Source organism: Chiloscyllium punctatum, chromosome 8 (genome assembly GCF_047496795.1).
Source record: "Chiloscyllium punctatum isolate Juve2018m chromosome 8, sChiPun1.3, whole genome shotgun sequence".
NCBI classification, from domain to species: domain Eukaryota; kingdom Metazoa; phylum Chordata; class Chondrichthyes; order Orectolobiformes; family Hemiscylliidae; genus Chiloscyllium; species Chiloscyllium punctatum.
In genome coordinates this window covers 99,108,287-99,180,375 of record NC_092746.1, presented here as the reverse complement: position 1 = coordinate 99,180,375, position 72,089 = coordinate 99,108,287, and positions in this window count along the sequence as shown.

The window sequence follows — 72,089 nt, the reverse complement described above, 5'->3', positions numbered from 1 at the left end:
GTCCCCAACAATACCCTTCCACTGACACTCTCATTTGTTCAGCTGAACTTGTCCTCACCCTCAACAATTTCTCCTTCAATTCCTCCCACTTTCTCCAGATCAAAGGGGTAGCCATGGGCACCCGTATGGGCCCCAGCGATGCCTGTCTCTTTGTTGGCTATGTAGAACAGTCCATATTCTGTAGTTACACCGGCACCACTCCCCACCTCTTCCTCCGCTACATTGATGACTGCATTGGTGCCACCTCATGCTCCCGCGAGGAGGTTGAGCAATTCATCAACTTCACCAACACATTCCACCCTGACCTTAAATTTACCTGGACCATCTCTGACACCTCCCTCCCCTCCTCGACCTCTCCGTCTCCATTAATGACGACCGACTTGACACCGACGTTTTTTACAAACCCACCAACTCCCACAACTATCTGGATTACACCTCTTCCCACCCTACCTCCTGCAAAAATGCCATCCCTTATTCACAATTCCTCCACCTCTGCCGTATCTGCTCCCAGGAGGACCAGTTCCACCACAGAACACACCAGATGGCCTCCTTCTTTAGAGACCGTAATTTCCCTTCCCACGTGGTTAAAGATGCCCTCCAATGCATCTCGTCCACATCCCGCACCTCCGCCCTCAGACCCCACCCTTCCAACCATAACAAGGACAGAACCCCCCTGGTTCTCACCTTTTACCCTCCCACCTTCGCATAAACCAAATCATCTGATGACATTACCACCACCTCCAAACAGACCCCGTCACTAGTGATATATTTCCCTCCCCACCCCTTTCCACCTTCCGCAAAGACTATTCCCTCCATGACTACCTGGTCAGGTCCACGCCCCCCGCAACAACCCACCCTCCCATCCTGGCACCTCCCCCTGCCACAACAGGAATTGCAAAACCTGCGCCCACACCTCCTCCCTCACCTCTATCCAAGGCCCCAAAGGAGCCTTCCACATCCATTAAAGTTTTACCTGCACATCCGCCAATATCATGTATCCGTTGGTCCCGATGCGGTCTCCTCTACATTGGGGAGACTGGACGCCTCCTAGCAGAGCGCTTTAGGGAACATCTCTGGGACACCCGCACCAATCAACCACACCGCCCCGTGGCCCAATATTTCAACTCCTCCTTCACTGCCTCTCCCTCACCACCAGACACCTGGAGGAAGAACGCCTCATCTTCCACCTCAGAACACTTCAAGCACAGCGGATCAATGTGGACTTCACCAATTTCCTAATTTCTCCTTCCCCCACCTCAGCCCAGTTCCAAACTTCCAGCTCAGCACTGCCCCCATGACTTGTCCTACCTGCCTCTCTTTCTTACCACCTACCCAGTCCACCCTCCTCTCTGACCTATCACTTCCATCCCCACCTCCATTCACCCTTGTACTCTTTGCTACCTTCCCCCACTCTCCTTCCTGACCTATCACCTCCATTCCCACCCTCCTCTCATTTATCTCTCCACTCTGCCTCTATTCCTGATGAAGGGCTTTTGCTCCTCAGACGCTGCCTGAACTGCTGTGCTTTTCCAGCACTATTCTAATCTAGAAACAGGCCCTTCATGTCCACACTGACCTTCCAAAGAGCAACCCACCCAGACCCATTCCCCTACATTTACCCCTTCACCTAACACTATGGGCAATTTAGTATGGCCAATTCATCTTGCCTGCACATTTTTGGACTGTGGGAGGAAACCGGAACACCCGGAGGAAACCCACGCAGGCTGTTGCCTGAGGCGGGAATTGAACCCGGGTCTCTGGTGCTGTGAGGCAGCAGTGCTCACCACTGTTCCACCGTGCTGCCCGCTGTGCACCTTGTCTGTGATAACTGTATCCATAGATCTAGGATAAAGTAAAATGATAGTTGGCTGTCCTGGGTTATATTCAGGAACTCAGGTTTACAACTCTTTCCTGTAAAATCTACGCCAATTTTTTCTTCTGTTAGGGATTATCACTAAGATATAGGCTTTAAGTACATTTCATTGTGTATCTTATATTGATGATTAGGTCTGGTTTGACAAAGAGTTAGGCGAAAGCGAGTACTGCAGATGCCGGAGATCAGAGTCAAGCGTGGTGCTGGAAAAGCACTGCAAGGTCAGGGAGCATCCAAGGAGCAGGAAAATCGACATAGATTTCCTTGCTCCTCGGACGCTGCCTGACCTGCTGTGCTTTTCCAACTCCACTCTAATCTTGACTTTGACAAAGAGTTGTTGACCAACACTGGAGATCTGGTATTTGAGAGTGCACATCGTCCCATATGTGTGTGCTAAGAGAGTTAGTTCAAAATAAAAACCATGAGATTTACCTCTGTTGTGTCAGCTTGGGTTGAGGTGCAATTTATAGTTTCTATTGAATGGAATTTTCCTTGGTCATATTTAATCGATATTGTTACTTGTCAGTGTTGTGACAGTAGAAGTTTTAAAAAGTGATATCTAGTCCACCTTCCACTCGGGAAGTTTTATCCTTTCATTTTATTGGACTCCTCAGGGATGGCAAAAGGTGGTACCTTCGACAGTGCAGCATTTCCTCATAATAAAGTGTCAAACAGATTACATATGATTTCTTTGGCATCCAGTTAGGCTATTTCTCTGGGGCTTCTGCTCACATTATGAAGGAATATCCAAAGAATCCCCATGGAAATTCCCAAGCTATTCCCAGAAATAACTTGTATCACTTCCAGGTTTATGTAATAGCCCCAGTAATGGAGTAGTGGAAACATTCTCAGCTACATTCCCAAGTAGCATTATATTGGACGTGAACAGAAGAATCAAAAACATTGTCATCTGTGGATGTAAAAAAAAGAATCATATTTGGAGTAACACACTTGAAATAACTTTAAATTCATTTCATAAGAATACTGTATTTCAAAAGCCAACTGAAGATTAAATATCCCAACATATATTATATACAACTCTAGGCTGAGTAACATGAGTGAATAACAAAAAAGATTATTACAAAAAGCTTATTCATGCACGTTTAAAATCTATGATAGAACACTTTTTGTTCAAGCAAGTTAACATGTTTTTCACCGTGGTAAGTACAAAGGAGCAATTGGCCTCCTTTATGTTACCCATTCCATGTACTGCTCCATTTATCACGTAACCTTGTCAACATCCTTTTCACTGCTGTCACCTTTACTGTTCTTTGTCTACAGAAATTATTCCCATTGCATTTCAAATATAGAATTAGCATCCTTCGAGAAATTCTTTTCAATACAAAATAGATACGCTCACAGCAAACTTTCAAGAGATAAATCAAAATTAATTGCAACGATAAGCTCCTTCTTTGGCACCCTTAGGCATTTCCTATACTCCTCAAGGCATAGCATAGCAAATTTTTTAAGTACTGTTTAACCCACTAGACAAGTTACCATGTGCATTACAAAAGCACACACATTTCAAGTGAATGTGGATCGTCCAGAGGAAATTGAAACCCAGAGTTCAGTGTCTGTCACCTGCCTTAAAAACACATTTTTCCAAAACGTTTGTGCCTCCACTGTGTTTTAGTTTTATGATTTATTCCTATTATTTCCTCTTGTTTGCTCCAGAATCTCCCTGTGTTGTGAAGATAGATCCAGACAAAACAATGAACTGTACATCTGTTCCCACACATCTGCCAATGCTGCTCTCTCGGAGGCCACTGGGAGGTGTGCAAGAGTTGCCTGGGGGCGACTGGGTCTCCAATGTTCCATTACTGGCTGATTGAATGTTTCCTTGAGGCAAACCAACATTGTCTGTTTCAACACAGCTTTCAAAACAAAAGAAATCGTGCCTTTTGTAAGTTCAGCCAACCTAAATATGCAGTTTTTAAATGGCATTACCCTTTAACAATGTGCTATCCTTCTTCTTCCAGTGTTTCTTGAACTTACAACCTGGCCCTGATGAAAGGCTAATTATTTAAAAAATCTCCATGTCGCTAATATTCAGTTAGTTAATCCGAGGCAAAATTGTTTCATTTTTTTACATAATTTATGTAAAAACCCATATTTGGCAATATAATGACCAACAATATGAGGTAATGTATTTTTTTGTGTGTGGGTTAGTAGATAGATTCCACATTTTGATGAGAAGTGCCTACTTAAAATGCATACCTTAGATGTCTTGCCTTCGACACTTGTGAATGTGAGATTTCAACCAGTGTAGTCGAATGGGAAAATCACAAGCTGGTAATGCACAAATGGAAATCCCAATCTGTTCTTTTCATTGCTTCTAGCTGTTGGTTACCTTGTTGACTCAGTCGCGAGGTTTAATGTAATGCACATACAAACAATGCGAGTTATCACTTCAGCAATGTTTGGCCTCCTAAGAACTGAAAGAATTTCTGTTATTTTTGACAAGGGCTATCTATTTTTGGCTTAACTCACAGTGTCAGTTTTAAACTGTCATCTCACAACTGTGAAGCATATGGCAGGAATGAAAAAAACATTTCCACCCACAGGAACACAGTGATGTCAACCCAGATACAGTAAGAAGAGCAACTTGTTTTTTATATAGAACGTTAAATGTAGTAAAACATCCCCAGGTGCTTCACAGGCACTCTGACACAAAATTGACACTGAGTTACATTTTTTTGAATTTCTTGTGGGATGTGGACGTTGCTGGCTGTCCAGCATTTCTTGCCCATCCCTGGTTACTCTTGAGAAGGTGGTGGTGAGCTGTCATCTTGAAGAGCTGGAGTCCATGTGGTGTTGGTATACCCACAATGCCGTTAGGGAGGGTATTTCAGAATTTTGACCCAGCGACTGTGAAGGAACATGCGGAGATATTAGATGACCAAAACCTAAGTCAGAAAGATAGGTCTTAAGAGTAATCTTAACAAGAGAGAGAAAGATAAGGAGAACGGTTGAGGGAGGGACTTCCAGTGCTATGCTGGTGAAGGCACAGCTGCCACTAGTAATGAAAATCATTGAGGTGTTAGAGGCCAGAGTTAATGGGAACACAGACGTCTAAAATTCTTGTGGAGCTGGAGGAGATTACAGAGATCAAAATGAATGAGACCAGGGATGGATTTGAAAACAAAAGTAAGCATCTTAAAATATCTCTGTGTTGTCAGACAGGGCACCAATGCACATCAGTGAACCCAGAAATAATTGAGGAATGAGACCTTGTGTGAATTAGAAAATTGGAAGCAAAGTTTTGGATGAACTTAAATTTACAGGGATGCAACTTAGAAAACTAGGAGGACCTTATCCCTGCTCCTATCACCTGTTGTATTTGCTGCTTCTGATGAAGAGTGATAGACCTGTAATATGGAATTAAATATTTTCTTTTCTCGACAGATATTGCTTGATCTGCTGAATCATTCCCTCCATTTCTGCCAACAGTTGAAAACATTTTTATTCTTGAAGAGTGTTGCATAATTGGAGAATGCCTATGGTTACCAGATCCTGCACTATCTCAGAATCAGCATTCACTTTGTTATCACTGAAGCTATTTACAGGAAGTTCGTAAATAGAAAACTTGAAATATAGCCTTGCAGGCAAATGAAGTCATGTTCAGGCAGCACTGAATTAGATCATTCAGTCCATTCTGTCAGTGATAGCTCACTGAAAGAACTTTCAAATTAATCCCATCCCACTATTTGAGATTTTCTCAGTTTCATTTCTTCTGTAAAGGATTTGCCTAAAATAAAACTCTCAACAAAATTAATTATGCATTGGTGTGTTGATTTTATGAGATGACTCTCAGATGAGTTGCTCAATGGAGGAGATGATCAAAAAGCTAGGAACAGAGAACAATGTAACTATGACAGCTATTTGAAAATGTTTCTAACTCTTCAGTTAATAATTTCAATGACCACAAAAATTGGAAGGGGCACAATTTGTGTACACTGAACTTGCTGTTGAATTTCACAATCTATTATACTGTTGCAGAGGAGGGGCGACATAACACTTCATGTCCATTAATCTATTTGGCATCAAGAATTTTTTTAATTCTAACTAATTTTAATTTACAATTTAACTTATAAAAATCAAATTCCTGTTTTATATGCAAGGCACCTATTCAGTAAATCAACAGTAGTTGGGATTTTTATAAAATGGAAAGGAAGGTTGGCATTTATATAACACTTCTTGACCACTGAATGTCTCAAGTGCTTAGAACCTGCTGAAGTACTTTTTGAAGTGTAGTCACTGATGTAATATCAGAAATACACCCAAGATATGCATAAAACTAACTCTCGCAAGCAGCAATGTGATAATGACCAGATGGTCCAGCTTGTGATGTTGATTGAGAGATAAACATTGTCAGGACATCAGCTCTTCTTCAAGATAGTGGCATAGGATCTTTTACATCCACCCAAGCTGATAGATGGATCTTCATTTTACATCTCATCCACAAAAGAGAACCTTCAGCAATTAATGTTCCCACAGTGTCGTGGGGATTGATGTTTGAGCCTCAATCCATTACATTTGATAGAAATGGCTCGGATAAAGTCACAGAAGATATAGTTGCTAAATTACTGAAAACAAAAAAAAGGTGGAAAATAAGTTGTGAAAATACATAAGGACAAAGGGATATTGTTAGATTAAGTGAGTAAGAAAAGATCTACTAAATAAAGCATATCATAGGAAAATATGAAATTGCCCTTTTTGGAAGCAAAATAGGAAGATGCTTGTTATCTAAATAGAAAGGTGGGATTCTCAGTGTTGATATTGGTAAACCTAATAAAGTTGTTTCTGCTATAATAATCCTGTAGATATATTATGAGGTAATTTACAGTTTTGAAAAGTCATTGTAAGAAATACATGTCATTGCAAGATCCAGTCTATAGCTATTAAAGCTGACCAAGTTCCTTTCCTGAACTTTCTCTGAGCTGGGATTTTAAGCTGACAATAAATCGGACTGGGTTGGTTTACCTCGTTAAGGTTGAAAGTTTGATTGTCAGTGAGGTAGCAGGTGGAGCAAGATACACAGGACATGGAACTTATAAGTAAAAGATCAAAGTGTCATACAAATGATGCGATGTATTAGATGGCTGTTAAGTATTTAATCACTTAGAATAGGGATGCAGTTCAATTGATTAATATGTAAATCCCAGAATTTCTTTCAAGTCACTGCCCCAAGATAACTTAAGGTTTTATCAGTATATAAAAAAAGGTGACATCTCAGCTCAGACAACACATTAAATATTTGAGTTGAGAGTCTGTCTGTACCTGGAGTCAGACTGGTTTTATTTCCAAAATAGGAATTTATAAAATGACACATTGTCTGACTGCTGAAACTGTGGGGTCTCATTCAAACTCTCAACTGTGATACTGGATTAGTGGTGCTGGAAGAGCACAGCAGTTCAGGCAGCATCCAAAGAGCTTCGAAATCTGGTTTCCAGCATCTGCAGTCATTGTTTTTACTTTATCAACTGTGATAACCAAATCATTATTAGTGCGTTATTGTTCATTGCAAGGGTAATTCAGTGTGAAAATTGACAGTCTATGCTTCCATTAACCACAGCATTATTGAGGATAAATCTGAAACATTGGTTTTAAGAAACATGTAAAGGTGTTCAAAGCAAATTAGAGAAGGTTTGCTAAACTAGCAACTGAAATGAGTAGATTTTCCATGAAGAATCACTTGACAGGCTCAGTCTATATCTGCTAGACTCTAGAAGAGTGAGACACAACTTAATTGAAACATATATGATCTGAATTTGACCAGGTGGGTATAGAAAGGATGTTTCCTCTTGTGGAATAATCCAGAAGTGGGGGTCACATAGTTCTTATTTCAGAGAAAATGGGGGAGATACTAAACAAGTATTTTGCATCAGTATTTACTGTGGAAAAGGATATAGAAGATATAGAATGTAGGGAAATAGATGGTGACACATTGCAAAATGTCCAAATTACAGAGGAGGAAGTGCTGGATGTCTTGAAATGCATAAAGGTGGATAAATCCCCACGACTGGATCAAGTGTATCCTAGAACTCTGTGGGAAGCTAGAGAAGTGATTGCAGGGCCTCTTGCTGAGATATTTGTATTATCGAATAGTCACAGGCGAAGTGCCGGAAGACTGGAGATTGGCTAACATGGTGTCACTGTTTAAGAAGGGTGGTAAGGACAAGCCAGGGAAATATAGAGCAGCGAGCCTGATGTCGGTGGTGGGCAAGTTGTTGGAGGGAATCCTGAGGGACAGAACGTACATGTATTTGGAAAGGCAAGGACTGATTAGGGATAGTCAACATGGTTTTGTGCATGGGAAATCGTGTCTCACAAACTTGATTGAGTTTTTTCGAAGAGGTAACAAAGAGGATTGATGAGGGCAGAGCGGTAGATGTGATCTATATGGATCTCAGTAAGGCGTTCGACAAGGTCCCCCATGGGAGATTGATTAGCAAGGTTAGATCTCATGGAAAACAGGGAGAACTGGTTCAAAGGTAGAAGACAGAGGGTGGTGTGGAGGGTTGTTTTTCAGACTGGAGGTCTGTAACCAGTGGAGTGCCACAAAGATCGGTGCTGGGTCCTCTACATTTTGTCATTGACATAAATGATTTGGATGTGAGCATAAGAGGTACAGTTAGTAAGTTTGCAGATAACACCAAAATTGGAGGGGTAGTGTACAGCGAAGAGGGCTACCTCAGATTACAACAGGATCTTGACCAGATGGGCCAATGAGCAGAGAAGTGGCAGATGGAGCTTAATTCAGATAAATGTGAGGTGCTGCACTTTCAGAAAGCAAATCTTAGCAGGACGTATACACTTAATGGTAAGGTCCTAGGGAGTGTTGCTGAACAAAGAGACCTTGGAGTGCAGGTTTATAGCTCCGTAAAAGTGGTAGATAGGATAATGAAGAAGGCAGTTGGTTTGCTTTTGTTTATTGGTCAGAGTATTGAGTACAGGAGTTGGAAGATCATGTTGCGGCTGTACAGGACAATGGTTAGGCCACTGTTGGAATATTGCATGCAATTCTGGTCTCCTTCTTATCGGAAAGGTGTTGTGAAACTTGAAAGGGTTCAGAAAAGATTTACAAGGATGTTGCCAGGGTTGGAGGATTTGAGCTATAGGGAGAGGCTGAACAGGCTGGGGCTGTTTTCCCTGGAGTGTTGGAGGCTGAGGGGTGACCTTATAGAGATTTACAAAATTATGAAGGGCATGGATAGGGTAAATAGACAAAATCTTTGCACTTGGATTAGGGAGTCCAGAACTAGAGGGCATAGGTTTAGGGTGAGAGGGGAAAGATATAAAAGAGAACTAAGGGGCAACTTTTTCACACAGAGGGTGGTACATGTATAGGATGAGCTGCCAGAGGAAGTGGTGGAGGTTTAATTGCAACACTTAAGAGGCATTTGGATGGGTATATGAATAGGAAGGCTTTGGACGGATATGGGCTGGGTGTTGGCAGGTAGGACTAGATTGGGTTGGGATATCTGGTTGGCATAGACGGGTTGTACCAAAGGGTCTGGTTCCATGCTGTACATCTCTATGACATTATGACTCTAAGAGTTTACCCATTTAAAACAGAGATTTACGGAATTTTTTTTAATACAGGCAGTAGGGAGACTCTGCCAACTCCAAATGGACACCACCACCAAGAATATCTTCCCCTCCCCACCACTCTCAGCCTTCCACAAAGACCAGTCTCTCCAACAGTCCTTGGTTCACACCATCCCCGCCACCGAACTCCCAGGTACCTTCCCCTGCAACCAGAAAAGATGCAAAACCTGCCGATACACTATACCCCTCACCTCCATCTCGGGCCCCAAACAGTCCTTCCAGGGAGACAGAGGTTCACCTGCCTCTCTTCCAACCTAGTTTACTGCATCAGGTGTTCCCAACGTGGCCTTCTCTACATTAGGGAGACTGAACGTAAACTTAGGGAATGGCTCACCAAGCATCGTGGTCAGGTTTGCAGGGGTCAACTGGACATCCCAGTCACTGTCCATTTCAGTTCCCCCAACCACTCCTTTTAGGACATGACCATCCTTCGCCTCCTCCACTGCCAAAACAAATCACAGCACCAATTGGAGGAAAAACACCGTAACTTCTGCCTGGGCACCCTACAGCCTGGAAGACTCAACATTGAGTTCTCCAATCTCAAATAACCTCGCTTCCCAACCCCTAACTCCCTTTCCAGCCCCTCCCCTCCCTGCCACTGCTCCCTGCCACCAACTGGATTCATTCCTCCCATTGACCAACCAGGCTGTACCCTCCACCTGTCTTCACCTATCCCCACTTCACCACTCTGCCCCTGCGTCTCCCTTTATCTGCAGCTCCCCCTAAACCCATCCTAGTCCTGAAGAAGGGTTACATCCGAAACATCAACTTCTCCACCTGCTGATGCTCTGTGGCTTGCTGTGTTCTTCCAGCCTCCTGCCTGTCTACTTTGGATTCCAGCATCTGCAGTGTTTTTGTCTTTAACCATGGTCTCATTAAGTGGCAGAACAGGCTCAGGGCTGAGTGCCTAACTCTTGCTCTTCATTCATATATTCATATGCATCATCACAGAGAAATTCAAATTCATTTGATGAAACTCATCTCAAATAGCAAATTGATATCAGATATAATGTTTAATTATTCTATTTTTATATTACTTCAACTTATTTTTTCAATAGAAATTAATACTTTGTCCTTACTGCTCTGGTTTGCCTGAGACTCCAGACCTTCAGCTGCTGACTCTCTCTTTCTCATGATCCAGCAAGGCAAACAGGTGGAAGAACACAGCTTATCACTATCTTCTGTAGGGAATATGGGAATGGACAAAAGTTTCTTACCTTGCCAGTGATGTTGATCTGACATGGATGAATAAATAAAAATCCAAAGATTGATTGTTACACATAGGAAAATGGGAAATAGATTAGTTGAAAGCAGGCATATTGGAGATGTTGGGATACAGGCTCAAAGATCCTTGGAAGGAGTCACAGGTAGACAGGGTCATGAAGAAGGTGTTTGGTCCACTTGCTTTTATTTATCACTGCATTGAGTGTATGAGTAGGGATGCCATGTTGAGGCTGTACAGGACATTGCTTACGCCACTTCTGGAATACCATTCAATTCTGGTCTCCCTGCTGTAAGAACATGTTGTTAAACTTGGAAGGGTTCAGAAAAGGTTTCCAAGGATGTTGCAGAATTTGGAAGCTTTGACCTATTGGTAGAGGCTGAATAGGCTGGGACTATTTTCCTTGGAGTGTCAGAGTCTGAGGGGTGACCTTATAAAGGTTCATAAAATCACAAGGGGCATGGATAGGGTAAATAGCCAAGGTCTTTTTCCCATGATAGAAAAGTCTAAAACTAGACAGCATAGGTTAAAGGTTAAAGGGGAAAGATTTAGAAGGGGCATAAAGGGCAATGTTTTCACGCAGAGGGTAGCACATGCATGGAATCACCTGCCAAAGGAAATTACACATTTCAAAGGCATTTAGATGGGTATATGAATAGGAAGGGTTGAGAGGGATATGGGCCATATGCTGGCAAATGGGACTAGATTAATTTAGGATATCTGATCAGCATGAACGAGTTGGAGTGAAGGTTCTGTTTCCGTGCCGTACAACTCTGTAACTCTATGACAGAATCATTTCATATATTTGGTGATTAGAAAAGGTGGAGAGAATTGGAAAACTCAGCTTCCCAGGAAAAGAGGAGAGGGAAAACAATGGTCTGGGATTCCAACAACTTGGTCATCGACTTCCTCTGCAGAAAATGTGATGAAGACTACCATGCCAAAGCAAGGCTCCTGAATGGTAACAGGTGATGCTTCACAGAGTTGGCCGCCACAACACAAATCATTGTATAGGAGATAAAAGACTGGTAAAACAATCAGAGACATTAATTAATGAGGTAATTAAGGTTTTCAATGAATTTCCACATATCTAAAGCAATCCCAGCATCCAGATTTTGATCACACCCCTTTTCAGCTTCGGATGCAGGAAAAATGGCAATCCTGTCCCTCTCAGTTGACCAACTTAAACTCTTCCAACTAACGCTTTATGACTCTTTACTTTTGTGTGGCAGTATTTGGTGCAGGTTTGTGGAGATGATATTGGGATTGACACATGCAGCAGGTCTGAATGCCCATAACTGATGGCTTACCCCAGTTTAACACTTGGGGCATATTGCTGCGGAGCCAGTGATCTCCCTGCGATAAAGCAGTTGACATATCTGCAACGACATCGATCCGTAAGTATATCAATTTCCATTGAGGTCACTGATTAGCTCAAGGGGAGGAGTTGATCAATATCAAATGATAGGAACTCGAACTTTCACCAAACAAAATGTAATTTCCTTTTCCATAACACATCCTTTATTCACATCATTATTATTGCAGATCATTTTTGTGCTTCACAGCAAATAAATGAAAGTAAGATATAACTTTGTAATAACCAACACATTGATACAGGAACTTATTAGATGAGAGATTGTTATTTTGGAATGGGGAGTGAACACACATTGTCACAACTGCGTAGTTATGATACATATATCATGAAGAAGGCTAATGTGTCCTTAAAGTGGACATAGAATCTTTGCTTCTGGAGCCATGACTCACCTTCTCTCAGCCTAGTATAAATACCTCCCTATTTCTCCCTTTTTTAAGCTTTGACAAAAGGTCAGTTAGACTCGAAACGTCAGCTCTTTTCTCTCCTTTCAGATGCTGCCAGACCTGCTGAGATTTTCCAGCATTTTCTCTTTTGGTTTCAGATTCCAGCATCCGCAGTAATTTGCTTTTATAGAATCTTACAAGATGGCTCCCAGGCAACACATGACTGTTCTTGTTGGTTCACTGCAACTGAAAGGAGACAGACTGATTCTTTATTGATCACAAATAATCATTCAATAATTCAAGGAATTCCAGAACTGTTCATTGAAACATCAAAAGCTGTGAAGACTCAAAGGATTGAACAGGATTACCTCAAGAAATTCCAGCACAACTGAATTTGCTTTGCAGAGCAATCATACTTCGATGTTAACATCAGCAACCATTTTGTTTCACTGTGATCAAACAGTGCCTAAAAGAGACTTCAAATGCGTAGGAATCTCAGGATACTGTCTGAAGTCAACTCTGGCCTCTAATCCCAGCTAAAGTAGCTATGAACAGCAGATGAGAGTTGAAGTGTTCTTTTTTCTCTCTGGCACCAGGTACTGCAGAGAAAGCATGTGCAGAAATATTTCTGTTTCGTTGAAAAGGATTTCAAATATGCCAACAGAATCACGAAGGAGAAGGGACCTTTATTCACTCCCTAATGTTGCTCTACCTACTCAGTCTTCATACAAAGGAAAACAACAACTATTCAATTGTAGAAGCCATTACGGTTTCTTATTCTTACTTCAATGTTTCAACTTCTTCACTTTGGAGAGACAAATCTTGCAGTAACCTAGTCCTGTAAAAAATCTTAAGAAAGAGTGAATTTTCTTCATGAACGCAACCTTCTCAATGGCAACTAGGACAGGCAATAAATGCTGGCCAGCCAGCGACACCCACATCCCACAAATGGATAAATAAAATAAAAGTTTATAAATATCTATTATCCATACCTGATTTTATTTTTTGAATGTGTACATTTTTTATGCAAAGAAATATTTTTTATAATAAGTTAATCTTCTAACTTTTTCTAAACAAAGTTGTGCTGCTGGTTATTTTAAAATTGAAAAACTTGAAAATGAGAAGAGAGTTATAAATTAAGTTTACAAATTCTAAATTATGGATCACTCTGAAGACACATCTCATGTGGTCATGATGATATATCATGATTCAGAAGGCAACTGAAAGTGCCAATGAATCTTTCTAACCTGTCTATGCTTGTATTTTCATAAAAACTCATTAAAAAATTGATAATTTTCCTGAATACAATCCCTGCTGAGCCCACTCTAAGCTGCATAGAAGATAACAAGTAAGAGTGAACTTCCAAGTAAATATAACTGTTTCAAACTTTTCTTCAGCATTCAAAGACATTCAAGCAAAGTTGCAGGATATTAACCAACCATATACATGCGCTATTCACCAGTTATACACCAAAGATGAGATATCCATATCTCCAAATAACGCAAGGAGCACTTGCTTGTCATTATTTATCTTATTCTAATAACCTTGTCCTTAAATGTACAAATCCACCTATTCATTTTGAAGAAATTAGTCAAGAACACTGCTCGGAGTCAGTTTTATTTATTTACATAGTGCAGAGAAAATGTCAATGTCTAATCTCCTTTATGATTTACTGATCTTTGTACTATCCATTAGTTGTGAAATCACAAATTAATCAGTTTCTTCGTGTCCAATTTATCCCTGTCCCTTGTTGTTCTAAATAGAGAAAATGTAAGAAAAATCAAGGTCAAGAGAAGGTCAATAGATGGACAAATGGATGGACAGAAAATTACGCGGTCTGTCCCCAGATTGTCACCAATATGTTGGTCTGGTCTTTGAAGCTTTCTATTTGAAGTACACACTTGGAAAGTCAATAATTGACACTCTCATTATACCATTAAACTTCATGCTATTGTCTCTAATGGGTTATCCTTATGACCTCATCTAACAGATTGCTTGTGATATTTATCACTTCTTGACTAAATAAGTTTAAATATCTGTTTTGAATTTACTGCTTTTAAAATATAATTTCAGTCTTCTGGTTCCACACTTCTGACTTAATTTGATTTTTTTTTAACTTAATCTACTCTTACCATTCAATATTTAATGAAAAATAAACCATGTTGCCTCACAATTTTATTTCCTCTTTTAGGATTATCCTCATGTTTTAGATTCTTAAATCTAAGAAATATACAGCACCATTTAATTTGTTAGTGTTCTTTAGATACAATGGTGCATAAAGTTGCAAGTGGATAGGATAAATAGGCAAGTTATTTTCTCTAGGAGTGGGACAGGGGCTGGGAGGTAGTCAACAGCTAGAGGGCATAGATTTAGGGTGAGAGGGGAAAGATATAAAAGGTACCTGAGGGGCAACTTTTTCAAGCAGAGGGTGATGCGTGTATGGAATGAGCTGCCAGAGGAAGTGGTGGAGGCCGGTACAATTGCGACATCTAAAAGGCATCTGGAAGGGTATATGAATAGGAAAGGTTGAGAGGAATATGGGCCAAATGATGGCAAATGGGACTGATTAGGTTAGGATATCTGGTCTGCATGGACGAGTTGGACCGAAGGAACTGTTCCATGCTGAACATCTCTATGGCTCTAGAACATTCTCAATGCAGTCCTACTGCCCGAGACTGGTAATCAAGTAGTCTTGAGATGCATTTCAATGTTTGATTAACCTTGCTGATAAGTTCGGTAACAGAAATTCAGTACGCATTGCCTTAAACTTATCCATTCAATGGAGTCAAAATTCAACCAAGAAGGCTTGGGAAATAAAGGACTAATACTTTATAAAGCATGAAGACTTTCCTAAAGAAAATACTGTCTTTAAAAGTAGAAGGTAAACTATCAAAAGTAATATCTCAGTAAGAGGAAACATAAAAATGTCCCACTTTATCTGGACTTGTGTGTGAGCTTTTTATCACTTAAGACCTGAGAGGTGAGGTACTGGAGAAAATGAGGAGAAAATGGCCAAAAAATTAGAATGATACTAGGCTATATCTATCAGGAGAGGATGAACATGATGGAATGCTTTTCTCCAGAAAAGAGAGGAGTAAAGAGTCACTTACTAGAGGTCTTAAATATTACGACAGTTATTACTAATGCAACATAGTGAAGAAGTTGTGAGTGTGAATAAAACTAATGGTTCTAAATAAAATATAAGGACTAATAAATTTAATTAAGATTCTAATAATTTAATTATGAATCTAAGAGAGAGTGCTTAGAATGTGGAAATTGCTAATAGGAAGGTGCAGTTGAGGCAATTAATAAAAATATATAAATCATAGACTTCCTGTGATATATCAAAATTGCAAAGCATGAACACACCCCTTTTATTTTCAGAGCTCAGGGCCCTGTATATGAATGCATGATGATGCTACTAAGCATACAGGAGCTACATTGTGGGGTGGACTGATCATCTTAAATTGATGATTAGTGTAACTCTAAACTCACTCAGGAATATTCAGTATGTGTAACCCGATCACAAGATCACTTCTATTCTCTGGTAATGTCTTGGACAATCAGAATTAACTTGTCAACAAATCAATACTCCTTTTTTCTCTTTGGTATAAATTTGAAGACCCACTTATTTCCATCACTGCAAATCTGACTCTGTCCCTGCTTCAGCTCATTTGCAACTGCAACACCTATCCATTTCTTTACGATCTCTGGGCTTGTCTGTTTCAGTATATTGCTAGTCAAAATCAGTAAAGTTGAAGTCTATTGTATTACATTGATTCCACACAAGACAGGCTTGTAGTTTTAAAACATTGCATGATCTTACAAAAGTAATGTTCTTTTTTTTATTTGTTCAAAGGATGTAGGCTTCACTGCCTAAGCCAGTGTTTGCTGCCTATCCCTACTTGTCCTGAGGAGAGTAGTGGCCATAATTCACATCAAGTCCTGTTCATCTCACGCTCATGTGCTTGCTAACTTTCATTGGCTTCCAGTTAAGCAATGCCGTGATATTATAATTGCTATCCCTGTTTTCAGATTCCTCAATGGCCTCTCCCCTTCCTATCAGTGTGATCTAATCCAGTTTATTCGAGATCAAGGGGAGGTAAGAATTACACCTTCATCTAGATGTTTTATACTCTCAGAGGAAAGTGAGGTAATCACTTCATTCATGCCAGTTTGTAAAGATGAGATCATGTAAATTCTGGGAACTTTGCACGTTGTAATCACAGAAACTTCAAACTATTCAACAGACCAGTTACTTGATACCATAAACATGTAAACCGTCAAAGGAGTTTGGCACTAACTTCAACTCAAAAGTTTTGTCAGTTTTGGACAGTGATTTTGTCCATAAATTTTATAATTAGCCATCACTGAATTGCTGTAGAAATACTTAGCTGCCTTTATAACCTCTGTTATCCCATCTGCAAATTCTTTGCATAGTCAATGTTTAAGTTTTAAATTCTGTCAAAATCAATGGTGATAAACCACTATTGTTAGCTCATAGTTGTTTGGCTGTTCTGTGTTAGAAAATAATTAATTCATTCACTCACTACCTTATGAAAATTGAATGAGAGATTGGATAGAATGGGTTGGTGTTATAAACTAGGCAAAAATGAGGACTGCAGATGCTGGAAATCAGAGTCTAGACTAGAGTGGTGCTGGAAAAGCACAGCAGATCAAGCAGCATCCGAGGAGTAGGAAAATCAACATTTCGGGCAAAAGCCCTTCATCAGGGCTGAAGGCAGGGAGCCTCCAGGGTGGAGAGATACCCTGGAGACTTCCTGCCTTCAGTCCTGATGAAGAGCTTTTGCCCGAAACGTCGATTTTCCTACTCCTCAGATGCTGCCTGATCTGCTGTGCTTTTCCAGCACCACTCTAATCTAGACTCTGGTGTTGTAAACTGATTGAATCCAAACTAGTTGGTACAAAATAAAATAGGCATCACTATCCTCAAGGTATCAATTCAAACCCACCCAAATGGTTTCTGAACAAGAAGTTAAGGTGAGTGACTCATTTACTGGAACTCTTCATAAAAAAACTTTTCAGGGCATAAATTCCAGTGTTCTTACAAGCCTCAAATTTAAATCATTTTCTTTCTCACTTTTGTTAAAAAAATACTGTTCATATTGTAACCTTGTCTTGTGTTTTTTTTTGCCAATATGAACTATAACAGAACTTGTCTGTCATCATCAGTTCCTTTACTGAATTTGTTCTACACAGTAGCATCTACACTACAATCCTTACACATGTAGTTGTGATTATCATTGAATTGTCATCCATGACTTTCATGTGATCTTTCTTTGGGTGAGAAGAAAATAGATTTTGAGTAGTTCAGTGCAATTTCATTTCTCAGCTTGTTGAAGGATGGAGCAGGAAGGACAGCAAAAGGCACGGAGCTAAATGAATATGAATAGTATTGGGCACTGGGGGAGAGTGGGGAAGCAGTTACCTCAGTGGATTTCCTTCATGTCTTCCCTCATGTAAGTGATTGTAGGCTCCAGGATGTAATGACAATAGTCCTGAAGTTTCCCTGCACAGGGTGAGGACTTGTGACAACTTCTCATCCCTGATTGTATGGTAATGACTTGCCTGAGTAACACGAGATCTTTGTGTGATAGAGTCATAGAGTTGTATAGCATGGAAACAGACCCTTCAGTCCACCTTGTCTGCACCAAGTAGAACAGAGAGCATAGAACATTGAACATAGAGTGTAGAACATAGAACATAAAAAAATACAGCACAGGAACTAGCTCTTCAGACCATGATGTTGTGCCAAGCATGACATTAAGTTAAGCTAATCCGTTTTGCCTGCCCTTGGTCCATATCCCTCCATTCCTTGTATAAAGTAGACTAGATATCCTGGATTAATCTAGGTCTATTTACCAGAACTTAGCCCATATCTTTCTAAACCCTTCCTCTTCGTATACCTTTCCAGATGCCTTTTAAAAGTTGAAATTACACCAGCCTCCACCACTTCCTCTGGCAGCTCATCCCATACACACACCACCCTCTGTATGAAAATGTTGCTCCTTCGGTGCTTTTAAATCTTTCCCCTCTCACCTTAAACATTTGTCCTCCACTACTGGATGACCCCACCCTGGGAAAAAGACCTTGGCTATTCACTCTACCTAGGCCCCTCATTGAGGTTTATAAAATCATAAGGTCACCCCCAACCTCTTGACTGTGGAAGCTTGCAAGGCTGTAGCTCTTACCATTTTAAGAATGGTTCTGCTTGTATTAAATCTGTTACTTTCCTTGGATCATTAGTAGCGGAAATTGTGTGGAAGCCCACTCTGTATTGGGAATGACTCCTGAATCATAAATATAGCTTAAGGTTGAGGCAGATTTAAAGGGATGAACAGACTACTGTCCTGACAGGAGATTCCTAACACGTTTAATTAGAAGTTTTCTCAAACAAATACAATAGATGAGTTGGAGCATGTGGATGAGACATACTTCCACTATTTCAACAAATCACTCTGAGCAATAGTTGCAGCAATTTTCTCAGTGAATAAAAATAATTGTATTTTTGTTTATTCATTCATAGGATGTGGCTATGGATGGCTCGGTCAGCATTACCCAGAGGGCAGTTAAACACCAAACACATTGTTGCGTGTCTGGAGCCACATGTAGACCAGACCAGGTAAGGATTTGCCATGTGGAAAAGATTATCATGATCGATACTGTCTATGCCTCTCACAATTTTGAATACCCCCAATCAGATCCTCCCTCAGCCCATCTGCTCCAAGGAAAACAAACCCAACCTATCCAGTCTCTCCTCATCACAGAGACTTTTCATTCCAGACAATAAACTAATGAACCTCCTCTGCACCCTTTCCAGTGCAATCACATCCTTCCGATAGTGTGGCGACCAGAACTGCAAATTGTATAAACAAAATGAAAGCAGATGCTGTAAATCAGAAATAAAAAAAGCAAAAATTGATGGAAATTTTCAGCAAGTATGGCAGCATCTGTGGAGAGAAATCAGAGTTAATGCTTTGGGTAGTGACCTTTCTTCAAATTACCATTCCTTATGCCACTGCATACTGTATTCCATCTGTGGCTTAACCAATATTTCACAAAGTTTTAACAAGATTTCCTTGCTCCTATATTCTATGGCCTGGCTAATGATGTATATTTTCAATTATAATATCACGGCATTGCTTAACTGGAAGCCAATGAAAGTTAGCAAGCATATGAGCGTGAGATGAACAGGACTTGATGTGAATTATGGCCACTACTCTCCTCAGGACAAGTAGGGATAGGCAGTAAACACTGGCTTAGGCAGTGAAGCCTACATCCTTTGAACAAATAAAAAAAAGAACACTACTTTTTGTAAAATCAAGCAATGTCTTAAAACTACAAGCCTGTCTTGTCTGGAATCAATGTGATACAATAGACTTCAACTTTACTGATGGTAAAGCTAATGATGTATACCTTCTTCACCATCCTGTCTACCTGTGCTGACACCTTCAGGGATCAAGAGACTTGTTCCTCAGTACTCCCCAGAGACCTAATATTTATTGTGGATATCCTTCCCTTATGAGACCATCCAAAATGCATCACCTCATACTTATCAGGGTTAAATTCCATTTGCCATTGTTCTGCCAATTTACTAGCTGACCGATATGAAACTGTAGCCTGAGACTATCTTCCTCGCTATCAACAAGACACACAATTTTTGCGTCATCGGCAAACTTATTAATTTATCACATCCAAGTTGTTAATATAGATAATAGATAGCAAGGGTTTCAGCACTGATTCTTCTGGCACCTGAAATAACTCCAAAGAGGTTGGTTTCCTGTCACCAAGTCACCCTTTACTTACACATGGAGAGTCCTTGATACTGATCCAGCTCCCTCAGAGCCAGCTCTCAGAGTGAGCAGAATGTCTGACACTCTGTTCTTATTTGTCAGCCAGGGCTCCCTGATAGGGCCAGATTAACAGCCCCAGTCAGGGAACTCATATTCAATGAGGTCCACCTGGCTGACGTTGTTACAATCACTGTGGTACTCTGCTGGTCTTCTTGAACAAAGGAACCACATTAATTATCCTCCTGTCATCTAGCACTTCACCTATGACCAGCAAAGTATTAAATATCTCCACTCCTTTATCTCTCCAACTGCCTTTCTCTCTCTTTGGGCTCTATCCCCATCTATCATTTCTCCCTTACACCTTCCCCCCCATCCTATATTCTGCATTTAACTGACATTTTCCTAACTACCATCATTTCTGAGGTCACTGGACCAGAAATGTTAATTCTGATTTCTCTTCACAGATGCTGCCAGACATGCTGAGCTTTTCCAGCAACTTCTGTTTTTGTTTCTGATTTACAGCATTTGCAGCTCTTTTGGTTTTTATTAAATATCTTTGCCACAGCCCCAGCAATTTCCTATGTTGCTCCACATAGCAGCTTGGTATACATCTCATCAGAATTAGGGATATATACACCTTCCTGCCTGCTGAAACATTTATTACCCCTTCCTGATTAATCTTGACATGTTCAAGAACCTCACCATCCTGATTGAAATCCCTGGAACAATGCTTTCGCCTCTATGAATACAGATGAGAAATATTCATTTGGTCTCTAACGGTTCTCACGTTGCACTTGGTCATCCTTTTACTCTTAATGTACTTATAAAAAGTCCTTGGGCTTTTTTTTGATCCTATCAACCAAAGATATTCATGGCCCCTCTTTGCAATTCTAATTTCTTAAGTAACCCCTACACTGTATACTTTTGAAGGGTCTTCTTTCTTTTTAATGCATTATACTTGACATATGCTTCCTTCTTCTTTTTAAGAAAACTCTAGATCACCCTTTACCAATAGCTTTATGGTGGTGCAAGTATACCATCTGACTGCAAGTTCCCCATCCACTTGAATTATTACTTCCTCTAAGATTTCTCTCAAGTGTATATTCGCTGTTTCTAACCTTGGGGTTAATGTTTGCCTTGCTCAGGAGGTTTCTTGACAGAGAGCCAAGAGAGTTTGTCTACCTCCCAGATTGTGACCGGATGCTGGATTTCCAATTGAACAGTGTGTGCAGATACTGGAGGCATGACTGTACTGCCACAACAGCCCAATGTTAGCCAGTCATTCAAGGAAAAAACTGGAGGCAGTCTTTACTTGGAATAGATTGAGTCACACAGTGAAACATGAAACGCCACTGCTGTGCCAGTAAATGTCTCTTTATATCTAGCCAAGCAATCATCCAATCAATGCTGTCCACCTGTATGCACTTAATTGATACAATTAACAGACTGGCCACATATCAGAGAGATGCTTCCCTGATGACTTCACAAATTTTGTTGCTGGAGTGTGCCTGTGTAACTGCCAGGATTCTAGATATGGAACATGAAGTCTTTTATTTCCAAGGTTACATATACCCTGTAACTTTACTATCCATAATGTTATAATTGCAAGTTAAAATCAAAGTCCAGAGTCCAACTTGTCTCCAAAATGAAGTGAGATTTCCCTGCTTCTCTTTAGTTAAGCCCTAGCTGTGAAATTACAATTGCTTTGTGCCAATCTAACAGATACTGTAAGTTGTCAGTGCACCATAAGTCCAGGCAGTCACCATTTTCCTAACATCTGCCTTACAACCACCTAATATATAAATAATATCCTACATTTATGTTAATTTAAGGATCCAACTTGCAAACATTTGTTTGTGATTTCAAATGGCTTCTTTATATTGTACTGTTTTCTAACTTGTGTTCAAATCGACTTATGAATGGACTCAGAAATAGATCCTGTTCTTAACACAGGGACGACTTGTATGGAAAATATATGTTAAACAACATAACAGCCAACATGAGACTTTTTTTATAGTCTTCAGTCTGTGACCTGTCTGCAGTCCTCAGGCACTATGGACAAACTTGAAGCTGTGTTATATTGGCAAATGCAGGAAAAACAAGACTTGCTGTGTAATGAATGAAAATGATTGATATGGAAATTGGAGAACAATTGTTGAACTTTATAGCAATGTCCAAGCTCTCTGTCAGGAACCCTACTAGGCAAACATAAAATCCCAAGATTAGGAACAGAGAATATATGCTTGAAAGAAATCTTGGAGGAAGTAGTAATTCGAGTGGATGAGGAAATTTCAGTCAGGTGATACAATTGCACCAACATAAAGCTATTGATAAAGGGATGTCAAAAGTTTGATTAGAAAGAAGGAGGAACGACATGTCAGATATAGCTCATTAAAACCAAAATAGAGGGCATGAAATGAATAGAATAATTGCAAAATGTGTTAGTTTTTAAGAGGATATTGAGGGACAATTATTAAAAGTTCATAGCAATATTGGAGCAACTGAATTAAAAAAAACATATGTCTGGATTTTCCTAAGTAGACAAGCAGTGGGATGGAAGAACACAGCAAGCCAGGCAGCATCAGAAGTCAACGTTTCAGGTACAACCTTTCTTCAGGATTGGATATGAGGTTAGGAGGAGCTATAGATAAAAGAGAAAGAGGGGAAGGTGGAGTGGGGATAGTAGCAGAAGGCTGAGGTCATGACAGGTGAGCACAGGTACTGGATACCACCTGATTGGTCGATGGGACGAATGAATTCAGTTGGTAGCTGAAAGGAAGAGTCAGTCAGAGGAATGGAAGGAAGGTGATGGGGCTGGGAAGGGAGCCAACGGATGGGTGGGAAGGTTATTTGAAATTCGACGATTCAATGCTAAGTCCTTTGGGCTGCAGGCTGCCCTGGCAGAAGATGAGGAGTTGTTCCTCCAATTTGTAGTCTGATGAACTGTGTCAATGGAGGATGCTGAGGGTGGACATGTTGGAGGGAGAGTGGGAAGGGGAATTGAAATGGGTAGTGACTGGGAGGTCAGGCTGGCCATTTCGGGCTCAGGGAAGATGCAGAGCTAAATGGATACCTAGAAAATGTTGGGTCTCACCGATGTAGAGAAGACCACATTGGAGCACTGGATGCAGTAGACTAGGTTGGAGGAGATGCAGGTGAACCTCCATCTCACGTGGAAGAATAGCTTGGGGTCCTGGATGGAGTGAGGGAAGTAGTGTAAGGACAGGTGTTAAATCTTTTTCAGTTACAGGAGACAGTACCGTCGTGGGCGTTGGAGAGATTGGTGGGGAGTGTGGCGCAAACCAGGGAGTGGCAAAGGGAAAGGTCCTTGCAGAAGTCAGAGACGTGTAGGGAGGGGAAGACGTTCTGGATGAATTTGTTTCTGAAGTATAAATAGGAGTTCAGCATTGGATCCCTGTAGAATCTGAGCCCATTTGAAACAGCCATCTATGATACCTTCGCCAAGTGGCTGAGTCAGATCCCATGTGCCTTTCCGGTGCAAAGTTCCTTTGCAAAGTTGATATTATAATGACAACGTGCTGCCTGAGAAATGAATAGTCTTCAATTGGATTTCTATCCCAATATTAATTTTAGTACTATTTCATTCTCTGTGTCTACAGGGGAGGGATGTGACAGCCTTTCAATTTCTTGTCTCATTTTGTGGTTTTCAATTTTGTGTTAATTTCCTGCAGGTGCTGAATCACTCTCAGTACCACACTGTTTTGATGTGCAAAGCTTGAGAAAAAGAGAAATTATTACCGCATTCACACAGTGCTGAGATATTTTTTGATGGTGTGAAATAGATCAGAGACTGGTTGGATTTTTCTGTTTAGTTTCCCCTTTTCCAGGCATATCTAGAGGAGAACTGATATGTGATTTGGGGTCATTGAGGTATGTCTATGGTAACCCTAAACCAGATTTCCTGTAGGCTATGCTGATAGCTGATTTTTCCATCCACTGCACTCTCATGCTATTGTTATTCCTGCTTCTGCTTAGTCCAAACATTCTTCCACACATATCCCAGTGAGAACATCTTGGAAAACAAAGCCAACCACATCCATTCTGTTCAATGATACCTTAGCCCCTGTTCATGCCAGCTCTCAGTCTCCTACAAGGCTGGAGTTTCTGGAGTTCTTTGATTGCAGCAGGACCTTTGGGGTTTCCAAAGGCCTTCCTTTGCCTTTTGAACCATTTTACCATGCCTGCCAGTAAAATTAGTTCACCCCCAATTTCAGAAGACATCTCTTAAAAGGTTAATATAACACTTACCCATAAATTTAAGGCCCATCCACCCTCAGACCCTAAAAGATGGAGCCTCCTACACGAGAAGGCCCACAGTTACATTTTAATTGAGAATCCTTTTGAATTAGTCTGATATTCAGCCTGCTGGTGATATGCCTCAGGTGATCTTCATTTCTATTGATTTTGTGAAGCCTCTTCTCCACCTTCTTTAAAATTATATCAATGACACAACGGCCAGTGAAATCATTATCAGCTGTTTTACATTGTTGACCAAAGAGGTGACAGAGTAATAGTGACCTGACCTGAGAGACCTGGGTTCAAATCCTACCTGCTCCAGATGTGTGTCACGACATCTTTGAACAAGTTGATTAGGAAAAACAGGTTAAATTAAAATATAAATGCCTAAAATATAAAAACAAATGCCTAAAATAGGGGCTGTTGTGGCACAGTGGTAGTGTCGCTATGATCCTGAAGACCTAGGTGCAAGCCTTTCTTACTTCGGTTGATACTCAAAAAATTGTAAAAAAAATGACATGGAAATTTGCAGAAGGTTAGACAAGTGTTGTGGAGAGAGAAAACAGAATTAACATTTTGGATTAATGACCTTTCATTGGAGCTTAATTACCCACTGAATTCAGTGATTATGCTGGTCACATAGTCTACTTTATCAAAATTACATGGTTCAATTGCATGTTTGATATCCTGAAGAAGTATGTTTCATGATGATAAAATTCCAACAGCTTTTCAAACAGTTCAACAGTGCATCTGCTGATAAATATAACACACAGTGAAATTTCAACCCATTTAGTCTAAAGAATATTTTTATATCTGTACATTTCACAAACAGGCTTTTTAGTATGTGTTGGCATTTGACTCCGAAGGAATACACAAAGAAAATCTGGAATTTCTTTAAAATGTTTGTGAGATTTGTAATTATCTTTAAGGATATTTGAAAATAACTTTTAACAGTATGCATCAATTATAATGGGATCAATTGTAATTTCCTCTGCTAATAAGAATTACTGGTCCATGTGACCTAGCAATCCTTGCCCTGGAAAGCATACCAACAGGGAAGAAGTTAATAAACAAGTCACATTGTCGCTAGATACAGGAAGAGCTGGAGGCCAAAAAGAAGTACTTGAGGCAGATGATCTGAAGGCTGGTAACACAGATATAAGGACAAAAAAAGCAAGTCGAGAGTGTGGTGCTGGAAAAGCACAGCCAGTTAGGCAGTATTTGAGGAGCAGGAGAATCGACTTTTTGGGCATAAGCCCTTCATCAGGAATCAGAGGGCAGCACCACACTCTCGACTCTGATCTCCAGCATCTGCAGTCCTCACTTTATCCAAAAAGAGCAAATAGGTACAGGCAGAAAGAGGAACAGAGGCTTCTTGTGAGGAGAAGAAGAAAATCATTCTCATGAAGAGTACAGATTGTTTGCTTGACAAGCAAGAAGACAGGACTCTTGGAGATACTGTGTGATAGAATTGGAAAGGTCTAGTCATTGGAAAGCTATTTGAATGACTTGGAGACACTTAAGAGATGGGTGATTGTAATGAAACCATGTGAACATTTTAAAATATGAGTTCCCCGATTGGGACTGTTTGAGTCATAGAGTCCTACAGCATGGAGACAGGCCCTTAGGCCCAAACTGGTCTATGCTGACCAAACTGTCCATCCATGCTCATCCCATTTCCCTGTATTTGCATATCCTTCTAAACCTTCCTTATCCATGTACTTGTCCAAATGTCCTTTAAATGTTATTAATGTACCACTTCCACTGGCAGCTCATTCCATTTGCAGATCACCATCTGTGTAAAAACATTGCCTCTCAGGTTCCCATTTATTCTTTCCCCTCTAACCTTAAACTGATGCCCTCTAGTGCTCAGTTCCCCAAACCTGGGAAAATGACTGAGTACATTCACCTTATCCATGCCTCTCATGATCTATACAATTCTATAAGATTCCCCCTCAGTCTCCTACGCTATAAAGAAAAAAGTCCTATCTTGTCCAACCTTTCTCTATAACTCAGAACATTGAGTCCTGGCAACATCCTTGTAAATTTCATCTGCACTCTTTCCAGTTTAATAACAGCTTTCCCATTGCAAGCTGACCAAAACTGAACACAATACTCCAAGTGCAGGCTTCACCAATGTCCTGTACAACTGCAACATGATTTCCCAATTTCTATAAAAGCCTTCTTCACTGCCCTGTTTATCTGTGACTGCACTTTCAGAGAACTGTGCACGTGAAATTCAAGGTACCTGTGTTCCACTACACTCCTTAAGGCCCTACCATCTACCATGAACCTCCCACCTTGATTTGACTTTCCAAAATACAAGACCTCACACTTATCTATACTAAACTCCATTTGCCATTTCTTGGCCCATTTCCCAGCTGATCAAGGTCTTACTGCAATTTTTGATAACTTTCCTCAAAGTCCATGATGCCTCCTATTTTAGTCATCTGCAAACTTACTAATTAGACCTTGTACATTATCAACCAAAATATTGATATAGATAACCAACAGCAATGGGCCCAGCATTGACTCCTGAGGCACTCCACTAGTCACAGGCCTGCAGTCCGACAAGCATCCTTCCACTATTATGTGGTTCAATCAGGGACCCCTGGCTGACAGCTATAAATCAGAGAATTAGAGATTCTGTTCACTCTGAGATCTGACTGAGGAAGTCAGACTAGTGTCAAGAACTGAAAATGAGTTGCTGGAAAAGCGCAGCAGGTCAGGCAGCATCCAAGGAGCAGGAGAATCGACGTTTCGGGCATAAGCCCTTCTTCAGGAATGAGGAAAGTGTGTCCAGCAGGCTAAGATAAAAGGTAGGGATGAGGGACTTGGGGGAGGGGCATTGGAAATGCGATAGGTGGAAGGAGGTCAAGGTGAGGGTGATAGGCCAGAGTGGGGGTGGGGACGGAGAGGTCAGGAAGAAGATTGCAGGTTAGGAAGGCGGTGCTGAGTTTGAGGTATTTGACTGAGATAAGGTGGGGGGAGGGGAAATGAAGAAACTGGAGAAATCTGAGTTCATCCCTTGTGGTTGGAGGGTTCCTAGGCAGAAGATGAGGCACTCTTCCTCCAACTGTCGTGTTGCTATGGTCTGGCGATGGAGGAGTCCAAGGACCTGCATGTCCTTGGTGGAGTGGGAGGGGGAGTTGAAGTGTTGAGCCACGGGGTGGTTGGGTTGGTTGGTCCGAGTGTCCCAGAGGTGTTCTCTGAAACGTTCCGCAAGTAGGCGGCCTGTCTCCCCAATATAGAAGCGGCCACTTCGGGTGCAGCGGATGCAATAAATGATGTGTGTGGAGGTGCAGGTGAATTTGTGGCAGATATGGAAGGATCCCTTGGGGCCTTGGAGGGAAGTAAGGGGGGAGGTGTGGGCGCATGTTTTGCATTTCTTGCGGTTGCAGGGAAGATGCCGGGAGTGGAGGTTGGGTTGGTGGGGGGTGTGGACCTGACGAGGGAGTCACAGAGGGAGTGTTCTTTTCGGAACGCTGATAGGGGAGGGGAGGGAAATATATCCCTGGTGGTGGGGTCCGTTTGGAGGTGGCGGAAATGCCGGCGGATGATCCGCTGTGTATGGAGGTTGGTGGGGTGGTAGGTGAGGACCAGTGGGGTTCTGTCCTACCTGTAAATAAATGGTGAATTCTTGTCTAGCCTCTGTGGAGTTAATTCAGGTGTTTTCACAGAAGTAGCCATGTACAGGTTATGGGTTGGTCTGTTAAAAGGGAACTGTGGAAATCTACAACATTAGAACCACTGTGCCCTGAGGAAAAGATCATCTATCTAACCCATTTGCCAATTACAATTGCACCTTTGAAACTTAAGGTGAAGTCTGTATCAGAAAGATGTCCTGACCTCTTCTGCATGAATAAGGAAAAACAAATTCATAGCTGCACAGTGCCACATTTATTGGAGTTGGGGAACTGAGGAAGTGTTTTAAGTGCCTGTCATTGTGTAAAAGTTATTCTTGTAACAAATGGTTAAAAATCACACAACATCACGTTATAGTCCAACAGGTTTATGAGGAAGTACTAGCTTTCAGGGCACTGCTCCTTCATCAGGTAACTAGTGGAGCATTTTTTAAAAAATCGAAATGTCATTTGCCTATTAATTCATACAAAGTAAGGGTTACAAGAAGTAGAATATTACTGATAATCTTTTCAGTTGAGAGTCATTTTAGTTATTTTGGTTTATGGCTTACTTAAAGGGATCATAACAAAAACCTTCTTTCGTAAATTAAACAATATGAACATAAATGGTTTTGGAGTGAGAATGAAAAAGTATAAACACAAATATTAGTTAGTTAGTTAATGGACAATTATAATCCATGCTGCTGTATCTAACAGTAAAGGATGCATCTTGTCCAATATTTAAATTTAGATTTAATACGGAGAGATGCTTCCTCTTTGAATTGCGCCTTGATGCGTGCCCAGGCACTGGAGCTGTACAAAATAAAATTCTTCTGTGAAGAAAGGAATTAATTTTGCAAAATCATAGTCTCAGGAAGCAGATATGATATCCTTTCTTGGAGGCGAGCCTTCGAGAAGCTTGAGACCCACTGCATTATTTTCAGCTAATGTGTATGTACAATAAAGTAGGTGAGATGTGATTACTAAAGGAGAGGGAGAATCAGCAGGAGCTGATTTTGTGAACTGGCAGGCAAAGCATTTCAGAAATTGCTTCTTTTGATAACCTTGTTTATAAATCACTCTGGGTAATAGGGGAACAAATGTAAATGTGACGTTCTCTTTAGATGTTCAAGGGGACGCTGCTGCACATTAATAAGTCAGTAGCTTTATGCTTGCCTCTTGCTGAAATCATTATTTGACTCAAATATTTATTTTGCTCCATCTCATGCTTGAACACTCCAGAGGACTGCTTATTACAGCAAGTGCCTGATGGTGAGATTGCTGTAGCCTGCTTGCAAATTAATCTTGTTTGAAATCAGTGTGATGTTAATAATTTCATATTGCTTTAACACATCTTACTTATGAAATGGTATTACAAAAGTAAATATCCGTATAAACTGCTCTCCTTCAGGCCACATATTGGACCCTGGACATGAAACACATGGAGCCACCTTGATAGAATTCCCTCGAATGTACAATTTAGAAACAAGTTGTTAGGTCTAACAGGCCTACGCTGATGTTTAAGCTCCATGTGAACCCTATCTCACTTTTCTTCATCTCACCTTATTAACATATCTTTCTATTCCTTTCTCCCTCATATACTTACCTAGCATTGCCTTAAAGGCTTCAATATGATTTGTCTCAGCTACTCCCTGAAGTAGCAAGTTCCATATTCTCTGAGCAAAGATTTTTTTTCTGTAATTCTTTACTAGATTCCTTGATGATTCTGGGCAGGATTTCTCAAGTGATGAGTTTTCCAGCCCTGCCAACTGAAGAGGCAGTGGGGAATGCATCTCCATTGATCACAGCAGTCCTTATACCATTTAATACTCAGCTGGAAATGGGATTTGTGCCCATCCCCTGTGGTATAACAGAATATGCATATGTTACTGATAGTGACGTAAATGATGTAAGCGACTCAGAGAACAGTGGAGCAGATAGAGAGATGTGATCAAAACTTGATGAGGAGAACAGAAACATTGTACTAAATTGTACAGAAACATTGTACATTCTATAAATGTTTGCACTGTCTAAATTAAGAGTTGGCCCTGCTAGGGAGAAGGCAAACTAGGAAGGTGGTAACACTGTGGTAATGTCACTAGACTTGTAGTCCAAAACAAAAACAGGAGAAACTCAGCAGGTCTGATAGCATTGGCAGAGAGAGGGAAAGAGCTAACCTTTTGGGCCCAGTGACCCTGCTCAGAACACACTGGACCCAAAATGTTCACTCTGCACCCTCTCTACTGATGCTGCCAGACTTGCTGAGCCACTCTGGCAATTTCTGTCTGGGTTATACTTTTCTGGCACTCGCAGTTCTTTGTTCCAAAATTCTAGGCTAATGGTGTGCTGGCCAATTTGATGACTGAAAGGTCTGTAGTGTCAGTAGCAACAGTGGCCAGGATTGTAGCGACAAACCCAGATTCCAAATTCTCAAACCCAGAACCAGGTAAATTAGATTAGATTAGATTAGTTTACTTACAGTGTGGAATGTTAAAAGTCTCACAGTAAGGAGGTTAAGGGAAGCCCTGGTGTGAGTGGGGAGAGAGTTATAGAGGTCTTATTGAGGAGGCTGAGGAAGAAAGGAGCCAATTTTAGATGGGCATCCAATGTGGAAAGAATGCCTTTGACGGAGACTCTACTTTTGCTGTCCGAGGCCTGAGTGGGGTGAACTGTCGGTCTTGCTCTGAACTCCTCATACCAGCCTCAAAATTAAGGCTGAATGGGAATGGGCCCTTAAACATGGTCAGTCAATGGCCACTTAAAGTGAAGAAGGCAGTCCACCTGAGCCCTAACATTCCCTGTAAAATGGAAGGAGTCTTCTGAGTAAGGCAAATGAGTCAATAATCTGACAAGAATTCACTGACTGCTAAAAGGTTTCTGGGTGAACCTCTGGCATATTGCATATCATAGGGTGCGACACAAGATTCAAAGAGAGAGGGACATCACAGGGAGAAGTGCAAAGCAATCTAAATACCTGAACACTGAAAAATCTAAATGCCCTCAGCTCAGCAAGAAAATGTCTGCTGCAGATTATATCCAAACATATTTTTTCCCCTTCCAGGAATGTACAATGTCGTGGTTAAAGACTAACAACAACCCCTGTTCTGGCTATGTTATTTGACTAATGTTGGCTAGTGTGCTATGAAGGTTGCAGTTTGAGGGCACCAGTAAATGCCCCTACACTACAGGTAAAAAGGATAAAAAAACATCCTCTTTACTCTTTCACTCAACTGTTGCAATCCAGCCACCATCAGCAGACAACAAGACAAACAATTTCATCCAATCTGCAAATTCATAAACCTTGAAATTGACAGCTAAGTCCCCAATGTCAGTGTTTCTGTTATCACCCGAAGTATTGTCTGTGTAGTCCCATCATCTATACAGGTATGGATCTCAGAGGTAGACCCATACATTATTTCTAAGTCCTTTTCTTTTAACTCAATATTTTTATTTAATTCATGCAAATAATGGCTGGCAATACCCACATAAAAGCCAAGAGCAGGATTAAGCTTTTTGGCCCTTTGAGCCTGGTCTGCTTTTCATTCTGATGGCTGGTCATCCAACTCAATAGCTTATTCCCGTTTATCCTCATGTCCTTTCATTCTTTTAGCCCCAAGTGCTATATCCAAGTCCTGCTTGAAATCATAACAGTATTTTGACCTTGACTGCTTTCTGTCATAACAATTCCATAGGTTCACCACTCTCTGGGTGAATGGATTTCTGTTCATCTCGTCCTAAAGTCCTTAAACCCCTAGTTCTGGACTCCTCTACCATTAAGGACATCCTTCCTGCATCTAATCTCTCTGGTGCTGTTAGAATTTTATAGCTTTCTATGAGATCCTTCTGAACTCCAACAAATATAATCCTAACCGATTTCATACGTTAGTCCTGCTATGCCAGCAAGCAGTCTGGTAAACCTTCACTGCATTTCCTCTAAAGAAAGAACATTCTTCCTCAAATAAGGAGACCAGAACTGTACACAATATTTTAGATGTAGTCTCACCAAAGCCCTGGGTAATTGCAGCAAGGCATCCTTCCTCCTGTAATCAAATCATCTCGCAATGAAGATTAACGTATCATTTACTGTCTTCACCACTTGTTGCAGCTGCATGCTTAATTTCATAATTAGTGTACAAAGACACTAGGTTTCATTGCACATTTCCCTCTCTCAATTCATAGCCATTTAGATGATAATTTGCTTTCTTGTTATTGCTTCCAAAACAGATAACATCATAGTTATCACATTATTAAAGATAGCAAAGATGATTCTTGGTAGGAGTGAGAGAGACAGGGTAGTTGTCATGGGGTTTTCAACTTTCCAAATATTGACTGGGAACACTATAGTATGAGTACTATAGATGGCTCAGTTTTTGTCCAGTGTGTGCAGGAGGGCTTCCTGACACAGTATGTAGACAGACCAACAAGGGGCAAAGCCACATTTGATTTGGTACTAGGTAATGAGTCTGGCCAGGTGTTAGACTTGGAAGTAGGTGAGCACTTTGGTGATAGCGATCACAGTTCTGTTATGTTTACTTTAGTGATAGAAAGGGATAGGTGTATACCAGTGGGCAAGAGTTACAGCTGGGGGAAAGGCAATTACAATGCGATTAGGCAAGATTTAAGAAGCATAGGATGGGGAAGGAAACTGCAGGGGATAAGCACATTAGAAATGTAGATCTTATCCAAGGAAAGGCTACTGTGTGTCCTAGATAAGTATGTTCCTGTCAGGCAGGGAGGAAGGTGTAGACGCAGGAGCCGTGGTTTGCGAAGGAAGTGGAATCTCTGGTCAAGAGGAAGGAGAAGGCTTATGTTAGGATGAGATGTAAAGGCTCAGTTACGGTGCTTGAGGGTTACAAGGTAGCCAGGAAAGACCTAAAGAGAGAGCTCAGAAGAGCCAGGAGGAGACATGAAAAGTTGTTGGCGGATAGGATCAGGGTAAACCCTAAGGCTTTCTATAGGTATTTAAGGAATAAAAGAATGACCAGGCTAAGATTCGGGCCAATCAAGGATAGTAGTGGGAAATTGTGTATGGAATCAGAGGAGATAGGGGAAATGAATATTTTTCAACAGTATTCACTCTAGAAAACAACAATGTTGTCAAGGAGATTACGGAGATACAGGCTACCAGACTAGGTGTGATTGAGGTTCACAAGGAGGAGGTATTAGAAATCCTGCAGAGTGTGAAAATAGATAAGTCCCCTGGTCCAGATGGGATTTATCCTCGGGTCCTCTGGGAAGCCAGGGAGGAGATTGCCGAGCCTTTGACATTGATCTTTAAATCATCATTGTCGACACAAATAGTGCCAGAAGACTGGAGGATAGCAAATGTGGTTCCCCTGTTCAAGAAGGGGAGTAGAGACAACCCTGGTAATTATAGACCAGTGAGCCTTACTTCAGTTGTTGGTAAAGTGTTGGAAAAGGTTATAAGAGATAGGATTTATAATCATCTAGAAAATAATAATTTGATTAGGGATAGTCAGCATGGTTTTGTGAAGGGTAGGTCGTGCCTCACAAACCTTATTGAGTTCTTTGAGAAGGTGACCAAACAGGTAGATGAGAGTAAACCGGTTGATGTGGTGTATATGGATTTCAGGAAGGCATTCGATAAATTTCCCCACAGTAGGCTATTGTACAAAATGTGGAGGAATGGGATTTTGGGAAATATAGCAGTTTGGATCAGTAATTGGCTTGCTGAAAGAAGACAGAGGGTGGTGGTTGTTGGGAAATGTTCATCCTCGAGTCCAGTTTCCAGTGGTGTACCGCAAGGGTCGGTGTTGGGTCCACTGCTGTTCGTCATTTTTATAAACGACGTTGATGAGGGTGTAGAAGGGTGGGTTAGTAAATTTGCAGTCGATACTAAGGTCAGTGGAGTTGTGGATAGCGACGAAGGATGTTGTAGGTTACAGAGAGACACAGATAAGCTTCAGAGCTGGGCTGAGAGGTGAAAAATGGAGTTTAATGCGGACAAATGCAAGATGATTCACTTTGGTCGGAGTAACCGGAATGCAAAGTACTGGGCTAATGGTAAGATTCTTGGCAGTGTGGATGAGCAGAGAGATCTTGATGTCCAGGTACACAGATCCTTGAAAGTTGCCACCCAGGTTGACAGGGTTGTTAAGAAGGCATACAGTGTTTTAACTTTTATTAATAGAGGGATCGAGTTCTGGAACCATGAGGTTATGCTACAGCTGTACAAAACCCTAATGCGGCCGCACTTGGAGCATTGTGTACAGTTCTGGTCACTGCATAATAAGAAGGATGTGGAAGCTTTGGAAAGGGTGCAGAGGAGATTTACTAGGGTGTTGCCTGGTATGGAGAGGAGGTCTTACGAGGAAAGGCTAAGGGAGTCGAGGCTGTTTTCATTAGAGAGAAGAAGGTTGAGAGGTGACTTAATAGAGACATATAAGATAATGAGAGGGTTAGATAGGGTGGACAGGGAGAGCCTTTTACCAAGAATGGTGACGGTGAGCACGAGGGGGCATAGCTTTAAATTGAGGGATGATAGATATAGGACAGATGTCAGAGGTAGTTTCTTTACTCAGAGAGTAGTAAAAGTATGGAATGCTTTGCCTGCAATGGTAGTAGATTCACCAACTTTAAGTACATTTAAGTCGTCATTCGACAAGCATATGGACATACATGGAATAGTATAGATTAGATTGGCTTCAGATTGGTATGACAGGTTGGCGCAACATTGAGGGCCAAAGGGCATGTACTGTGCTGTAATGTTCTATGTTCTATGTTCTATATTCTGCACCTGCCATGCATTTTTATCACTAATTCAGATTGTCCAGATCAAACTGCAGCATCTATGCATTCTCCTCACAGTTCACCCTTCCACATTGCTTTGTGACATCTGCAAATGTGGAGACATTGCATTTAGTCCCCTTATCTAAATTATTAATATATAGTGGAAATAGCTGGGGTCCTCACATCTTTACTCCTGTACTCAAATCCCTTACAGTTAAGGCAAATATACCATTTGCCTTCCGTATTTATTATTGCATCTTCATGCTGACTTTTAGTGAATCATGATCAAGAATGCCCAGGTCTCTTTGTATATCCACACTTCCCAACATGTCACCATTAAGAAATATTCAGTCACTTTGTTTATTTGTCTAGCAAAGTGAATAACTCCACGCTTGTGGATAATTTCATACTTCTACATACTTAGACTATATGGGGAAGCTTAGTAACATCAGCTTATACGTGCAATTTTAGTGAGTTAATGTTCATAAATGAAAAGTTACTCCAAGCTTTAGTTATCCCTGCATATTGCCCAGCAACTCCCATGTGCATCTCCCCAACCTTGGTTTCCCATCTTCCTGTCCTTGTAGGATGTTCCCCCATTTCATTGAGCATATTGCATAACCACAGTCACAAAATCAAGAGCAAGACTACTCAACTGTGAGGATGTCTCAAATTTTATGAGTTAAATGCAATAATGTTTGAGCACGCTTGCCAATATTGTCACACGAGTCAAAATGTGTTGCATTGGAAAAGCACAGCAGATCATGCAGCATTTGAGGAGCAGGAGATTCAACGTTTCACATTCCTGACGAAGGGCTTAAGCCCAAATTACCAAATCTTCTGCTCCTTGGATGCTGCCTGACCAGCTGCACTTTTCCAACTCCACCCTTTTCGACTCTGATTCTCCAGCATCTGCGGTCCTCATTTTCTCCCAATATTGTCACATGAGCAGCTCTCAAATGACCAAACCTCCAGGAGTATCTTCAATTGGACTGGGCATTCTTAATTCAATCATTCCTTTAGCACCCCAAGCAACAGCTGAGTGGAGACCATTCTTGACTGTTCTTGCGCTGTAAATAGGGCAGTTTTAATAGCAGTGTGGCTGGAATTTGGTCAACAGACCCACCTCCTGAAGTAAAATACTGTGGTTAGTCTCTGCATGTTGAGTTAGTCTGGGACAAGCAGTGCCTGGTGGCATTGTGTATTGTGAATGCGGTAAGTGTATTCAGGAGCCCTCAATTCATTGCATTCAACAAAATAACCTCTTGTTTGGCTCCAGAGATGGGAGGTCACAAATTTATACTGGCTCTGCATTTTATTTCACATTCTGTTGAATGCAATTAGTTAAAGTCCATTACAGAAAGCTGGTATCTAGTCAAAGCTTCTGAATTCCAACAGTACAAAAGAATCACTATACAATGCAAAGTGACATCATCATTCGATGACATGCTCTATGAAATACTGACCCGAAGCGAGGCTGTTACAAAGAAGCTTATAGAAATCAAGCTCGTCGACAAAGTATTCACCAGTAATATGACATTCCGTGCAGCCAGGGATCAACATCTCCATGTATGGTTAAGCCAGTCTTTTCTGTTTACACTGCTAAGATGATCAGAGCTGATAAACCGTGAAACAGTCATTCCCTGTAGGCTAATTCCAGAGATTGTGCCTCACTTCTGTTCAGGAGCACTCTTGCAACACATTCCACTGTGCAATAAATATTGACTTAGGAATGTACAATGGTCCATGCCATGTAACAAAGACGTTTTTTTTAAAAAAAGGCCCATTCACTATTTGCTGATATAATTGTGCTGGTAAAGTGATCACTTCAAATTGATACCTAGTAAATGGTTAACTATGCTGAGCTTTGCACTGTGCTTTCAGTAGGATTTGTTCAATGCACACTGCATGTAAGAATGGAAATTTAATAGTGGGTCATTTTGTTTGATATATTGATGTGATGGGATGGCATTGTTTATACTGCAATCTGGAATCCATCCAAATAAAGTTACTCAGTTCAAAACAACTCAATTCATAACAACTCTGCAAAGACGTATCCCCTCACGTTCCACAATTTTACAAAGGAAGTGCCCAATGAACTGTGCAATTATGATTTTACATTGCTGTTTAGACTGAACTAGCAATTAAGGTGGTTCTGAATCACACAAGTTCACCAAAGGAAATTAGTGATATTTTCCATTATGCTTTTCCTCTGCCCTTTCATGTTCAGTTTACACTATCCATTTCTGTCCGGAACCGCTACCATAGGAACAAAATACAAGCTTAATTTAATTTTTTTTTGTTGTTTTCTTCCTGTTTGTAACTCATGAGGTCATTTTTTAATAATACATGTTGCTACTTGAATTGTGTTGTGTGTACGTGCAGCCTGAAGCAATGCTTTACTCATAAAGAGAAACTGTGAGATCATATGTTAGTTCAAAGTAAGAATACGGCAAGAACATACACCTTAGATGGTCAGATTTTACATGGCTTGGGGAAGTAGAAAAACCTTGGTGTGTAGATAAACAGGCTATTAAAACGCAGCAGTGCAAACACAAGTGGTCATAAAATAAGATGAATGGAAATCCTTGACCTCTTATTAAGAAACATTGAAAATTAAGGCACAGTAGTATTGCTGAACTTTTTCAAAATTATCTAAGATCTTTATAGGGTCACACTGGAGAATTATGTGTATTTTCATCACCCCAGAATATATTGAAATTGGAAATGCTATAGTTACTTTTGTTAACTATTCCAAAGTGAGGGATGACAGTTCGGAGGAGACTGAAGACGTTACACTTTTTCAATAGAAGTAACAAAGTTAAGGAGTGTCCTGATAAATGTGTTCAAAGGATCTACAGTATTCTACTAAAATAAATTGTAATATATTGTGTCTGTTAATAAATTGATTATTTAAATAGATGGTGATTAAAGGACAAATGATTAAATAATTTTGCAAAAAATGAAGATAGAAAAATAATTCTTATCCATAACGAAGGTGAGGTTTTCTGCGATAAACATGGTAAATCTGATTTTGTCGAATGTTTGGAAGGGTTCAGGAGGCAACTTGAAAAATAGGAATCATAAAACTAGGTAGAAGAATGTGATAACCTAAATGGCTTATGTGGTGAAAAGACTACTCATTTGGTGTAGTTCAAAATAGTTTGGAATAATATATAAGAAGCAACATGGGGTGGAAGGATTCACTCATTTTAAAGAAGAATACCCTTCAGTCGATGTCCACAGTGCTGGTGAAAACAGCAAATATGATTTTCAGATTTGGGCTCAAGGAATAGGACATAAGTAGCCGGAAGTAATAGTCTTACACAGTGTGCTCCAGCCCTTCCTTGAGGATTGTGTCAATTTTGGGCACAGTACCACAGGATATAGCCCTAAAGCAAGTACAAAGTGTTATTCCAGAAGGAGCACTCTAATTGTTAAGGTAATAACTAACTGCGTACTTTAATTTAAAATGCCTCTAGAGTATTCTCATCACACAATAGTAACAGCAGTACAAGTGAACCTGTGCTAACTTCCACTGACTGATCTCAAAAAAAAATCTGTTTTCAGTTTACAACATACACATCCTGTATGTATCAGTTTCCTCCTTCTGAATGATACGTCACATGGATTAGCAAACAGGCCGAAATAATCGGCATTGCCATTTGATTTTGATGGTTTGAACTTGATTCCATATTAATATTCAAACAATTAATTATTGCCCCATTTTTGAATTCTAATCAAATCTAAACTGAATATACATTAACTTATGAGTGATCTGTTTTAGTTTCAAAAATGATTGCAAGAGTTACATGTTTGGTCCATAAATGTTTCCACAGGAGGCAAACCACAAGATACTGGTGAGAAATTATGTTGCTTCAAACCACCCGAGATGCATCGATTGATAAAACCAATAGCCAGTTAGATCATAATGTTTCAACAAAGCTGCACTTGATTGTAGAATTTTGTAGACTGATGTTAGGCTACTTGTTCACAAAAAGCAGGACAATTCTAACTAACAATTACCACCCCATTAGTCTACACTCAACCATCACTAAATGTTGCAAGCTGCATTCAACCATGTTATCAAGAACACTTGCTGAGCAATCAGCGGCTCACTGAAACTCAGTTTGTGTTCTACCAGGGCCACCCAGCACATAAACTCACTACAGCCTTTGTCCAAATATACACAAAAGAGCTGAATTCCAGAGGAGAGACGAGAGTAATTATCCTTAACAGCATTGACTATGGCACCAAGGAGCCCAAGCAAAATTCGGGTGAATAGGAAAGCTCTACTGGTTGGAGTCATACCCAGCACAATGAAAGATGGTTGTGGATCATGGACCGCAGTCATCTGAGCTCCTGGACAGCTCTGCTGTAGTTCCTTTGGGTACTGTACTAGGACCAAACATCTTCAGCTGCTTCATCAATGAATTTTCCTTCATCATAAGGTCAGAAATGAGAAGGTTCACTGATGACTACACAATTTTCAGCACCAATCGGAATTCCTCAGACACTGAACCAGGCAATGTCCATTTGCTGCAAAATCTGTTCGATATTCAGGTTTACATTGACAAAGTGGCAAGTACCACACGAGTAGCGCACAATGACCAACTACAACAAGAGTGAATCTAACCATCAGGTCTTGGCATTGAATGATGTTACCATCATTGATTGACTCCCTAAAGTCTAAGGCATAAAACAAGAGTGTAATGGAACGCTCCCATTTGCCTGAATGACTGCAGCTCCAAGAAAATTCAAGAAGCCTGAAAAAATGTCCTGGATGGTGTCAAGCTTTTTGAATGTTGTTGATGCTGTGCTCATCCAGGCAAGTGGGGAATATTCCATTGCTCTCCATTCACCAGAGTAATTTCTAGGATTGTCTTATGAGGAAAGATTGAAGAATTTGGGCCTGTGCTATCTACTGTTTTGAAATTTCAAAATTTATAAAATTCTTACGGGGCATGACAAGGTGGATGCAAATTGAATGTTCACTCTGGCTGTTGACTCTTACCACTTGTCAGGCCATCTGGGTCAAATCAATCCAGTCGATTGACACCACGTCCACAATCATTCGTTCTCTTCGGAAGGCAAATGCAATGCTAGCATTCTTTTCGAGAAGGATAGAATACAAGAGCAAGGATGAACTGCTGAAGCTCTATAAAGCCCTGATCAGACTTCACTTGGAATATTGTGAGTAATTTTGGCCCCTGTATCTAAGATGTGCTGGCCTTGGAGGAGGTCCAGAAGAGGTTTACAAGAAAGATCCTGTGAATGAAGGACTCGTCATATGAGGAGCAGTTGATGACTCTAGGACATGAAGGTGCTGCTGAGAAGGAATTTCCAAGATTTTGACTCTGTAACTTTAAGGGAAAGATGATATAGTTCTTAGTAAGGATATCCATCTTGACAAGTGGAGAGCATTCTGTCACATTCCGGACTTGTAGTTGTTGGATAGAGGAAACAGAGGGTGAATTATTCTGTGCAGAATTCCTAGCCTCTGACCTGCTTTTACAGGCATAGAATGCATATGAGGAGCAGTTCCTTGGATGCTGCCTGAACTGCTGTGCTTTTCCAGCACCATTCTAATCTAGACTCTGGTTTCCAGCATCTGCAGTCATTGTTTTTACATAATATGTATATGGCTAGTCCAGTTAATGGTAACTCCCAAGATGTTAATAATGCAGAATTCAACAACAATAATGCCATTGAATGCCAACATAAATGATTAAGTTATTTCTTGTTTGAGATGGCCATTTCCTGATGTTGGTGTGATATAAACATTATATATTGGCCAGACTGGAGAAGGATGGCAGAATTCTTTTGTTCAAGGATATTAGGTGAACGAAATGGGTCTTTATGACAAACAATGTATATTTCAGGCACCATTGAGACTAACATTACATTCAGATTTGTGATTAATTGCATTTAAGTTTCATGGCAGGATTTGAACCAATGTCCCCTGAGCATTAGGCTGGACCGAGAGATTAGATTACTTGTCCAGTGACATTACCAATAGGTCACACCTGCAGCATAAAATTACTCCTTCCAAAGTGAATTACCTCACATTTTTCCGCATTAAACTCCATTTGCCACCTCTCAGTCCAGCTGTGCAGCTTATCTATGTCTCTCTATAACCTACAGCATTCTTCGTCACTACCCACAACTCTACCGACCTTAGTGTCATCCGCACATTTACTAACCCATCTTCTACGCCCTCATGACAAACAGCAGTAGATCAAAAACAGATCCTTGTGGTACCCCACTAGTAACTGAACTTCAGGATGAATATTTCCCATCAACCACCACCCTCTGTCTTCTTTCAGCCAGCCAATTTCTGATCCAAACCACTAAACGACCCTCAATCCCATGCCTCCATACTTTGTGCAATAACCTACCATGAGGAATCTTATCAACACCTTACTGAAACCCATATACACCACATCAACCACTTTTCCCTCATCCACCTGTTTGGTCACCTTCTCAAATAACTCAATAAGGTTTGTGAGGCACGACCTACCCTTCACAAAACCGTGTTGAGTATCCCTAATCAACTTATTCCTTTTGAAATGATTATAAATCCTATCTCTTTAATCCTTTTCAATACTTTACCCACAACCAAACTAAGCCTCACAGGTCTATAATTTCCAGGGTTGTCTCTATTCCCCTTCTTGAACAAGGGGACAACATTTGTTATTGTCCAGTCTTCTGGCACTATTCCTGTAGACAATGATGGCATAAAAATCAAAGCCAAAAGCTCTGCAATCTCCTGTCTGGCTTCCCAGAGAATCCTGGGATAAATCCCATCCAACACAGGGGACTTTTCTATTTTTACAGACTACTTCAACAGATTGAATCCTTGCAAGAAGATGCTGTGTAGATCCCATCAAAAGATTAATAGTAAGAAACATTGCTGCAAGAACTTGAGATGATAAGCAGGATCTCTGGAAAGAGACAAAAGTATCATTTTGGTTGCTGACTTCCATCATCTTCAGCGTTTCATCCAGCAGCTCTTCCCCACTCTGAGGTTCCACAATGTAAGCAATTCAGAATCCAGCTCAACAGCTCAGAATCTTGGTCTCTTGAGCTGCCAACATTTATTGTAATGTAATTTTCTAAATTTGTAATGTTCTATGTATTATTCCATTTGTTGCAGTTATACCATTTGCTCCACCATGTCATAATGCCCCTATTTATTTATTTTATCAGCTGTTTTGTTGATTTATTAAATTGATTTGACTATTTAAAAAAAAAATTGGTTTACTGAGTTCGCGACACCAATTTAGCAGAGGAATTACATTTTACTGTTCCCCAGCACAGAAAAACACGCACAAACAACCGAAGGGTAAAACAAAAGCACTCCCTTAGTACCAAATTCAGCATCCTGTTAATGAAGCAATCCATAATAATCATTCTGTGCTCCTTGCTTTCAACTCAAGGACCACATCTACAGATTTTTGAGTGATGATCTTCCAGGTATTGGTGCACTTGAACCTCAGGCTATGAAAGTAATCAAGGCCCATCAAAGAGGGACCTTCACAGTAACCACAAATTAGGACGATTCTATTTGCTTGACCTTTATATTTAATGTAGAAGTTAATTTTCCGAAGCACTAGTTTCATCAGTAAAAATCATGTTTCTTCTTGGTCGTACATTCTGATAACCCAACAGTTAGGTAGTAGATTGGCAGCAAAAACCAATGTAGGACAACCTGTGAAAAATGAATTTCTATTTGTTGACTGTATGGCTTTTGCATGCATTGTGTTTAAGATCAACAGTCAGTTATACATTCCTTCTCAACTGCTGCAGAGGAATTTTAGGTTAGGATCAGCCCACAGAATACAATGGCAATGACTCAAGGTGCTCATTCCAAACCAGCAGTTCATTTCAACAACACTGAACTGAACAATGTAAGCACATTCTGCAACATGGGGCCAAGAGACTTAGTGGAATAAAGCTTAGTGAGGAGTTGTCAGCTCATATTGTGAGCTGTGATATTTGAAAAGCTTCAGGCAAGCACCTACTAAAACCTCAAACTCCGAATTGCCAAATGCCCAAGAATCTTATAATCTTGAACAAAAAAACAAAGCAAAAACTCCGGATACTGGAAGTCTGAAACAAAACTAGAGGTTACTGGAAAAACTCAGCAGGTCTGGCCGCATCTGTGGAGAAAAAGCAGAGACAACATTTGGATCCAGTGACATTTCTTCAGTTCTCTGCTTTCTTTCCACAGCTCATGCCAAACCTATTGAGTTCCTCTAGCAATTTCTGCTTTTGAATCTATAATGACATCAAGGCTGCATTGGACTAAGTGTGGCATCAAGGAGCCCTAGCAAAACTGGAATCAACAGGTACAGAGGGGGTAAAACTATTTGCTGCTTAGAGCCATACCTGGTACAGAGAAAGATTGTTATGATTGTTGAAGGTCAGTTATCTCTACTCCAGGATATGCAGGAGTTCTTCAGGGTAGTGTCCTAGGCCCAACCATCTTCCGCTGTTTCATCAACGATCTTCCCTCCATCATAAGGTCAGAAATGGCGATGTTCGCCGATGTTTGCACAATTTTTAGCACCATTTGCAACTCCTCAGATATTGAAGCAGTCCACATTCAAATGCAACAAGATCAGGACTGTGTTCAAGCTTGGGCAGATAAATGGCAATAACATTTGTGCCACACAAATGCCAGGTTATGACCATCACCAATAAGAAACAATCGAACTACCATCCCTTGACATTCAACAGTGTTACCATCACTGAATCCTCCGCATCCATCATCCTTCGGGTTATCATTGACCAGAAACTTAACTGGTCACACCACAGAAACACAGTCGCTACAAGAGCAAGTCAGAGGATTGGAATATTATGGCGAGCAACTCACCTCCTGACTCCCCAAAGCCTGTCCATGGTCGATAAGACCTGCATCCGTATTTACTGTGGAAAAGGATATGGAAGATATAGACTGTAGGGAAGTAGATGGTGATTTCTTGAAAAATGTCCATATTGCAGAGGAGGAAGTGCTGGATGTCTTGAAATGCATAAAAGTGGTTAAATCCCCAGCACCTGATCAGGTATACCTTAGAACTCCGTGGGAAGCTAGAGAAGTGATTGCTGGGCCTCTTGCTGAGATATTTGTATCAATAGTCACAGGTGAGGTGCTAGAAGACCGGAGGTTCACTAACGTGAAGCCACTGTTTAAGAAAGGTGGTAAGGACAAGCCAGGGAACTATAGACCAGTGAGCCCGATGTCGATGGTGGATAAAATGTTGGAGGGAATCCTGAGGGACAGGATGTACATGTATTTGGAAAGGCAAGGACTGATTAGGGATAGTCAACATGGTTTGGTGCGTGGGAAATCATATTTCACAAACTTGATTGAGTTTTTCGAAGAAGTAACAAAGAGGATTGATATGGGCAGAGCAGTAGATGTGATCTATATGGACTTCAGTAAGGCATTCGACAAGGTTCCCCATGGGAGACCAGTGAGCAAAGTTAGATCTCATGGTATAAAGGGAGAACTAGGCATTTGGATACAGAACTGGCTCAAAGGTAGAAGACAGAGGGTGGTGGTAGAGGGTTGTTTTTCAGACTGGAGGCCTGTGACCAGTGCAGTACCACAAGGATCAATTTTGGGTCCTCTACTTTTTGAAATTTACATAAATGATTTGTATGTGAGCATAAGAGATACAGTTAGTAAGTTTGCAGATGACACCAAAATTGGAGGTATAGTAGACAGCGAAGAAGATTACCTCAGATTACAACAGGATCTGGACCAGATGGGCCAATGGGCTGAGAAGTGGCAGATGGAGTTTAATTCAGTAAATGCGAGGTGCTGCATTTTGGGAAAGCAAATCTTAGCAGGACTTATCCACTTAATGGTAAGGTCCTAGGGAGTGTTGTTGAACAAAGAGACCTTGGAGTGGAGATTCATAGCTCCTTGAAAGTGGAGTCACAGGTAGATAGGATAGTGAAGAAGGCGTTTAGTATGCTTTCTTTTATTGGTCAGAGTATTGAGTACAGGAGTTGGGAGGTCATGTTGCAGCTGTATAGGACATTGGTTAGGCCACTGTTGGAATATTGCATGCAATTCTGGTCTCCTTCCTATCGGAAAGATGTTGTGAAACTTGAAAGGGTTCAGAAAAAATTTACAAGGATGTTGCCAGGGTTGCAGGGTTTGAGCTATGGGGAGAGGTTGAATAGGCTGGCGCTGTCTTCCCTGGAGCGTCGGTGGTTGACCTTATAGAGGTTTACAAAATCATGAGGGGCATGGATAGGGTAAATAGACAAAGACTTTTCCCTGGGGTTGGGAAGTCCAGAACTAGAGGCCACAGGTTTAGGATGAGAGGGGAAAGATATAAAAGAGACTGAAGGGGCAACTTTTTCACATAGAGGGTGGTACGTGTATAGAATGAGCTGCCAGAGGATGTAGTGGAGGCTGGTACAATTGCAACATTTAAACGGCATTTGGATGGGTATATGAATAGGAAGGGTTTGGAGAGATATGGGCGAGTGCTGGCAGGTGGGACTAGATTGGGTTGGGATGTCTGGTCGACATGGCGGGGTTGGACCGAAGGGTCTGTTTCCATGCTGTACATCTCTATGACTCTATGACTCAAAGGTCAGGAGTGTGATGAAATACTCCATATTTGCCTGCATCCGAACAGTCCAGTAACACTCAAGAAGCTTGACACCACCCAGGGCAAAGGAGTCCTCTACCATCGATGCTTAGTTGCAGCAGTGTGTACTGTAAACAAGATGCACTGCATCCATTCACCAAAAGTCCTTCGACAGCACCTTCCAACCCTACAATCACTTCCAACGGACTTCCAGAAGGACAAGGGCAGCCAATACATGGGAACAGTACTACCTCTAAATCACTCATTGTCCTGACTTGGAAATATATCACCAGTCCTTCACTATTGCCAGTTCAAAATCCTGGAATTCCCTCTCGAACAGCATTGTGAGTCAACCCCCAGTGGGTGGACTGCAGTGATTCAAGAAGACCGCTCACCACCACCTTCTTCTGGTTAATAAAACCTGGCTGAGTCAGCAATGCCCACAGGCCACCAATCAATTTAAAAAATGCCTACGTGCTCAGTAGATTGCCATGTGGTGCTGAGATTTGGACTACAGATCAGAAGCAAGAATGCAGAGTGAACTCAATTCAGATGTGCTGCTTGAGAAAGATCTTTGGCATCCATTGTAAGCATTAAGCACTTTACACTGAAATCCTGCAACTTTCCAACTCAGAAAGTATCATCCCTTATTTTAGTGAATTCCATCCTCTCTTATCCTGTGACTATTGGTTCTTCAACAAAATAAAATTCCTTGAAATCCATTGGTACATTGCCTGAGAGATCACTGTTTTGGGGCTAGATGGTAGATAGATTTAATGGTAAGAGAGGAAAGGAGCATTTGATTGTGGCAAACATGGTAATTGAATGCGACAATGTCCTCTGTTGATGACCTGCATATCTCCAATAATGGTCATTAGATAGTGAATCTTGGCTGATATTCCCTTTCCTTAACCATTGATATTTCATCTGATTAGACAAGAATGAACACTGCCCCCACTGTTGAAATCATAATATAAAATTTGCCTCCCAATTGAGCCCAGATTCTGTAGCCAGGATTCTATTCCACTGGTTAAAAGTATGACCAGACCAAAAAATTACATTTTCTTTTCTTTATTCTTTCATGGAAATTGAGTATCTCTGACAAGATTTTTGTCCATTCCTAAATGCCTTTAGACTGAATATAGAACATAGAACATAGAACATAGAACAATACAGCACAGAACAGGCCCTTCGGCCCACGATGTTGTGCCGAACTTCTATCCTAGATTAAGCACCCATCCATGTACCTATCCAAATGCCGCTTAAAGGTCGCCAATGAATCTGACTCTACCACTCCCTCGGGCAGCGCATTCCATGCCCCCACCACTCTCTGGGTAAAGAACCCACCCCTGACATCTCCCCTATACCTTCCACCCTTCACCTTAAATTTATGTCCCCTTGTAACACTCTGTTGTACCCGGGGAAAAAGTTTCTGACTGTCTACTCTATCTATAGTTGCTAAGTTATTTCAGGAAAAATTTCAGAACCATCTACATTTCTGTGGGTTTGGAATTACCACGCAAGTCTGACCAATTTTCTTCTCTGAACAACACTGGTAGGTCTTCTTGGTAACTAATAATAATTTCATGGTGATCACTTGCCGAATTTCAATGCTCTCAGATGTTGTGGTAGGTCTTGAACCCATGTGCCCAGAGTATTGTTCTGTGCCTCTGAATTATCACAATGTCTTAACTTGCCAATATTTACTTAAGACCTCAGTGAAGAATGCAGTTTGCAACAGGTAAGTGATTGTTCCAAACTGGAGTGAAAGTAGACCTCAGCCTGAGCTTTCATCAGAAGATTTTAGGGGCTTCCTGCTGTTGCTCAGAGACCATAATATGCCTCACTTGGTGATCAAAGGGGGGATGAGTAAGAGAGAGGGAAGAGATAAAACATGAAAATCAGAATCTTGATTTCTTGTAAGCATCAACATTTGCATGTAGTAGGTAGGCAATTATTGGCCAGTAGTAACCATGGGAGAACTGGTGAGGGGGAAAATTAGAATTGGGGAATGGATGAGATGGTACATTTTATCCACGTGGGTGATCGTTATCTAGAAGAATCATTGATTGGCCAGCACCTCACTGAGATGTCACTTTCTGTTCCTGAGGTGTGGAACTCCAGAATCCAGTCTCTCAACAGTCAATGGGTCAGGAAAAGACATGGATTGGATGTTCTTCTGCTAGATGGATTTCCCTTTTTTTCTCACCAGTGGAGCTGAGGCCCTATGTAAAATCAAATTCTATTCCAGCTTTTAGTTTTGGAGTAGGATATATAGACAAGAAGGTGTTATAAGTTGTTTTGCTTCTTTGTACATGATGACTAACCCCCCCGTGTATTTCCAGAATTTCTCTTTTTACTACTCAGTACGATATCATATCTATTGAAACATTTTCATAAATGGTCCCTTGATGGGTTTAGCAGAAACTTCAAAGAAGCAAGGTTATAGAATATTTTAAGACTATTTTGATATTAACTATGGTAGAAGTATTTGCAAAAATAGATAAACACAAGACTCCAATTAGTGCCATTTGTCTCTAAGCTTTGATAACATAATTGATGATATATATTAATTATGTATGTGTTTGCAATCACCTCTTTATATTGCATCTCCAGTAAAGCCTCTAATTCTATTATTATAGAATCCCTACAGAGTGGAACAGGCCATTTGGCCCAACAAGTCCACAATGACTCTCCGAAGAGTAACCCACCCAGACCCATTCCCCAACCTTATTACTCTACATTTGCCCCGACTAATGCAACTAACCTACACATCCCTGAACACTATGGGCAATTTAGCATGGCCAATTCACCTAACCTGCACATCTTTGGATTGTGGGAGGAAACCCATGCATATACGAGGAGAATGGGCAAACTCACCCAAGGTTGGAATCAAACCCGGGTGTCTGGTGCTGTGAGGCAGCATTGCTAAACAATGAGCCACCATGCCACCCAATTCTACATGTCAAATGTTACTTATATGATTTCACTACTCCACTGTCTCATCAAATCTCTTCCACAATCCCTGATTCAGTGGGATAGACATTGTGGTAGTTTAATTGCTCTCCCTGAACCTTTTTCCATCTCTTTGGAAGAGGCACAGAATTCCTGACTTCATGCAGAGTGTATTCCAAAACCCCAGTAAACTGATCAGGTTGTTCTCTTGATTATTGGGTAACTAGCTCATTTCATTAAAACCTATTGCTGATGGATATGAATTTCTCCTCTGAAAGCCATATTCAGTTTTCGCAAGGTAAGATTGTGAATGTATCTAAACTTCATATTTCTGGTTGCAAACTCATGCTATTTCCTATCATGAATAACTATAATGGTGATAATTATTGCTCATGGTCAGTGTAATGGCTGAGGGTCTCCTTTTGCTTTCACCCTCTCAATCTTGATGCCACGTGACACAGTCAGTTGGTATGTGCAAGAGAGTAATAATCAACCACAACAAAGAACATTGAAGACAAAAAGATCCATTCCAGGGCACTTCTCAAGTTTAGACATAAATGAGGATGGAAACACCCAATGGCTCTTCATGGTCTTTCCTATGGCTAGAACAGGTGAAGCAATAGAAAATTGTGTCATTAATGGCTGCCAGACCAAATTGCAGGCTCTGGCCTGGCACTTTCATAGAATCCCTACAGTGTGGAAACAGGCCTTTCAGCCCATCAAGTTCACATGAACCGTCCAAACTGCATGCCACCGGATCTAGCTCCCCCCACCTCCCCACCACCCCCCTATCCCTGTAGCCCTACATTTGCCATAGCTAATACACGTAACCTACACATCTGTGGACATTATTGGCAATTTAGCATATCCAATCTACCTCATCTGCATGTCATTGGATTCTGGGCAGAAACCAGAGCGTCTGGAGGAAGCCCACAAAGACACAGAGAGAATGTGCAAACTCCACACTGATACCTGAGGGTGGAGTTAAACCCAGGTCCCTGGCACTGTGAGGTGGCAGTACTAACCACTAATCTACCATATAGCCCATTGCTGATGCCTCGCTAGCCCTGGTATAATTGTCCCGAAACATTGATTTTCCCGCTCCTCGGATGCTGCCTGACGTGCTGTGCTTTTCCAGCAACACTCTAATCTAGACCCTGGTATAATTGTTGAAGAATGTCAACTCTGAGGACTCTAGATATAACTGGTCATTTATAGTAGTCTAGAATTCCGTTCGTGTCACTTGAACAAAATATTGTTTGACAATGAAAGGATCATGCCTTATTACCATACCAGTGCAAATTCTGTATTCACTTTCTAAGTTGTTCAGTTTTCATCTGATTGTGTTTTTCTCATAGGAATTTTGTTACCAGAAAAGTACAGGATTCCACACTTATTGGCTTATAGATGCTTACAACACAGAAGAAGGCCATTCAGCCTATTGTGCCCATACCAGTCCATATTCTTGGCAGAACTGATGGTCTCTTATGGGGGCATCTCAATGGGAAGAAACAGGACAATGCATCAGCTATGGTTTATTGCTGACATGGAAGTACTTGGCTGTGGTACCAAACCATACGAGCCATAGCTGAAATCTCTGTATCCTGAATACCATCTTTGTCAATTCTTTAATATTGAATAAGATCACCAATGATTATGGTCTTTTCAGATGGCAAACCTGAGACATAAAATGCAAAGTCAATTTTGGTTTAAAAAAAGAAAAAGAAGAGTATTACCTAAATGGAGAACAACAGTGAGTTAGCAGTCATGTATGGTACAAAATCAACAAGGCTAATAGCATCCTATCCTTTATTAAGAGAGGAATTTATGATAAAAGTAAGGATAAAGTAAAATGCTGCAGATGCCAGATATCTGGAATGAAAGAAATGCTGGAAAAATTCAGCATGTATGGCAAGATCTCCAGAGAGGCGTAAAAAGAGATAATATTTTGAGTCTGATATGACTCTTTTTCAGAACTGAAGAATTCCTTGAGTTTCTCCAGCATTTTCTGATTTTATAAAAGTAAGGATGTTATTCAGGGCATTAGCGAGACCATGTCTCAAATATTGCAGGCAGTTTTCATCTCCTTGCTTCAGTAAATGCCTCAGAGATGGTTCAGAGAATGTTTACTAAATTGATACCTGGAATGAGAGACAAACCAAACACACGTGGTAATCTCAACAAGAAACACTGGCTCATTTTGATCCGCACCTGCCTACAATTTGGGGCGGCACAGTGGATCAGTGGTTAGCATTGTTGCCTCACAGTGCTAGGGATCCGGTTTTGATTTCACCTTCCAGCAACAGTCTGTGTGGAGTTTGCACGATCTCCCCGTGTCTACATGGATTTCCTCCATCGGTTTCTTCCCATAGTCCAAAGGTGTGCAGGTTTGATGGATTGGCTAGGGATGTGTATGCTGGGTAAATTAGCCATGGAAATTGTAGGGTTAGGACGTGGGTCAGGGTAGGGCGGGCTGAGTGGCCTGTTTCCACACTGTGGGGATTCTATGGCATGATTTTACAAGAGCTCATGCATCAGCTTATGGCTTTGGCATCATACATTCACAATGGGTGGAGGACTGAAAGTGGGACTAGCGTAGGACTAGTGTATTTTGACAGTACAGACCTGATGGGCTAAAAAACCTTTTCTGTATTGTCTGATTCAATGATCAAAACCAGAGAAGCAATACTTATAAATCAGTATACTATGCTTCCTGAGCATTGACAGATACAGAACAACAAAATGCAGTCATAGAAAATATGCTTGAGCCAGGGATTGTGAAAAATGTCCAGATTACAAACATATAAACCTATGAAAGAAGAGTAGAGATGTATCACTTTTCACCTCAAACCTGCTATTAAATACGATCATTGCTGGTCTGTTTGTACTTCTAACTCCACATGTATATCTCCCATGATGAGCTTTGAGTCCTCAGCCTAACAAGAATCTATGTAACTCTGCCTTAAAAATATTGAATGACTGGCTCAATTGTCTTCAGGGGTAGAGAGTTACAACATCACACAACTCTCTGAGAGAGAAAAATAATCTTCTCATGTCGGTCTTAAATGAGCCCTAATTTTAAAACTAAGCCTCAGTTCTGGACTGATACATAAAAGGAACCATGCTTTCCACGTCCAGCCTTCAATAACTATTCACGATCTTTTGCACCTCACACAACCCTCAATCTTCTAAACTATTGTGGAAGCCACCCAGCCTGGGCATCCTATCCTCTATTACCCAGACAACCTGCTCATTTTCACTCGAGTGATCTTATATCCCTGATGATATATATTTGATTTTTAAAGTATTTGTTATATACTCTTCATACTACATGGTCTACGACTGAGTAACTTTGCATGAGGTTTTGTTTTTAGCTTTGCATTGACACAGAAACATTGTACGAGAAAGTGGGTAGAGACTAGGGTCAGAGCTGAAAATGTGTTGCTGGAAAAGCGCAACAGGATGTTGGTGAAAACTCATACAATGATGTTGTGAACTAAGATGACTGACCTCCAACAATTACAACCATCTTTCTATGTACCAGGTGTGAGTCTAACTGAAGAAGGGCTGATGCCCGAAACATCGATTCTCCTGTTCCTTGGATGCTGCCTGACCTGCTGCGCTTTTCCAGCAACACATTTTCAGCTCTGATCTCCAGCATCTGCAAGTCCTCACTTTCTCCTCAGAGATTAGGGTCACACAATTCCTTTTCCACTTGAACCATCAAGATGAGAGATAGACTACGGTTTAATTCTACAGCTGGTCCACATGGTAACAATGCACTGGCTGCAGCTGTCAAGGACTTCCTTGAACACAATACAGTGCTTACTCCAGTGATTAAAGAAAGCTTTTGAAAACAATTCCTGAACACTTCCTCCTGGTAGACCATGTGTGAAGTAAATGGATTGGCAATTGCCCTGTGAACTTACCATGTCTCAAGAATTAATTAAATCATGATGGGCCCCAAAATAAAGGAAAATGCATAGAATAGACAGCTTAGAGCACATGCCTTCATCAACTTGCACCACTTTTAGGGCTACTTGGTAGTGTAGTGATCATAACACTGGACTGGGAATCCTTAAGCACATATTTATGGCCTGAGGGTAAAGGTTCAAATCCCATCATGGCATCTAAAAGCATTTAAATACAATTGTTGTCATACCTACAATCCAGGTTTATAAAACTGTAGTTTGCCCACATTTGAAATATTGTGTACAGTTCTAGTTGCCACGCTACTGGAAGGATGTGGAGACTATGGAAAGGTAATAAAAGCAGTTTGCCAGGGTGTTGCCTGGTTTGGAGGGTATAAACTATGCAAAGAGATTGGACAGACTTGGTTTGTTTTCACTCAAACATTCAAGGATGATGGGACAACATGACAGAAGTTTACAAAATTACGAGAGGCCGAGATAAAATGGATAGTCAGTGTCTTTTTTAGAGTCATAGAGTCGAAGAGATATACAGCATGGAAAAACACCCTTCGGTCCAACCGATCCATGCCGACCAGATATCCCAACCCAATCTAGTCCCGCCTGCCAGCACCCGGTCCATATCCCTCCATACCCTTCCTATTCATATACCCATCCAAATGCGTCTTAAATGTTGCAATTGTTCCAGCCTCCACCACATTCTCTGGCAGCTCATTCCATACATGTACCACCCTCTGCGTGAAAAAGGTGCCCCTTAAGTCTCTTTTATATCTTTCCCCTCTCACCCTAAACCTATGCCCTCTAGTTCTGGAGTCCCTGACGCCAGGGAAAAGACTTTGTCTATTTATCCTATCCATGCCCCTCATAATTTTGTACACCTCGATAAGGTCACCCCTCAGCCTCTGACGCTCCAGGAAAACATTCCCAGCCTGTTCTTCCTCTCCCTGTCGCTCAGATCCTCCAACCCCTGCAACATCCTTGTAAATCTTTTCTGAACCCTTTCAAATTTCACAACATCTTTTCAATAGGAAGGAGACCAGAATTGCGCAAAATATACCAACAGTTGCCTAACCAATGTCCTCTACAGCCGCAACATGATCTCCCAACTTCTGTACTCAACACTCTGACCAATAAAGGAAAGCATACCAAATGCCTTCTTCACTATCCTATCTACCTGCAACTCCACTTTCAAGGAGCTATGAACCTGCACTCCAAGGTCTCTTTGTTCAGCAACACTCCATAGGACCTTACCATTAAGTGTATGAGTCCTGCTAAGATTTGCTTTCCCAAAATGCAGCACCTCGCATTTATCTGAATTAAACTCCATTTGTCACTTTTGTAGGGTAAAAATGTCAATCACTAGGGGACATAGATTTAAGGTAAAGGGGAGTATCTTTAAAGGAGAATTGAGAGGCAGGTTTTTTAAACAGAGGATGGTAAGTGCCTGGAATGCACTGCCAGAGGAGGTGGTGGAGGCAGATTTAATAGCAACGGTTAAGAGGCATCTTGACAGATATATGAAGGAGCAGACAGGGAATAGAGGGAGATGGGCTGCATACAAGCAAATGTTGTTTGAAAGTTCAGAAAGGCATTGTGTGTTGGAGCAGTGTTGCTGAGTGAAAAGGCCTATTCCTGTGCTATACTGTTCTTTGTTCATTGTTCTTTTTGTTAAAATCTGGAATCATAAACTTTAGCAATTCTAGCCATCAATTGTTGTTGGTCACCAGCTCTGTTGACTCCATTGTTGCTCAGCAACGGAGGTCTATGAGTTTACCCATTGAAAGCATCAGGTAAGGGTAGAAGGATCTGGTTTGTTGGAGGTGGGAACAGAAGCCAGGCCAGCAGCAGACAAGGTTCAGATTAGGAATATTTTAATTAAGACTGTAGCAAACCACTAACTTCGAACACTGTGTAAAAGTAAAGCTTTCCAAACAAGAATTCAATGCATTGGTGTGTCAATTGCTGTGTGCAGAAACTCAAAGCCATTTAGATGTTCCACTGCCAGCTATATTTCCAAGTCATGATGGTGTGTGGTCTGTGGTCTTGTTGTTGGTGGTGTTCCATCCATGAGATGCCTTTTCCGTTCTAGATGGTAGAAGTCACATGTTTGCGAGGTACTCATCAAAGGAACCTTGAATTGCTGTATTGTAATTTGTAGATGATAAACACAGCTGCTATTTTTCATCAGTGATGGAGGATATGATTGTTCAGGGCAGTGAATGGTGGTGCAAGTCAAAAGAGTTGTTTTATCCTAGTGATCCAGCTCCTTGAATGTTAATGATGCTGCAACCATCTGATAAGTGTGTTATGTTTTGTTACAATGCTGGGGAGTTGGATGGTGGAAGACATTCTCTGGAATCAAGGGATAAATGGAGGGCCTCAGCTCAAAGGCAACTACTCACTTTGAAGGGGAGCAGTGCAGAGCTGGAGCAGAGGTTGGTGTAAGGTGGAGGAAAGAAGGACAATCTTACTGACCATAAAGGAGGCCACATCAACAGATGTAGCCAGCTGGGACTGAAATCTCAGCCCAGATCAGTGCCTTGTCGCAGAGTTAGAAAAGATGCCCAACAGTGCTGAGATCCTAAACTCTGCAATGGCAAGAACTATTGACTTCTCTCCATTATATCACACTTAAAGGGCAACTGCTCACTTTAACTCTGAGACTGCATACATCTCTCCCTACTCTTCCATCCACTTCCTTCATTACTCAATCCTTCTCCTTGGGTTCTGCTCAATAACCAGATGAAGGGTGCGAAGACCTGACAGTAGGTGGTGGGCATCAGGCTTCTTACTCCATCTAAAATTTGGGATTTGGCCAGAGGACAACTGAATCACTGATGCATGGATGGGGAGAGATCAGTGCCTAACCAATCCAATAAATTTCATTGTGCTATACTGCTCTCTTACTTATTAATAGTCTCCAAATTAGGAGTGTCACTGTGGCTCAGTAGTTAGTATGGCTGCCTCACAGCATCAGGGACCTGGATTCGATTCTAGCTTTGGGCAACTGTCTGCATGGAGTTTGCACATTCTCCCCGTGTGGGTTTTCTCTGGGTGCTCCGTTTCCCTCCCACAATACGAAGATATGCAGGTTAGGTGAATTGGCCATGTTAAATTGTCCATTGTGTGTAGGTTAGGTGTGTTAGTCAGGGGTAAATGTAAACTAATGGCTTTGGGAGGGATACTCTTCGGAGGGTTGGTGTGGACTTGTTGGACCAAAGGGCCTGTTTCCACACTGTAGGGATTCTATATAATAAAAAAATTCTTCTCTTACTCAGGCACTAACAGCACCTACTGAACCTTTTCTATGAAGAAACCAGCACTGGAGATATATGAACAGGTGAACAAAGAATAAGAGTGGGCCAGCCTGCTTGGCATCCATTAAGATCATGGGTGTTCTGATTTTACCATCAACTCAAAATTCCTCAACATATCCTTGACAATCTCCCATCCTCTTGGTAAACAATGATTTATCTAGCTCTGCTTAAAAATGTTTAAAGATCCTGCATTCATTGCTTTTCAAGGAAGGGAATTCCAAAGACTCATAACCCATTGAGAGAAAAAAAAACATGTTTCCTCATCCCAGTCTTAAATAGGTGACTCCTTATTTTTAAATTATGATCCTAGTTCTAGATTCTCTCCCAAGTGGAATCATCCTTTTGCGTCACCCAGTCAAGTCCCCTTAGTATCTTATAGGTTTCAAAATCCTATAGGATACAGGCACAACCTTTCCTCATAAGGAAATCTGTTCATTCTGAGTATTAGTCTAGTAAACTTTCTCTGAGATGCTTCCCCCACACTAACTTTCTTCCTAAGAAATGGTGACCTGTACAATACACCAATGCAGTCTAACTAATACTGTGTATGACTGACAGATAATCTACTTACTCTTGCATTCAATTCACCTCAAAATAAACCTTTACATTCTATTGGTTTTCCTGATTACTTGCTGTAGCTGCATATTAAGTGACTGTGATTTATGCACTAGGATACCAAGACCTAGGTAGTTTATGTCTGTGAGTACCCGTGTTTCTTCAGTCCCTCATAGTGAGAATATAGATCATCCTTGTGTTATCATGCACTCCTTTAATAAATCCAAGTCTGCTCTGGTCACTGCCTTCTCCACATCCTGCCAGCACCACGGTTAGCATGGACACATCAGGCAACTGATCTCCCAATCATTTTCATTGGGAAGTCAGTTGGTGTTGGTTTAAGGAGATCCTGCCAATAGAATCAGCTGGTTGATCCAATCCTGGTCCCGGATGGACTGCTTGCTTGATCGCTTTAGAACTAAATCCCTCGTATTTTCAAAACTCATCTATATTTCTTGTTTTCAAAAGAGTGGAAGTTATGTTTGATGATTCTTGTAATTATTTTGAATTTCTTGAATGGGAGCTAGGGAGTTGGTGGAACAAAAATCATTTAGAAATATCATTATTTCTGGTTTAACGAGAGCTTTCAGGCAAATCAACAAACACACTTCCTCCTTGTTAATATTACTTTTACTCTGGTGTAGTCACGCAATGTATTTTGGCTCCCTATGCTTTAAGATCTATTCTATTTACTTTGTGGATGAATTTTAAGATAGCGTCAACATCTTAGTATAATTGTGCCTTTGTAAGATGGCTGAAAAGTATAGATTGCAAATGTTATTTGTTAGTATCTTTTATTTTGTGATGCAAGAGTGGGCTGAGGAGCCAAGCAAAATGATAAACTGCAACACTGAGCACCACCATTTACTTTTTCAGCACCACAGCTTTGCCTGAATATAGCAAGTACACTTCCTAAAGTACACCTCCTTGTCGCTGGATTTCAACTTGATTGATCTAGTTTATATTATTGAGTAATGTCACTACAAAACCAACTCAGAAATCATTATGCAACATGGATTAGATCGTCAAACAAATAGGATACAGACAATATAGATGAGTACTGTAGAACCTCGTTAGCCAAATGAGACGGGCAGGGAGTATTTTGTTCGGATAATTGATCGTTCGGATAACCAGAAACAAAGTGGTAATTTAGGAGTGCTGGTTATCTGAACGTTTCTTGGTTATCCGACAAGCATGCCATGATGCTGTTTAATGGATAACTGATTTATCATTAACAAGAGGTAATTTGCATGTCGGTTATCACACATTTCTTGGTTATCCAGCAATGCACGCCATAATGCCATGTAACTGATAACTGAATGCTGAGTTGCCTCTTGCTGTTTTTATAAGACCTTGAGATCTTGTTCGGATAACCGGAAATTTGGATCATTGACGTTTGCGTAATCGAGCTTCTACTATATTTCCAGTTCACAAGCCAGAATAGTTTGGACTAATTGTCAGAGATCATCTGTGTGATGTTGAACACCAGTAAGGTTCCAGTTTCAATCTGTGTGTGTCAGTATGTAACACACCAACATGTGATTTAGGATCAGGAGTAGGTCATACAGTCATAGAGTTGTACAGCAAGGAAATAGACCCTTCAGTCCAACTCCTCCATGCTGACCAACTATCCTAAATTAATCTAGTCCCACTTGCCAGCACTTGGCCCATATCCCTCTAAATCCTTCCTATTCATAGACCCATCCAGATGCCTTTGAAATGTTGTGCTTGTACTATCCTCCACCGCTTCCTCTGGCAGTTCATTCCATACACACACCACTCTTTGTCTGGAAAAGTTGCCCCCTAGTTCCTTTTTTAAATCTTTTCCCACTCATCCTAAACCTATGCCCTCTAGTTCTGGACTCGCCCACACCATGCAAAACACCTTGTCGATTTATCCTATCTATGCCCCTCATGATTTTATAAACCTCTTTAAGGTCACCCCTCAGCGTCCACTGCTCCAGGGAAAATAGCCCCATCCTATTCAGCTTCTCCCTATAGCTCAAACCCTCCAACCCTGGCAACATCATTGTAAATCTTTTCTGAACCTATTGGTTTCACAACATTCTTCCTATAGCGGGGAGACCAGATTAGCACTTTGATACCGGTCTGTCATTTGATAAGATTATTGCAGATCTAATTGTAACCTGATGTCCCATTACTGCCTGCTTGATAACCTTTAAACCTTGCTTAGCACGAATCTCTATTTGGGTGTCTATAGATCTATGACTCATGACTCTACAAGAGAAAAGAGTCCCTTTGGCATGGTAGGATGGCACAGTGGTTAACACTGCTGTCTCACAGTGTCAGGGACCCGACATTAATTCCAGTCTTGGGCAACTGCCAATGTGGAGTTTGCACATTCTCCCCAGGTCTCTTGGGTTTCCATTGACTGCTCCATACAGTCCAATGATTGGCAACTAAGGTGGAGTAGCTATGGCAAATGTAGAGTTACGGTGATAGCCTGTGGGTCTGGGTGGGATGTTGTTCGGAGGCTTGATGGACTGAATGGCCTCCATCTGCACTATTGGGGTTATATGAATATATTCTGAATGGCCCCAGGAGAGAAAAAAAATCGCTCAATCTCTATTTTAATGAAGAAGCTCTGAATTTTGAACAATGCTCCCTATTTCTTGGTTCTTCAGAGAGGAAACATGCTATCCACATCTCCATGTCACACCTCCTCACGAACTTAAAAGCTTCAATAAAGTCACCTCTTCCTATTATAAGTTTCCCAGATATAAGCCCAATGTGACCAATCTTTTTTCACAAGACTGCCATCTTATTCTCTACATTAATCTGGTAAACATTCGCATAAACATCTTTCCTTAAATAAAGTGATCAGCACCATGCTAGGTACTATCTCACCCAAGCCCTGTATAATTCAAGAATCCCCATGTGGAAACTGGCCATTTAGGCCAAAATGTCCACACCAACTCTCGGAAGAGCATCCCACCTAGACACCCCATTACCCTGCATTTCCCATGGCTACTCCACCTAACCTATACATCCCTGGACAATTTAGCATAGCCAGTCCACCTAACCTGCACATTTTTGGACTGTGAGAGGCAACCCACACAGACACAGGGAGAATATGCAAACTCCTTACAGCTAGTCACCCAAGGTTGGGGTTGAACTCAGTTCCCTGGCACTGTTTGGCAGCAGTGCTAGCCATTGAGCCAGTATTGTACCTAATTCCCTCCTGATAAATGATAACATTCTATTCTTTCTTAATTACTTGCTGTTCATGCATACTAACATTTTGCAATTGATGCATGAGGACTCTGCATCATGATCACTCTGCATCTCAGGCCTTTACACAAAAATGTCTCTTTTTCCCACATTGTATTCCAATTCCTATATCTCTGCCTACCCATATAACCTATTTGTATCTTTTTTCAGCATCGATATGCCCTTTTCACAATCACTTTCCTCCCTATCTCTGCGTTGTCAGCAAATTTGCCAACTATGCTTTCTATCTATTGATTTATCTCATTTATACAATTGGAAACAATTAAGGTCCTAATACCAATCCCTGTAGCCTACCGTTATGTCTTGCCAACCTGTGAAAGACCAATTTATACCTAATCTCTGCTTCCTGTTAGCAGACAATCTTCAAACATGCCAATATCCTAGCTGTAACATCATGACCTCTTATTTTCTCCAATCCTCCTTACCAAATGCCTTCTGGAATTCTAAATACAATATACCCACCAGTTCCCCTCTGGATACAGCATGTGTTATCTTCTCAAAGAGCTCCAATAGATTGATCAACTTGAAATAACACAGTCAGCCAAGGTGAATATGGTTACCTCTGCAAATTGTACAACGAACAAAGAAAATTACAGCACAGGAACAGGCCCTTCAGTCCCCCAAGCCTGCGGCGATCCAGATCCACTATCTTAATCCATTTGCCTATGTTTTAAGGGTCTGTATCCCTTTGCTTCCTGCCCATTCATGAATTTGTGTGGATATATCTTAAATGATGTTATCACGCCTACATCTACCACCTCTGCTGGCAACGTGTTCCAGGCACCCACTACCCTCTGCATAAAGAATTTTTCATGCATGTCTCCCTTAAACTTTTTCCCTCTCACTTTGAACTAGTGACCCCTAGTAATTGAGTCCCCCACTCTGCGAAAAAGCTTCTGGCTATCCACCCTGTCTATACCTCTCATGATTTTGTAGAACTCAACCTCCGTCTTTCTAATGAAAATAATCCTAATCTACTCAACCTCTCTTCACAGCTAGCGCCCTCTATACCAGGAAAATTCCAATTGAGCTGAAAATATGTTGCTGGAAAAGCGCAGCAGGTCAGGCAGCATCCAAGGAACAGGAGAATCGATGTTTTGGGCATAAGCCCTTCTTCAGGAATCCTCACTTTCTCCCAAATTCCAAGTGAGCCTTTGTAGTTGGGGTTTTGATGAATGGAAGCCTAAACTACTAGCAACCAGGCTCAGAGCTACAACATTTCCTCCAGCTCATAAACATAGAAACACAGAAACTTGGCCATTTAGTCAACTGCTAAAGAGACGGCTCTGCCATTCAAAATGTCCACGGCTGATCCTCTACCTCAATGCCATATTCACGCTTTCTCTCCATAACCTCCCCGCGACCCCCCGATACCTTTAGTTGTGTATAAATATATTAATCCATTTCTTGTTTATAGTCAGTGAACCAGAGCCCTCAGCTTTCTGTGGTAGTAAATTCCACAGGTTGATCAACCTCTATGAGAAGGAATGTTTCTTAATCTCAACCCTAAATGGTTTTGCCTGCATCATAAGACTGTGGCTCTGGTTCCTGACTCCCAACCAGGGAAATCGTTCTGTTTGCATCTCATTAATCCATTCATGTTAGAATTTTACGCATTTCATTCAGATCCCCTCATCCTTCTAAAACTACGAGAGTATAAGCCTATTTAAACCAATTTTTCCTAATACAACAGTCCTGCCAACCCTATTATCAGCCTGTGAATCTTCACTGCACTCCCTTTATGGCAAATATATCCTACCTTAGGTTGGGAGACCAAAACTGTACACAAGACTGCAGTTAAAGTCACACCAAAGCCCTGTGTAACTGTAATAAGACAACTCTACTGCTGATCTCAAAAACACCTGGAATGAAGGCCAACAGTTGACTTCCTAATTCCTTGCTGCACTAGCCTATTTACTTTCATTGACTAGTTCAGAGAGACCCAGATCCCTTTGTGCATGTACACTGTCCAATATATCACCATTTTGCTTTTCACACAAAAATATATAACTTCACATTTATCCATACTATACTGCATCTACTACATATTTTTATATACATTCAGCTTGTCTAAAATGCCTTGAAGCCTCCTTGCTTCCTTGTCACAACTCACAATCCCACCTAGTTTTGTGGTTATCAGCAAAGTTGTAAAAGTTACATTTAGTTCCTTTATCCAAGTCATTTATATGTATTGTGAATAGCTGATCTTTACTGTACACTATCAGCCACTACCTGCACGTCGGAGAAAGACGCATTCATTCAAACATTCTGATTTCAGTCTACCAACCAACAGTCAGTCCATACAAGAATACTACCCGCAGTCCCATGTGCTTTAATTTTGCTCACTAGCTTTTTACGTGGACCTTATCAAAAACCTTCTTGAAATCCAAATACACAGCAATCATGGGTTCTCCATTATCTATTCGACTAGTTACATGCTCAAACTCTCCAGTGTATTAATACTGCATGACTTCCCCTTCATAAACCCATGCTGACTTTGTCGAAATCCATAGTGCCTTCCAAGTGTTCTTTCATCATGTCTTTAATTATAGATAAGTATTTTCTCAATTTTTGATGTTAGGCTGACTGTTCCATAATTCTCAATGTTTTTATTTCCCTCCTTTTATAAACAGTGGGATGACATTCCCATCCCTCCAACCTTTAGATAAAGAGTCATCAGAAGTTTGGAAGATGATTACCAGTGTATCCAATATCTCCAGGCCACTTCCTTGAGTTCTCTGGGACGCAGACTGTCAGGCCCTGCAATTGTGTTAGCCTTTAACCCCAGTAATTTCTGTGACTCCCTTTCTCAAACTACTGTTGGTTTTCCTCAGTTCCTCCCCATCCCTTGGTTCCCTAATATTTCAGGAAAATTAGTGAGTCCTCTTTTCTGAAGACAAAACCAAAATAAAGGTTTAATTCTTTTGCATCTTGTTTCCCATTATAATTTCCCCATCTCTAACCCTACTGGGCTTAGGTTATCTTTGTTAGTATTTTCCTCTTCACATCTTTACAGAACATTTTACAATCCTTTTTTATGATTCCTCCAAGTTTGCTCTCGTTCCTTATTTTCTCATTTTTTGATTAAATGTTTTGTCTTCTTTTCCTGAATTCTAAACTGCTGCCAGTCCTCAGATTTGCTGTGTTTTCTTTCAACTTTATATGTCTCCTTTTTGGATCCAGTATCATTCTTAAATTACTTTGTAAGTTATGATTGAATCATCTTTCCTGTTTTGGTTTTGCTCCAGTTACGGATGAATAATGACAGTAATTCATGCATATTTCCCATACATTTTCAACATTGCCTACTCGCTGCCAACCCTTTCCATAAAATTCTGTGATCTAACACTGCCAACTCATGCCTTGTGCCCTCATTGTTCTCCGTATATCAACCCAGTACCTAGTTTCAGATTCAACTTCGACTATCTTTTTATAGTCACTCTTCCTCAATGGACCCCGCAAAATGAGATTGTTACTTAATCATTTCTCATTGCACAATATCCAGTTTAGAAAAGCTTATCTATTAGCTTCAAAACCATCACTTCATTCATACACTCTGATCATGAAAATGTTCTTTTTCTATGATACCTGGCCTACTCTTTAATCATCTACCAGTCTTTCCCATAGCATCTTCCATTGAAACAACAGGAGATGCAAGATCTGTCAGTCAATCTCCACCCTACTCTCCACCAAAGTACCAAACCCTTTTCCCAAGTAAAACAGGAATTTATTTTAACTACTTTTAATTCTGCATACTATTTTAGTTAGTAATAATGCAATCTTGTCTACAGCAGGAAGGCCAAATACAATTGTTTGGGCTTTAAATATGACCCCAACTTTCTGTCATCTTATGTCTTTACTCTTTACTTCACTCCCACTCAGACCTCTTTGTTCTTGGCCTCCTGCCTTTTCCATTGAAGGTCAATATATGTTTGAGTGGTAGCAGATTTTTGGAGTCAACATTTACAATTTCTAACAGTATCATTAGCTCCGAATTTGGGAAGGAGCACAGTCAGGTGTTGGCGATGATCTTGGTGTGATCCTTTTCTACCTTCTCTGCACTCATCTTTCTTTTCTTTACTTGTCCCATGAGCATCTTGTTTTGCTTTGCAGCACCATTCCTTTTGACACTTTATGTCTAATGCTTTCCACTGTATCACAGATCTCCTCCTTCCTGCTCCCCAATCCTTAATGCTGCTGCTGCTTAAAACCTGCTGCATCTCTTAACCTTCCCATCATTAATGAGTGGTATTTGATCTGAAACTTTGGGTTGAATTCTACTGACCTCAGGGAGGCAGGAAGCAAGGTGCAAGGAGATAGTGGGGCATGGGATTAATATAATGTAGGGAGGGGAGATGGTTCTGATTAGCTCCTTGACATGGTCCCACTATGAGGAAATTTTACTTACTACAGAACCAAAATCAGATGTTCGACACATCTCCATGAAGTGATTAACCAGGTTGCCCCTGTAAAAACCCTAAATAGTGTCAGCATTCTTTTTTTAATGATCAGGAAACTTCCCACTCTTTGGGGAGGCTCTCAGCTAAGGAACATAGCTTCCCAGTGGGGAAGGTTTTTGTTCAGCAGGCAGGGCCAACAGTGGTATCACCAGAGGTCTCTTCACTCAAGCTCTTGATCACTTGATTATCTAAAGTTTGTTTTGCACTCATTGCTGTGGGCCTCAGGTATCCTGCCTCTCTCAACAGTGACTGCCAATCCCAATGATGGCACTGATCAATTGATTGAGTCAGCAGCTCTTGGGATTATGATGCTGCCATGAATAGGAATGGTAGCCCTGATGGTAATCAATATATCAGTGGTTTCCTTTATCACTCAAGTGCCCTGCTGCCTGTCTCTACATGCCAACAACACATATTTTCTCCAAATGTTGTGATCTCTACACAAATGTCAATATCCTGGTAACTAACTCAGTTTTTCTCTCTCTGAAGATATTGCTTCATTTTTAAACATTTCCACATTTTGCTTTTATGTTTCAAGACGCTGGGTGCATTTCCAGTGTACATTAGATATGAGAGATCACTATGTGAAATATAAAGCTCCTTCTCAAGTTATTTTCTTCCCTCATACACTTTATCACAGTAAAGACGTAATATCATTTGTCAAATTATACATTGAGTGTAATTTAAGATTTTGTCTGTTACAGGAGTATAACAATGGAGATAATTGAGCTGATTTGATTGATTATTCAATAAGGTCAACTTAAGGAAGACCTCCATATTCACTAGTTAATTATTTTTGATTAAACGATGACTTAAAGACATATCAACTATAATCACACATCATACAGATAGCGTTGAGTACATTGACTTAAGCTGATCATCATAATTTGCAGGCTATTCATTGCAGATTGCAATGTAAAGAAAGCACTACATACTGCTCGCATTTTCTATTAATGTCAATGATACACTCTCAAGTCCACAATTAAAGTGAAACAATCTAAATGTGGTTTCCAGATCAGAACTACTTGGGATTTCAGGTATATCAGTGAGAAAGTTTACAATTCTAGTGCATATGTAAAAGTAGCAATTTGGTCTTGAACTGCAATTAGCATACCAAAAAATTATTTTGACATCAAAACAAATTGAATAGTTAAGGTGCTGACCTTTATTCATCAGGTGATGAATGATATTCAGTTTTTCAGTTTGAACTTCTTAAGTGTAAGTGAAGTAAAAGAAAGACCTGAATACATGTGGTATTGGTCAGTTATTGAGTTACTAATTACAGCTTGTTACTGCTTAATTGTCCCACTAAAAAGCACAAGTTGAGCACTAACCTTCACCTAGATTGATGGCAAAAGTAAATTGCTTAAGGAATCAAGAGGTAAAAACAGGAAGAAAGGAATAAGATCTTTTGCTAGTGCTTCCAAATAAATCTGTTGGACTATAACCTGGTATTGTGTGATTTTTAACTTTGTCCACCCAAGTCCAACACCGGCATCTCTAAATCATGACTACCATTGACACCACTAACTGCCGGCTTCTGTGTCTTATGATCTTATACTCCACAACCACCTGATGAAGAAGCAGTGCTCCGAAAGCCAGTGCTTCCAATAACCTGGTGTTGTGTGATTTTTAACTTTGTACACCCCAGTCCAACACCGGCATCTCCAAATCAGGATCTTTTTCATTCACCTGAATAGATCCCATTTAATATTTCATCCAAAAGATAGCAGCTGCAATAACCAAGGATGAACTCAGTACAGTAGTATAGTATTAATGGAGATCAGTCCTGAAAAGGAGATTCAGCTGATGATTCAGTCTGCAAGGTAAATTGAAAATAAATAACATTCAATAAGGTTATTAAGTAAGTTACCTTGGCACATACTTTAATTATTTCTTGAATGGTCATTATTAATGGGAAGTTTGTAAACTAAAAATCTATTTTGGTTGCATATTGTGTTTTGAAAGCTGAGCTGTTCTCTCTCCTAAAGCACCTGACTGACCCTAACTGTTAAAACTCACATATAGAACACCATTCTACCAGGGAAATTATTGAAAACAGGAGAGGACAAGGAAATGGCAAAACAGGTAAGGAATATACAGGCAGCTTTTGTGTGTGGATTCAGGAGTTGAATCTATTTTTGTTCAAAGGTGCTTGTTCACCTCGATGAAAAAAAAAGAACTGCAGGTTCTGAGCAATGTCTATTTAATACACAGAGTACTCCAGCATCCTGGCACCACTTCATACCTTTTATCAAACCATCTGCACAGCAAAACAAGTTTCAACTACTTTGGAGAGGTTGCTGGAGGCCATTGCTGCTTGAAGTACGTGGGAAAATAGAAACATCAACAAAATGAGGACTTACTTAATCCAGGAAATCCATAAAAATAAGTTGTTATTCATAATTAGAGGGTTGTTCATTGTATTGATTAAAAGTAGGTTTGCCAAATGAACATGTACCTTTGCTAATACTTGACACAATGTCACAAATCATATCAGTACATCACTGAGTCACGCAAAACAAAACATTGTGTTGCCCAAACTTGAAATTGAGATCACTCCTACCTCCCTCCAGGGCAACAATCATCAATCCTATCTTTAAACTTAAGTAGTTTATTTAATCGGGGATTGAGCCATTTCAAGGTTCCTCTGCAAAATGAAGGCAGGTGCTCAATGCTGGGCTAAGTCTGGCTGCTATGATAAATCCATTAAAGCAAATTATCCAAAAGTCTGCGTGGTTTGGGGTCAGCTTGCAGCAGTTAAGTTGTTCTACACTCAATACCAATGGACTGCAACTATGCAGGACATACTCTTTGTACATTATAGTTTTACTGAAGTTTCTGTACATCAAAGGGCCACAGTTTGCATTTTGCAGTTAGGCTGTCACCTGAAAGAGGTGGGTGTCACTTGTGAGAGCTCACAGGTCGATTGAGAAATGGATGGAGATGTTTAGTGTGCTACTGTCCCGTTCTCACCTGTCAGAGACATTCAAAACAACACCAACTTGAATTTGCAAGAAAACAATATTGGAACCAGTCAAAAAGACAGGCGGAGTTAATGTTTCAGATTGTAACATTTCAGCAGAATGTCCTGAGACATTAACTTTGCTATTTTCCAAAGATGATGCCTGACCTGTTGAGTATTCCCAGACTTTCTGTTTTTCAGATCTCCAGCGGTATTTTGTTTTTGTACTAAACATTATTTATAGTACTGTCAATATTGTTAAAAGATTCAAGGGGCTTCATAGGTACATAATCAAGGAAGATTTTACACCAAATTACAAGAGGAGACATCAGGACTAATGACCTAAACCTTTGGTCAAAGGAAGTGAGTATAAATGAAGAGAGTGAATGAATGAGGTCATAGAGTCATAGTTATAGAGATGTACAGTATGGAAACAGACCCTTCGGTCCAACCCATCCATGCCGACCAGATATCCCAACCCAATCTAGTCCCACCTTGCCAGCACCTGGCCCATATCCCTCCAAACTCTTCCTATTCATATACCCATCCAAATGCCTCTTAAATGTTGCAATTGTATCAGCCTCCACCACTTACTCTAGCAACTCATTCCATACACGTACCACTCTCTGTGTGAAAAAGTTGCCCCATAGGTCTCTTTTATATCTTTCCCCTCTCACCCTAAAACTATGTCCTCTAGTTCTGGACTCCCTGACCCCAGGGAAAAAACTTTGCCTATTTACCCTATCCGTGCCCCTCATAATTTTGTAAACCACTATAAGGTTACCCCTCAGCCTTCAACGCCGCAGGGAAAAGAGTCCCAGCCTGTTCAGTCTCTCCCTATAGCTCAAATCCTCCAACCCTGGCAACATCCTGGTAAATCCGATAGGAAAGAGACCAGAATTGCACGCAATATTCCAACAGTGGCCTAACCAATGTCCTGTACAGCCGCAACATGACCTCCCAACTCCTGTACTCAATACTCTGACCAATAAAAGAAAGCATACCAAACGGCTTCTTCTCTATCCTATCTACCTGCGACTCCACTTTCAAGGAGCTATGAGCCTGCACTCCAAGGTCTCTTTGTTCAGCAACACTCCCTAGGACCTTACCATTAAGTATATAAGTCCTGCTAAGATTTGCTTTCCCAAAATGCAGCACCTCGCATTTATCTGAATTAAATTCCATATGCCATTTCTCAGCCCATTGGCCCATCTGGTCAAGATCCTGTTATAATCAGTGGTAACCCTCTTTGCTGTCTACTACACCTTCAATTTTGGTGTTATCTGCAAACTTACTAACTGTACTTCTTATGCTCGCATCCAAATCATTTATGTAAATGACAAAAGGTAGAGGACCCAGCGCCGATCCTTGTGGCACTCCACTGATCACAGACCTCCAGTCTGAAAAACAACCCTCCACCACTACCTTCTGACTTCTACCTTTGAGCCAGTTCTGTATCCAAATGACCAGTTCTCCTTGTATTCCATGAGATCTAACCTTGCTCATCATTCTCCCATGGGAACCTTGTCGAACGTCTTACTCAAGTCCATATACCACTCTGCCCTTAGCAATCCTCTTTGTTACTTCCTCAAAATACTCAATCAAGCTTGTGAGACATAATTTCCCACTCAAAAAGCCATGTTGACTATCCCTAATCAGTCCTTGCCTTTCCAAATACATGTACATCCTGTCCCTTAGGATTCCCTCCAACAACTTGCCCACCACTGACGTCAGGCTCACTGGTCTATAGTTCCCTGGCTTGTCCTTATCACCCTTCTTAAACAGTGGCACCACATTAGCCAACCTCCAGTCTTCCATCACCTTACCTGTGACTATCAATGATGCAAATATCTCAGCAAGAGGCCCAGCAATCACTTCTCTAGCTTCCCACAGAGTTCTAGGGTATACCTGATCAGGTCCTGGGGATTTATCCACATTTATGCATTTCAAGACATCCAGCACTTCCTCCTCTCTAATATGGACATTCTGCAAGATGTCACCATCTATTTCCCTACAGTCTATATCTTCCATATCCCTTTCTACATTAAATACTGTTGCAAAGTACTCATTTAGTATCTCCCCCATTTTCTGCAGCTCCACACAAAGGTCACCTTCCTGATCTTTGAGGGGCCCTATTCTCTCCTTAGTGGAAAGGTTTATGGAGACAATTGGAGAGATGGGGGTCTGGGGCAAATAGCTGAAAGTATAATCAACAGAGGTGAGATGATGAAATGCAGGAGGTACAAATGACCAGGACTGGAGAAGTGCAAAGATTTCATTGGCCAAAAGGTTGGAGATGGTGACAGAAATGAACCTCAGTTGGAATTTTTATTTTAATTCCTGGGTGGGATGAGACCAGTATTGTTTCCTATAATTGCCATTGAGAAGGTGGTGGTGAGCTGCCTTCATGCAGTTAGTGTGTCATCGAAGTAAGTGCAAGATTTCTGACCCAGAGTCAGTGATGGAAGAGTTATGTAAGCCTGAGTTTAGGATGGCGTGTAGCTTGAAGTGAAACTTGCTAGTGATGATTTCCAATGTGTCTACTGCCCTTGTTCTTTTAGACAATAGACAATAGACATTAGGTGCAGGAGTAGGCCATTCTGCCCTTTGAGCCTGCACCACCATTCAATATGATCATGGCTGATCATCCTTAATCAGTATCCTGTTCCTGCCTTATCTCCATAACCCTTGATTCCACAATCCTTGAAAAGCTCTTTCCAACTCTTTCTTTTAATGAATCCAGAAACTGGGCCTCCACTGCCCTCTGGGGCAGAGCTTTCCACACAACCACTCTCTGGGTGAAGAAGTTTCTCCTCAACTCTGTCCTAAATGGTCTACCCCATATTTTTAAGCTGTGTAGAGAGGTTTTAGAATTGGAATGTGCTGATGGCAATTGTGACAACGTTCTGTAACGCATCTTCTCAATGAAACACATTGCTGCCACTTGCACTGGTGATGGACAGAGTGAATGTTCGGGGTGTCAATCAAGTGGGCAGTTTTCTGTTGGCTAATGCTAAGATTCTTGAGAGTTGTTTAAGCTGCACTCAGACATGCAAGTGTCAAGTATTCTTTCATACTCCTGACTTGTGCCTTGTTGATAGTCAACAGGCTCTGGGGAGACAGGAGGTGAATTATTTGCTGCAGAATTCCCAGTCTCAAACCTGCTGTTGTAGCCACTGTACCAATATGGTTGAACCAGCTAAATTTCTGGTAAGATATTGATGATGGGGCTGTGGTAATGCCATTGAATGACAGGGGTAGATGCAAAGATTCTTTCTTATTGGAAGTGATCAATAGGTCTTATATGGTGCATATATCACTTGCCAAGTATCAAACCAACCATGAGGTGGCATGCTGCCTCACAGATCTAGGGACCCTGGTTCGATTCTCTCCTTGGGTCACTGTGTGGAGTTTGCACATTCTCCCCATGTCAAAATGTTCAGTTTCCTCCCACAATCCAAAGATGTTGCAGGTTAGGTGAATTGGCCAATGAAAAATTGCCCATCGTGTTCAGGTATGGTCAGGCTAGGTGGATTAGCCATGGGAAATGAAGAGATAGGGTTGAGGGGTGGGACACTCTTTGGAAGATCGCTGTTGACTCAGTGGGCTGAATGGTCTACTTCTACTTAAGAGATTCTATGAATGTTGTGTACTGACTTGCTGCATGTGGACACAAACTGCTTCAATTACGAGTGGTATAGTCCATTGTGCAATGATCAGTGAATATTTTTTCTTATGAAGAATGGAAAGGTAAAAGATGAAGCAACATGAAGGTCACTGGACTCAAGGAAATGCCCTGAGGAGCTCCTGCATTTATATCTGGGGCCCGAGACAAGTTGCTTTCATTCTTTCATTCAAGAGCCACTTGCAAGTGTGTTGCCTATTTGTAGCTGTCCTTGAACTGAGTGGCTTACGTGGCTATTTAAGAGGGCAGTTAAGAGTCAATTACATTGTTGTAGGTATGGAGTCACATGTTGGCCAGGCAGGTGAGAATTGGCAGCTTTCTTTTCTTAACGATCATTGCTGAACCAGATTGGTTTTTACAACAATTGATGCTTGTGTTTATTGTCACTATTACTGGGATTAACTTTATATTCCAGATTTATTATCCTCCAACAATGACCATCTTCTTCCTTTGTGCTATAGCTGACTCCAGCCAGTGGATTTTTTTTCCCAGTCCCAATTGATTTTGGTTTACTCAGGATTCTTGATGCAATACTCAGCCAAAATCTGCCTTGATTCCACTTTCATTTCACCAAGTACGATGCACATCCCAAAGAAGGAGTGAACAACACAATTCTATACAACATGAACATGTCTTTGTTTAATGGATGTCAAATATCCTTCAGATCCCATAAGCACTGACTAGATTTTAAGCTGCTGGGAACCACATAACGTAGAAAGACAAAACTAAAATATTTTAGAATTTTTCTGAACCATTCACGCTATTATTTTCAGTGTGTGGCAAGTCTAATCTGACCTATTGCTTTCTCTTATCTATATAACCCACATAAAAATTCATCAAATCCTATTCTATTGTGCTGAACTGATGTAAGTCTCATGATAGTAACTTTGTAATAAAAATTTATGAATCTGGTTTAACCTTTCATTACTGTTTGTTCTTTTCAGTCCTTGGCTGGTTCCTTTACATTTATCCAGTTCAGCCCAGATTTCACTGTTCTGTTGCAGTCATTGACATTTTTTCACAGTTGCTTCAGACATGTCTCAAATCTGTCAGGTTACATTGTGACTTTATCGTACAGGAGGAAATCAAGTAAGATTAACATAGGAGCTATTGAGTGAAAAAGAAAGCAAGAAGATGGCAAGAGGTGTCAAACAAACTGAGAATAAAGTCATTTCAAAGATACAACAGGAGCAATATAACTTCTTTATGAAGTCAATATTAGCCATGGTTGTTGCCATTGTAACAAATAATAAATAACTCTGGTTTTTGCACTATTCAGCGTGAGGGGATATGTTCTTAGTTCATTTAATTAATATTCTATTGACACATCTTGGGTGAATTAAGCACTACTAACATAGAAACACAAACAAATACACATTAGAAAATATTGATACCGTTATCATTATCAAAAGTTCATGGCAAGGATGATGTTTCCTTGCACGTGGCTCAA